This window comes from Pithys albifrons, chromosome 19 (genome assembly GCF_047495875.1).
Source record: "Pithys albifrons albifrons isolate INPA30051 chromosome 19, PitAlb_v1, whole genome shotgun sequence".
In the NCBI taxonomy this organism is placed as follows: domain Eukaryota; kingdom Metazoa; phylum Chordata; class Aves; order Passeriformes; family Thamnophilidae; genus Pithys; species Pithys albifrons.
This window is the reverse complement of record NC_092476.1, coordinates 10,282,351-10,351,243: the sequence shown is the minus strand read 5'-3', so window position 1 is coordinate 10,351,243 and position 68,893 is coordinate 10,282,351. Positions and strand designations below refer to the sequence as shown.

Sequence of the window (68,893 nt, the reverse complement as noted above, 5' to 3'; positions counted from 1 at the left end):
TAGAGTGATAACATGGTGTGATGATGATGCCCAGAAATTACTATTAATTCTAAAGTGCTAAATATATACAGTCTATATCTGACAGGAGAGTTTTTTATTTAAAAAAAATTGTAAATCTTATTTTCTTACTTTATAGAGTTCTTGTAGTCTTTTTTTCCTTTTTGACTTAATAATTGTGCTTCCAAAATCCTAATCAGGTATTTCAGGTATGCATTTTCTGGAATGAATTCTGGAATTTTCTCGTCAAAAAGCAAACCTAAATTGAATTGTTGCTCCCAGAGCTGATGCTGAAGCTGTGAGTGAAAGCTGTGGCCTGTGCTGTGCCACAGTCAAATGGAAACTACTGTCATGCTGATAGCACAGGAAACTCAAGGTGCTGTGTCGGTGAACTCTTTGCCTTATAAAGGACATGAATAAAAAACGGTTCATTTGCTTTGATTTGATTTGTAAAATTAAGTTTTGCTGCAGGCTATCTGCCTTCCCCTGTTTTGTCCTTTAAGTATGGCAGTTAAATGTCTCCCTGACATCCGATCCCCTCAGATCTCGGAAGTTCAGCAGGGTCAGCCCCGGATTAGTACTTGGATGGGAGACCTCCTGGGCAATGCTGGGTGCTGTAGGTTCTAGTCCTGAGGACTTCACTGGCACCGTCCAAGCTCGCTCGGCCGTGGCAGATGAACCTCAGGACTGAAACGGTGGGGCCAGTTCTGTGCACGCTGAGCCTCACCTAAAATCCACTGCACAGGCTGGAAGGGCACGTGGGGACAGCCCTGCCCAAATCTTCGTTCCCGAAGCTGAGACACACACACACACACACACACACACACGTGTGATTCTGCTTGAAATCTGCTGGAAAAAACCTCCCTGTGTGCTCACAGCCTCCATGTGTGCTCACAGCCGGTGCCCTTGGCTGTCCCAGCCCAGCCTGGGCACTCCTTTGTGTGGATTTATGGAGGGTGGCACCCAGAAATCCGGGTGACCAGGAAGCAGCCAGACCTCTTGGCTTGTGTCACTTCTGTGGGCTGGGAATTACGTATTGGGCAATATCCATTCAGCCTTGGCACTGGTGGAAACTGGTGACCCTCCCTGGGTCAGTTTGGCCTGAGGGCAGCCCCTGTGTCCTGAGCAGCGCCTGCCAAACCCAGAGGGCTCCTCAAGCTGCCTTATGTGGGTGAACGCAGGCAGGGAGGCAGCAGGACAATCTCAAACCCCCAGGAGAAACACAGAGAGGTGCATTTATTTCTGTTCCCTCTTAACTGGGGGATCCCTGCAGCAACTCCTGGGCACTGTTACAGGAGCAGAGAGCAAGCACTCAGTCATGCCAGAGTATCACGGGCTTATCAAGGGTTATTCCCAGCTGCAAAGTCACTTGTGTACTGTCCTCCTCCCCAGTCTTCCTCTTTTAACCCATTCCTCCCAACACTGCCTTACCTGCCTTGCCTTCACCTCAAAGGCACACAGATTTCAGCCTCTCTTCAGGAGGTAAGATTTACTTACAAATGAAAAATCAGTGGTCTGATCTCATTAAAAGATCAATGTCAGACTTTAAATGACCCTTAGAATCCCCTCAGCCACCATCAAAAGCTGCTGTCAGTTTATTAAATACTTCCTTGGACAAGGAGCTGCATCATTTCTTGCAGAGGGATGGATTTTAATAACTTTTGCCTAGCTGGTTGGCAAGCCCTGAGACAAGGCAGCTGAAAAAGGCAGAATATTTATTTAAATGCATATTTAATATGTCATATGCAAATGGCCTTGCAATCTGTCACCCCGCTGTGTTCTGGCCTTGGTAGGAAGCAGTTGGAGACAAGGAAGAGACACGCCTTGGAGATAATCTCTTTCTCTGTATGCATCGATTCCACATTATCTGTACATCAGATGCTTTCAGGGTAATTAGCTCTCTCTTTTCCTGGCACAAATCCTCAGTGCCATGCAAAATACTCTGCTGGAATGGCTCTATAGATAGAATTGTCCTCGTGCCAAGAATAGCTGGAACTTTTTATTAAGATGTTATCTTCTCCCAGGAATTCAAACACATTGAGAGCAATTTCAGTGTCAAGAATTTATCCTGCCCTTATTATCATATAACACCTCAGGAACAAAACTTGTTAATAGAGCATCAGATACAACCCTGCAAGCAGCACAACCCAGAGCCACCAGTGCTTTTGTGAGAGAAACAGAAATAGCTGGAATGGTTTAAAACGCAGTTTCTTCTTTAGCTGGAAGTGCCTGCCCTGGATTGCAGCCAATTACCTGGGTGAGATGTGCTCTTTTTATCTCCTGTAATTCCAGCTTTGCAGAGAGAAGCCTTGGAATGGCAGGTGCTGGTGCAATCCAGCTGTGGAGAGGGGTGGTGGCTGCCTGGCAGAGCCCTGGGTGGCTCCCCTGGGATATTACCTCATTTTTGGGAAGGTGTTCACAGCCAATGCTGCTCTGAACAGGCAAGATTTAAGGTATGGCCCAAAGCTGAATTTCTATGTAAAAATGCTCTATAATAAGATTATATTTTTTAAATTATCCATCCAGTAAACACATTTGGTGCTTATTCTGAGTAGAGTCATATTTATACAGTTTGAAATACATTTTGAATTACAAACCTCTGTGGAATGAATGGGGCAGAGGCTCATTCACTGAAGATATTGATTTAACCACCACTTTGGTTAAATCATTTTCCTCTGAGGTTTCTACCTGCTCTGTGTGTGAGCTCTACAACACTGGGGAGTCCATTCCTCCTTTCCAATGTTCACAGATCCTCCAAGTCAAGAGGGCAAGGAAGAAAGTGAACTTACACTGTTCTGTGTGAGCCCTCTATGCTCTGAGCGTGGCTTTGCTGTTCTTGCAGAGGTAAGAATGTGCCTCAGCATTAAATGCTGTTGGGAGTAAGATTTTAATGGAGAAGAACCAAACTACCTTTGGAGAAAATAGATGATGTATTTCCAACCTCATCAGAGATTATTTTTGCATTACTTTGTGTCCTAGTTCAGCTGGAGGGACCAGCTAACCCTGTGTGGTGGTGATCAAACCTGTGTATTCCACCCCCTCTATTCATTCCCCAAGGACAATGGACCATTGGCAGCAGCTGCCCAGGGAGCCATTATCACCTTCACACCCAGCCTGAGGGGGGCGGAGCTGCCAATGGGCCATCAACAGCTCAACACCCCCTGGCTCCCAGAGTTAATCACCCATTGGGTGAGTCCCCGCCCAAGGGGAGGGACTGAGAGCTCCCTGAGGGTACATAAGTGGTGGGTAAGAAGACCTCAGGAACCTCTCGTCGGATCCAGAGCAGCAGCAGGACCTCGACAGGAGGAGATCACCGCTCTCGCCCAGACCACAGCCCTCGCCTGCACCAACAGGTTTTTCTTTTCCTTTTGCTCTGGACTTGGGGGAACCACAGGGGTCTCAGCACAAGGGCAAACAAACCCCCTTGGGTTTGTGCCCCAGGACACTGGGTTATACTGCTGGGGTTTGTGAGTTGAAAGCAATTTCCCTTTTGTGTCAGTGTATTTATTGTAATATTATTATTAAATTTTAGGTCTGATTTATAATCTCTCTCGTGGTGAGTTCATTTCCCCTGCTGGTTCGCCTTTAAACCAGGACACTTTGCAACTATTTGGAAAAAAAAAAAGTGAAAACTTCTGTTTCTTTAAGTTTTTATTCTTAAGCAGCAGTGGTAAAAATGATTACAAGATCATGTTAAGATTTTACTCTTTGCCCACTTCATGGTGATCTTTGAGCCAATTTTCAAGGTTTATATGTAGAAATACTAATTTTTCCCCCCTTTAGTGTCTGTCCAGGGTCTAAGTGGATCTGTGTCCTGCTCTGAAGACAATTAGATGTAATTGAGCTCAGGAATCAAAACAGAGTTAGTGTTGAGGAACAAGTTCCACACAATGATGGTCTTTGTAGCTCTTAGATTTTAAGTTTGACATAGCTGAGTGCATGAGTACTTTGTGAGAAGTTTCAAAGGAGCTGAGTAAATGAGTTTTATTAGATGAGACACCATTTCCCATAAAATAACAGATGTCTTTGCTTATCATGAAACAATTTAGTCTGTGCAGGTGGTTTTGGGATTAGGCTGACCTGGGGGCTGAGTAACAACATGAATCTTTATCCTGCTTTGTAACAACTTGTCCCCAAGTTATAAGGGAGCTAAAATTGCAGCTTCTGTCTTTATTTTATGATGGGATGTTGCAAATGTTTCCTTCTGCTCCTCTCTGTGTGCACCTCACATCTGTGATTGACCGGAATAGGGTGGCACTCTCAGAGTAGGAAGTTGGGGAAAACTCAGCGGGCACTGATCCTTAAATGTTCATTTTTCTGGTGGATCTGATCAGTAAGACCCTTTCCAGGACTCTCCAAAGATTTCTGTAATTCAGCCAGCAACCACAGTGTGGTTCTTCATGGGCTGTGGTGAAACCTGCCCAAATGTATTCCCAGGTTTTTGTGTCTTTCTAATGAGTCATTTTGCAATATTTTAAATATATTTTATGTAAGGTAAGTCCATTTTGTAGTTTCAAAAGGAGAGAATGATGTTTTTGAGAATTGAGGTCCCCAGCACAAGACTGCAAGGACAGAAAGGACATAGAGCTGTTGGAGCCAGTCCACAGGAGGCCACCAAGATAGTCAGAGGATGGAGCAAAGGACAGAAAGGACATAGAGCTGTTGGAGCCAGTCCACAGGAGGCCACCAAGATAGTCAGAGGATGGAGCAAAGGACGGAAAGGACATGGAGCTGTTGGAGCCAGTCCACAGGAGGCCACCAAGATAGTCAGAGGATGGAGCAAAGGACGGAAAGGACATGGAGCTGTTGGAGCCAGTCCACAGGAGGCCACCAAGATAGTCAGAGGATGGAGCAAAGGACGGAAAGGACATGGAGCTGTTGGAGCCAGTCCACAGGAGGCCACCAAGATAGTCAGAGGATGGAGCAAAGGACGGAAAGGACATGGAGCTGTTGGAGCCAGTCCACAGGAGGCCACCAAGATAGTCAGAGGATGGAGCAAAGGACGGAAAGGACATGGAGCTGTTGGAGCCAGTCCACAGGAGGCCACCAAGATAGTCAGAGGATGGAGCAAAGGACGGAAAGGACATGGAGCTGTTGGAGCCAGTCCACAGGAGGCCACCAAGATAGTCAGAGGATGGAGCAAAGGACGGAAAGGACATGGAGCTGTTGGAGCCAGTCCACAGGAGGCCACCAAGATAGTCAGAGGATGGAGCAAAGGACGGAAAGGACATGGAGCTGTTGGAGCCAGTCCACAGGAGGCCACCAAGATAGTCAGAGGATGGAGCAAAGGACGGAAAGGACATGGAGCTGTTGGAGCCAGTCCACAGGAGGCCACCAAGATAGTCAGAGGATGGAGCAAAGGACGGAAAGGACATGGAGCTGTTGGAGCCAGTCCACAGGAGGCCACCAAGATAGTCAGAGGATGGAGCAAAGGACGGAAAGGACATGGAGCTGTTGGAGCCAGTCCACAGGAGGCCACCAAGATAGTCAGAGGATGGAGCAAAGGACGGAAAGGACATGGAGCTGTTGGAGCCAGTCCACAGGAGGCCACCAAGATAGTCAGAGGATGGAGCAAAGGACGGAAAGGACATGGAGCTGTTGGAGCCAGTCCACAGGAGGCCACCAAGATAGTCAGAGGATGGAGCAAAGGACGGAAAGGACATGGAGCTGTTGGAGCCAGTCCACAGGAGGCCACCAAGATAGTCAGAGGATGGAGCAAAGGACGGAAAGGACATGGAGCTGTTGGAGCCAGTCCACAGGAGGCCACCAAGATAGTCAGAGGATGGAGCAAAGGACGGAAAGGACATGGAGCTGTTGGAGCCAGTCCACAGGAGGCCACCAAGATAGTCAGAGGATGGAGCAAAGGACGGAAAGGACATGGAGCTGTTGGAGCCAGTCCACAGGAGGCCACCAAGATAGTCAGAGGATGGAGCAAAGGACGGAAAGGACATGGAGCTGTTGGAGCCAGTCCACAGGAGGCCACCAAGATAGTCAGAGGATGGAGCAAAGGACGGAAAGGACATGGAGCTGTTGGAGCCAGTCCACAGGAGGCCACCAAGATAGTCAGAGGATGGAGCAAAGGACGGAAAGGACATGGAGCTGTTGGAGCCAGTCCACAGGAGGCCACCAAGATAGTCAGAGGATGGAGCAAAGGACGGAAAGGACACGGAGCTGTTGGAGCCAGTCCACAGGAGGCCACCAAGATAGTCAGAGGATGGAGCAGCTCTGCTGGGAGGAAAGGCTGAGAGAGTTGGGATTGTTCAGCTTGGAGAAGAGAATCTTCAGGGTGACCTCATTGTGGCCTTCCAGGACCTGAAGGGAGCTACAAGAAAGATGGAGAAAGACTATTTCCAAGGGCCTGGAGCGACAGGACAAGGGGGAATGGCTTCCTACTGACAGAGAGTAGAGTTAAGTTGGATATTAGGAATAAATCCTTCTCTGTGAGGGTGGGCAGGCCCTGGCACAGGTGCCCAGAGAAGCTGTGACTGCCCCAGCCCTGGGAGTGTCCAAGGCTGGACAGGGCTTGGAGCAACCTGGGCTGGTGGGAGGTGTTCCTGCCCATGGCAGGGGGTGGAATGGGATGATCTTTAGTGTCCCTTCCCACTCAAACCATTCTGTGATTCTCTGATTTTATTTATCAGGAGGGAGCAAATGTAAGGGAGTCTCTGCTGATTTGCACTGTGCATTTCTCAGGGAACAGATAACTTTTGCTCTACATGTTTTCCCCCTGTTTTTTTTGGCCATTGGCTTTTTTTTTATTTTCTACTGTGACCCCAAATGCAGAGGTGACTGTGAGACACCTTTATAATTCACTTTTGATATACTGAGAAGTCTTACTTGAGGAAATCAAGGAACAAAGAACTTAGTTATCTTATCATGGCCCACCCCCTGCTCCAGTACAGCAGACAGGGAAGTTGTTGGTGACATGACTTTGTTTTTGAAAATGTGAAAACATTTCTGCCTCCAGTCAGGTTGAAAGGTCAGACCTTTGGAGGTAGTTACAGCACTGAAAGCACAAGGCTTGTGTAAACACGGGGTGGTGTTGTTGGTAAAAGGAATTGTGAGCCAGGAAACATAATCCCCTGCTGAAATACCTTTAATTCAAAGCATGAATTGAAACCCACAAACCTGATTTTTTGACAAATCTTAAGCAAAATAAACTTAGTTAATTCTCTGAACTAGTTATTCTGACTTCTACATCCCTCCATAAGAACAGGCATTCAGGTCCTTGGGACCACAGGTATTATTCTTAAGGTATCTGTCACCAAGATCATCTTGTCCAGAGCTGCTTTTTGCTGACGGTGCCGCCCTCGTTGCTCACACAGAAGCAGCTCTGCAGCGCTTCACATCCTGCTTTGCAGAGGCTGCTGAGCTTTTGGGGCTGGAAGTCAGCCTGAAGAAGATGGAAATTCTCTACCAACCTGCACCTCAAGGAGTCTTCCATCATCCTCACATCACCACAGGCAATTCAGAGCTTAAGTCAGTCCAGCAGTTCACCTGTCTGGGAAGTGTCATTTCCTCAGACAATAAGATTGGCAAAGAGACAGACAACAGGCTGGCAAAGGCACACAGGGCCTTCAGAAAACTCCATAAAAGAGTCTGGTCCAATAAACACCTGAAGAAAAGTACAAAGATCAGTGTCTACAGAGCCATTGTGCTGTCTACTCTTTTAGATGGGTCTGAATCCTGGGTCATCTACCGCCACCACCTGCGGCTTCTTGAACGCTTCCATCAGCGCTGCCTCCGTTCAATCCTAAACATCCACTGGTCTGATTACATGACCAATGTGTCTGTTCTGAGCAGGCAGGGTCAGCAGTATGGAGGCCATGCTGGTGAGAACGCAGCTGTGCTGGGCAGGGCACGTCTCCAGGATGGAGGATCACCCACCGCCCAGGGCACGTCTCCAGGATGGAGGATCACCCACCGCCCAGGGCACGTCTCCAGGATGGAGGATCACCCACCGCCCAGGGCACGTCTCCAGGATGGAGGATCACCCACCGCCCAGGGCACGTCTCCAGGATGGAGGATCACCCACCGCCCAGGGCACGTCTCCAGGATGGAGGATCACCCACCGCCCAGGGCACGTCTCCAGGATGGAGGATCACCCACTGCCTCCCCAAGATTGTGCTCTGTGGTGAACTCACCACCAGCTGCCACAAGAGAGGAGCTCCGAAGAAGAGATACAAGGACTCCCTGAAACAACAGCTCAGCCTTGGCCATATTGACTGCCACCAATGGTCCACTCTGGCCTCCAATCGGGATTCATGGAGACACACCATTCATGACGCTGCTGCTTCCTTTGAGAATGCACAGAGAGTCAGTCTGGAGGAGAAAAGACAGCGCAGACAGAACCGTTCCTTGCCAATGTCACCCAGGGAGACGTTCCCCTGTGCCTTCTGTGACCGGACCTGCCTATCCCGTATCGGCCTTTTTAGCCACCAGCAGCTTGCAGCAAGTGTGGGTAGTGCCCTTCTCAAATCTTCGTTCGCCAAGCCTGGCCATGATGATGATGTCACCAAGATGCATCTGAGGGTGCAAGTGTCATCTTGGAAGCATTTTTGAAGACTCACAATATGTTCTGAGTGGTATCTGCTGTTTGCTGTCGAGAACTTCAAGAGGGAGATTGATTACTGTGCATGGTACTGGCTGGGGCTCTGATTGTAACCCTGTAACACACACAGGTGCTTTCTGCAGAAGGGACTGTACACAGAGAATATTTGCACCAATGTGAGTCACCTCAAGGCCCGTTCTCAGCCTCAGAATTCAATGACACAGAACATACCTGGGTAAAGGAAAAAGCCTGTTGGCAAGGAGGACATGGTTCCTGTATGATGTGGCTGCACCCAATTTGTATTTACCTCTGCAAAATGGATTTACCTCTGCAAAATGATTCCATTCCATACAGCAGAACAAATGGCATGTGCTAATTGGATCATAATTCTGTGTGTGACACTGGACTGTTTGATTTAGTCCCATGCTTTTATTAGGAATATAGTGAGTGTATTGAATGTGTTAAAGTCAAGTTGCAGCCCACAGCAGATCTGGCTGCTCTTGGCAAAAGTCATTCTGCAGAATATTCAAAACTGATTACTATAATTTACAGGTTCATTTTCTGTGCACTGGGGAGCAACCAAAACAAGGTGAGTCACTCTAGACCTGAGATCATAGTTCTAGAGATGGTGGATGCTCATCATTTAATGAGCTGAGAAACAGCCACTTCATGACTATCCTTCCACTTCACATGAAAACAACCAAACCAAACAATCCCAGAGCTGTGTCCCTCAGCTGGCCTTCTCCTGTCCAGCTGGGAGCTGAAAGCACAGTGCAGTGCCTTACAAACTCAGGGCATTTCCAAACAATACTGAAACTCTGTTTTTCAAGGATCATTATTTCAGCTCTGGGGTCTGTCACAGCCCAACTCTGTGGCCTCGTGGCTTTGTGCTGTTCCCATCCAAGCAGTGATCCTGTGTTTTCAGAGGATTTCTGGAGCCAGGTGCTCCTGTGGCTGCCCAGAGTTCACTGATTGCTGCTGCATTTCTAACTCAGAGCAGCAGCTTCCATATCCTGTTTTTATCCCCTGTTTTTACAAGACTTAATTCTTGTTCTGTTATTGCATGCCACAGTTATCCTCAAAAACGAAGCACCAACTCCCTTGCATGTGTTCTGGTTTAAATCACTAAACTGGATCCAAAGTCAGGAGCCCCTGCCTGGCTTTTGGAGATGGGAATTCCAAGATTTTGCTCAGATTTATGTCCATTCCAGTAGGTACATTTCATACAGGTGAGCTCAGCAGTGGGTTTCAGTGGGGAGGGGGCAGCTGGTGAGGTGAGGATGCTGCTGGTGCTCTGTGTAGGGGCTGCTCTCCCACACCCCTCCCTTGTGTTGCTGTGCCTGTTTTGCTCCCCCATGGCTGATTTTATTGCATTGACTACTGACTTGCAGCAGTTGGTTGCCAGCTGAGCAGGGGACAGCTGGGGGCAGAGTGAGAGGACAGAACCCACAGCTGCTCCCCTGGCCCTCACGTCTCCACTGCTGCTGTCACTGCTGCTCTCCAGCCCTGTGATTTTGTGCAGCACTGACCGTGAGCCCCCTCACCTCAGTGGGGTGTCCCTGAGCCCAGGCTCCCCCTTGTCTTGCACCTGTGCTCTTGACCAAGCCATGCAAGATCTCTGCTCTTGCTCCAGGGGGACATCAGTGTCACCTGCAGGCACATCCTAGCAGAGAAATGTGTCCCTCCATGTATTTTGTGGAAAGTGGTGGTGAGGTTTGTGACTCTGTGAGTGTGAATCCTCAGCAGAGTAAGTGCTTCTGCTGATCATAAGATCCTGCGAGCAGGAGGGTTTACAATGCACTCCCCATCCCCGCCTTCCCTGCACCAGTTTGGAGGGACAAGCTTCGGGACGGTGGGACTGGTCATTGCTGTGTCCCGCAGGAAACCTTGGCTGGACAGAGGAGATCACCAAGATCCTTGATGAGGTGGGTTTGTCAACGTGCTACCAGCCAGCCTTTGGATTCCAAACCAACACGTACCTTGGAACGTTCTTCAAACACTTGCTGTTGGTGTTTTTCCGCAGGGAAAATTACTTCAGTGCCTCGCAGTAGCTTTAGGGGTGCTATTCAGTGCCGTGTTCCCCCTCAGCACCCCTGTTGTCCCCCTGGTCACCTTCAGCACCCGGAGCGAGGCGGGTGCCGCCGGCAGGCCCCCGGGACCCCCACCCGCGGGGCCGCTGTCACTGCCCGTGCTGCTCGCGCTGCGGTTTTTGGGAGGGTCGAGGGAGTGCGAAGCAGCCGGTCTGGGTTTGAGTGGGGACGAGCCCCGGGGGATCTGCCGGGTGAGGCTGCGGGGGCCGGGGGGAGCGGGCGGGGCGCGGGGGCTGCCGGCGGAGAGCGCGGGGCGGCGGGAGCGGCGGGCGGGTGCCCCCGCCCCAGTGGAGCGGAGCGGAGCGGTGGGATCGGCGGGAGCGGAGCGGTGGGATCGGCGGGAGCGGAGCGGTGGGAGCAGCAGGAGGGGAGCGGCGGGAGCGGCTGGAGCCCCCGCCACGGAGGAGCACAGAGGGCTGTGCTGTGGATGGAGGGGAGCCGGACCTCTCCCCGGTACGGATCCATGGAATCCACCCGGTGGCCGCCCGCGGGGCCAGGTGAGCGCAGCGGGACCGGGACGGGAGGGGCACGGCTGGAGCCGAACTTCCCCCGCCCCCGGTGGCTCCGGGACTCTCCGGGCACTCGAGCCCTGGGAACCGGCGGGGAACAGGCTGCTTCATCCACCAAACGGAGCACCGGGGAGCGGATGCTCCCCGAACTGCTACCGGCATTCCCGGAGCCCCGCGGCCCTCGGGAGTGGGGCGGGAGGAGACGCATGGATGGATGGATGGATGGATGGATGGGATGGAGGGAAGGAAGGGGTGGTTAGAGGAGAGAAAGGACGGAGAGAAGGGGCTGGGTGAGAAGAGGGGTGGCTGGAGGGTCGCACCCTGCCATCCCGCTGCTGCTGCCCGGGCAGACACGGAGCCGCTGAGCTGCCGTGCCCGGCTGTGGGAATGGCTGTGATCGGGAGACTGGGATGCCCGCCCTGCCCTTCCCTGCTTTCCCCCCTCGGTGATCTGTTCTTCCAGTACGACACGGGCTGAGAAGAGGGTGGGATGCCAGCCAAGGGGATTGCCCGGGGCAGAGTCACTGACCTTGCGGTGGGAGGAAGGGTCGCAGTGCTGGGCTGTGAGCAACATCCTGAGCAGGAGACGCGCCTGCAGTTCCTCTGCTGTGCCATCTCTGCGACCTCTCCCCTTCCCTATTCCTTCCTGCTACCCTTTAGCCCCTTGCACCCAGAGGGTCAGGTACAGGAAGGTGGAAAGGCAGGGTAGGAGGGACGGAACAAACTCCTGTTTGACAGGGGTGTGTGTGTGTGTGTTGCCCACAAAACTGCTCAGCTCCTCGGTGATCTGAAGTTTTAGTTCTACTTTGTGCCTTTCAGCACAGTATCCTCCCCAAACCTTCACAGTTGGGGAAGTGTCTGTTGGAAACCCTGCCCTTGGGGGATCTGAGCACTTCCATCACCTGGATCCTCTGCCCCAGAAGCTGGGTGCTCTCGGGGTGGTCCAGAGACTGGTGGTGCTGGGGGCCCTTGTGATGGGTGAGAACATGGCAACAGTCAGTGTCTGCTTCTTGAATGCTGCTCTGCTGTTTGCTCTGAGGACACACAGACTCTCACCCTGCTTGTGCTCAGGAGGTGACCCTGGGGAGGTACCTACAACAGTGGGGTGTTGCACAGGGGTTATACTTTAGTAATACCCCCTAAGTCCTTCCAAGGTACCCCACCTGTGAACTCTGGTCCTTTTTACACCTGTCTAATGGGGCCCCACTGGTGCTGGCTGTGCCAGGGGCTGCACAAACACAGCCAGACAAACCTGCCCTGGTTGCAGTGGGAAAATCTTCCTGATTTCCTAGAGAGGATGCTGGCAGGGAAGCAGTGCCATTGTTTGCAGGCTGCCAGTAGCTGTGATTTCTCCATGGTCTTGTCCTCAAGGACTGGCATGCTAGGCTATCCATTGACAGACCTGCAGGCTCGTGTCTGTCCCGTCAGGAAGTGTGGGTGGAGGGCAGAGCACCCCCTCTGACCAGGCTGTCCAGAGCTGGGCAGTGGGTCATCATCACTCTCATTATCAAGCTTGTGGAGCAAGGGCTGCTTTTGACAGGGTGATTGTCCCCTCCCCGTGCTGCTTCCTGGAGCACAGGGAAGCACAGGGCTGAGTTAAAGGCTTCTTGGGATGGACCCCCTGTGTAGAGCTCTGACCCCCTCCACAGGGGACTGTCAATCGGTCGTCCAACTTTAATTATGAAGCAAATTGCTTGAAACTCAGCCCTGAGCTGGTTGTTGCTGTGACTCATCTCAGCTTGCTGCTGGCTGTCTAAATGTTTTCACCAAAGCCATATGGAGTGGAAGTCTCTGGCTATTATACTCCTCATTAAGGGAGGCCCCCTCCCTGGGTCATGTGTGATAATTAGAGCATCACCTCCAAGTTTCAAAGATTTTTCCCTCTCCCTGGTTTGCCAGGTTGAAATGGTGCCAGCTGGGGAGTCTTCCAGCTCAGGCAGCATGGGGTTGATCCGTGTGTGGCCATGGTACTGTGTGTGCAGCTGTGGGACCAAAGGGACCCCTGGGCATCATGACCACTCATGGGGGTCATCCCTCTCCACCCTCAAAGGGAGACTCAGACTGGGAGACTGATCACAGCTTTACTAAACATCCTGCCTTGGGCAGAAGGAAAAACCTGGTGTGAGAAACCCATTCTCAGCTTTGGCAAGGCCATCTCCAGTGAGATCTTTTCCCCAGCTCTCTGCTTGCAGGATGTGCTGGGATTTAATCCCTCAGGGTTTGTTTGCTGGATGTATGGCTGCCATCACAGAGGCTGCCGTCACACACTGCCCTTTGGTTCCACCAGTGCCTCAGAACAACTCTGGTCTTCCAGCCTGCAATGCTGATGTTCAGGAACTCAACATCACTCCTTATCTGCCTAGAGAAAACTTCTCTTGAGCCAGCAGGGAAGATTCATGCACATCCCAATCAGTTGTCACCAATCTCATTACATGGAATCAAAATGGAAATTGGATTGGAAGAGACCTCTGGAGATACTGAGTTCAACCTGTTGCTCAAAGCAGACTTGGTAGATCAGGTTGCTCATAGCCTTGTCCTGGAATTATCTTGGACCAAAGATGGAGATCTGACAACCTCTCTGATCCCTATTTCAGTGCCTGAACAGCCTTCAGCCTCCTGCTGTCAGCCTCTCCTCCTCCGTTCTGTGCTCCATCCCCTGTCCTCACTCAGATGTTCAGATCTTGACATGATGACCTGTGGTCCAGGGCAGATGGAAGGAATCTCCATCAACAAATTTATCTTTTCATCATATCAGCTGCCTGTCAGTCACCTGTATGGTTTCACTGGTTTCTTATGGATGGTTTTGGTGGATGGTTATGGTGCAGAGGTGTAGCTCTGTGTCCCCTTGTCCAGGCACTCCCCTCCAGGGTTCTTGGGCTTTATTTTGCAAGAACATTCTCCTGGCACTGCCTTCCTTTTGCTTCTGCCCTGGATTAAGCAGTTCCAGGCATATAACAGTATTTCCAGGGCTTCTCATCCAAGACTTACTGCTTTGGTGAGCAGTTCCCTGGAATGTCTGAGGGGTGCAGATGCCATGACCCAGCCACAGCCATGAAGGCACAGCTGAGGGCTGAGACCTTCCAGCTCGAGTCCTGCAGCCCCTGCTCTGCTGTGCCAGGTAGACCTGCCCACTGTCCCCATTTCACAGGACACTCCTGACCTGCAACAGGAGGCTGCTGGGAACTGTCCTGCAGAAAGACGACTTTTGGAGGAGTGTGTGAGAGCAGGGTGGTCCCAGCCACACTGTGGTCCCTGGCTTTGATGGGAAACCCACCCTGAGCAGAGCCAGGAGTTTTCTGGCTCTTGTGGGCAGTGCCTCTGGGCTGGAATTACATCCCACCGTCCTGCTGCAGACAGGGGAAACAACTCAGCCCTGCCACCTCCTCCCATCCCAGCACTGTCACCTCCTCCCATCCCAGCACTGTCACCTCCTCCCATCCCAGCACTGTCACCTCCTCCCATCCCAGCACTGTCACCTCCTCCCATCCCAGCACTGTCACCTCCTCCCATCCCAGCACTGTCACCTCCTCCCATCCCAGCACTGTCACCTCCCAGCCCAGCACTGCCACCTCCTCCCAGCCCAGTCCTGCCACCCCCTTCTTACCCACCACTGCCACCTCCTCCCATCCCAGCACTGTCACCTCCCATCCCAGTCCTGCCACCTTCTCCCATCCCAGCACTGCCACCTCCTGCCCTCCCAGCACTGTCACCACCTCCCAGCCCAGCTCTGCCACCCCCTCCCAGCCCAGCCCTGCCACCTCCTCCCAGCCCAGCTCTGCCACCCCCTCCCAGCCCAGCCCTGCCACCTCCTCCCAGCCCAGCCCTGCCACCTCCTCCCATCCCAGTCCTGCCACCTCCTCTCAACCCAGCACTGTCACCTCCTCCCATCCAAGCACTGTCACCTCCCAAACCAGCACTGTCACCTCCTCCCAGCCCAGCTCTGCCACCCCCTTCCTACCCAGCCCTGCCACCTCCTCCCAGCCCAGCCCTGCCACCTCCTCCCATCCCAGTCCTCCCACCTCCTTCCTACCCAGCACTGTCACCTCCTGCCCTCCAGTCCTGTCATCTCCTCCCTTCACACACACAGGTGAGGATTCACCTTTCCCATCTAGGATAGTTCTGTTAATGAGATTCTGGGATGAGAAGGGAGAAGAAGAGCTTCTGACAGCTGTTTCAAACCCTCACACTCCTCCCCCGGGAAACAGCTGGCTGATAACCTCAGATGAATGATTCTGCCAGCATTGATCAAAGATGTTCTGGGTTATTCACCCACTCAGGCAGGCCAGAAGTGACAGCCCCCCTCCCCCAGACCCACCCCCGTGCTCCTGGGGCTGGTTAGCTTTGTCCTTGGCTCATGGAGGATGCAGTAAATCATGTCTGTGTTTACTGGCACATCTGTAAGTACAAACATTACCCTTTTAAGCTCAGCCTGGTCACAGAAGTGACACAGAGCAATGCAGCTTTTCCCTGGCAGGTCTAGAGCTGGGCTGAAGTACAACCCCAGGGAGTGGCTGCCTACAGGCACGTGGCAGCTGTGCCATCTGCACCTTCACATGTGTTACCTGCATGCCTGGCAGTCCCTGTCACCCGTCCCTGCTGCCAGTCCCCTGCTGCTCAGCAGTGCTGGGTGTAGGTGCAGCAAAATATCCCAGGCAAGAGGAGCTCTGGGGTGACAGAGCATCAGGATGCTCAGGACAAGCAACCTCAGCATCCTGGTCCCCTAGCAACTGCACTCTGGTCCCCTAGCAACCACATCCTCATCCTGTAGCAACCACAGGCCGGTCCCTTAGCAACCCACATCAGGCCTGTGGAAACAAGGTGAAGGGAGGGGGTTTGTGCTCGTTTGTAGCAGAGTCTTTGAGGAAGAGCTGATGGAGGGCAGTGCATCCAGCCCCACCATAAGGACAGGTACCCTTTCCAGAAGAATTTGTGACAGGAAGCCAGAACTCATTTTTCACTTAGGAAGCCTTTCCTAGCTAGGAGTACTTTTCTCATAAATAGTTGGATGCTCTTCTTTCTCTTCTCCTTTGCATACCAGAGAGAAAAATGCAGTATCTCTAGTCTGAGGAGAGATAAATCCTCCCAGTGGTACAGGCTGTGCTGGCAGTGACCCCGGGGAGGGAAGCCAGAGGTGATGATAAAGCCTGGGAACAAAAAGAGGATTTTGCCTTTTTTTCAGGCCCTATGCTCTGGAAGCACAGCCAATATTTGCTTTGTAGCATTTTTAGCGTTCTTGCCTCCAAGTCAACCTTTTGAATTCTTTTCACTGCTGTGACATTTTGGAGGATACCTCCATCTCTTACTTTACACCCACACTCTGTCCAAGCCAGGGGCCCATTAGAATGGAGAGCGATGGAGGATTCACACGCTGGCTTTGGCTGAACTTGACCTTTGTGACCAGGGAAGAGGGACATAATCTCCAAGAAATCCTCATGAGTTTCTAAGCCAGAAACAGCAGAAAACTATTCTCCAAACCACTCACACTGACCCAAAACAGTCGTATTTTGACAATAAACCTTCTCTGCTGGTAGCCTTGGAAATAAGTCACTCTGGGAATGATTTCCCAAGCAGTTTTACATGACAGGTAGAGGATCAGTGACTGAAGAGTGTTTGGTCTTGTGCCTTAATGCTGGTGTCTTACTGCCCTGTGACCCTTAGCACTGGCCTGGGGCCTGTTTGGAATGCCCAGGTCACACAGTTAGACCTCCTACTCCCAAACATCAGCTGCCTGGAAAATCCTGTTCCCAGAGCTGGTGCATGGCTGTGCTCTCCCCTTTCTCTGCACAGGGCAAGTCCCAAGACTGCAGGAGGGCAAAATGTGCCCTGTGAAGATTCAAAGGAAGCAGAATTTGTCCCTTGTCTGTTATTCTGAATGTTTTCTCACAGCCTGGCTTTGCAGTAGCACATCCCAGGAGACCTGGGTTAACCTGTGTGTGATGAATGTGCTGCTGCCCATCACTGATAACAAACCCTGAGACACAGACCAGGCTGGGAGGTGACAGCTGACCTGGGAGATATTCCCATAACCTGGTCTGGGTGTCACTGTGGGATGCACAGGCACTCAGGCATATGAATCCACACAGCACCCATGTGTAAATTCATGGGACAACCTGGTGCCAACCAGTGGAACATCTGTGTGTAAGTCCTTGGCAGGGAGAGGCAGAGCTGGTGATCAGAGCCATGGATGGGGGTTGCTGGTCTTTCATCCTCTCCATCCTTCTAAACTACAAATTGCAGCCCTTTTTTCCTGCACTTTGCTTTGAATTTCTTAACTCTTGCCCTGAGCAAGTGACATCCCCTTTCCCTGCCTCACTTTCCCCAGGGGGTGTGTGTGTGTGTGTGTGTGTGTGTGTGTGTGTGTGTGTGTGTGTGTGTGTGTGTGTGTGTGTGTTACAGAGGTGATGTCTCAGCACTCCAGAGGTCATGGAAGCTGGACTGACCTGTTGGGTACCATGAGGGCTCTTCTCCTGGTGAACTGGGAAGGATGGGGGGACTTTAGCCAGCCCGTCATGGAAGGGGAGCAGCTGAATGAATTTCATGTCCATCATTCCTTAGCTCTGTGTTATGTGAGTCCAGAATTTGTTCCTGGCATGTGGTGGAGAAGGGTACACACACACAGGCTCATGTCTCTGTGCTGAGAAATTTAAGGCTTCCCTGGGTCTGGAAAAAGAGACATTCCTGTCCTTCCTTCCAGGAACTTTTGGCTCCCTTGGCCTCCTGCTGTTCAGAGTTGGGGAGACCATGAAAATTCGGGTCTTTCTCAGCAGCACAGAGCCTGGCACAGCAGTGGGTTGAGCAGGGTGTGCAAAGCCAGACAAAGCAGAGGAGGTGATGCTGGTTTCTAAGACTTCAAGACCCTGTGGTCCCTGTTGGCTCAGCACCCATCTGACATCTCCTGCTGACTAACATGGCTCCTGTTTCACTCACAGAGGATGAGATCATTTCCATGGCCGACTCCACCACCACCATTGATGACATTGAAGGAGAGCTCTTCAAAATCGAGAGGATCAGGGAGATCCTGGTGAGGAGGGAGTCAGAGCTCCGCTACATGTGAGTACCTGCCCTCCTCCTGTGCTCTGCCCCATTCCCAGGGTCATCACAGCATTTTCCTTGCCCAGTCAGACACAGATCATTCCCGGGGTGGGCAGAGCTGAGCCTGCTTTCCACTGTGTTTTCCACCTGGAAGTGCAGCCTCTCCCACTGCTCTGGCCTTGGCCTCAGAAGGGGCTTGGATGGCTCCCTGTTATAAAGCTGCCACTGATGCTGGGAAGGTCTGAGCCAGCCTAATTCTGTTTATCACGTGGGTTTAACCATAAATGTTTCCATAGTCAAATACTAGAACTCCGTGTTCCCAGTGGGTCCATACTCCTCCTTAGTGTGAGGCTCTTAGGCTGGGATTGGGAAGGAACCTGAGGTTTGGTGGTTTGTTGCTGCTCTCTGGAAATGTGGCTTTGCCCCAGCATGAAGATCTGCAGCTGCTGAACAGCCACATAAGCACAGTTTGTTCTCCCAGATTGAAGCATTGCACATCCTCCTAACTTTCCTTCTCCATCCCCTGGGGTCACCAGGACACAGCAGGGTTGGATGAGCATCTGTGTCTGGTGCCACCCTGCATCCTGCATCCTGCATCCTGCATCTCCATCCTGCATCCTGCATCTCCATCCTGCATACTACATCTCCACCCTGCATCTCCATCCTGCATCCTACATCTCCATCCTGCATCCTACCTCACCATCCTGCATCTCCACCCTGCATCCTGCATCTCCACCCTGCGTCCTGCATCTCCATCCTGCATCCTACAGCTCCATCCTGTGTCCTACATCTCCATCCTGCATCCTACATCTCCATCCTGCATCCTACATCTCCATCCTGCATCTTACAGCTCCATCCTGTGTCCTGCATCTCCATCCTACATCTCCATCCTGCATCTCCATCCTACATCTCCATCCTGCATCCTACCTCACCATCCTGCATCTCCACCCTGCATCCTGCTTCTCCACCCTGCATCTCCACCCTGCATCCTGCATCTCCATCCTGCATCCTACAGCTCCACCCTGCATCCTGCATCTCCATCCTGCATCCTACAGCTCCATCCTGTGTCCTGCATCTCCATCCTACATCTCCATCCTGCATCTCCATCCTACATCTCCATCCTGCATCCTACCTCACCATCCTGCATCTCCACCCTGCATCCTGCATCTCCATCCTGCATCCTGCATCTCCATCCTGCATCTTACAGCTCCATCCTGTGTCCTGCATCTCCATCCTACATCTCCACCCTGCATCTCCATCCTACATCTCCATCCTGCATCCTACCTCACCATCCTGCATCTCCACCCTGCATCCTGCATCTCCACCCTGCATCTCCACCCTGCATCCTGCTTCTCCACCCTGCATCTCCACCCTGCATCCTGCATCTCCATCCTGCATCCTACAGCTCCACCCTGCATCCTGCATCTCCATCCTGCATCTTACAGCTCCATCCTGTGTCCTGCATCTCCATCCTACATCTCCATCCTGCATCTCCATCCTACATCTCCATCCTGCATCCTACCTCACCATCCTGCATCTCCACCCTGCATCCTGCATCTCCATCCTGCATCTTACAGCTCCATCCTGTGTCCTGCATCTCCATCCTACATCTCCATCCTGCATCTCCATCCTACATCTCCACCCTGCATCTCCATCCTACATCTCCACCCTGCATCTCCATCCTACATCTCCATCCTGCATCCCCACTCCCAGCACAGCCTTTGCAGCTGAGGGAGGAGCGAGGGATTTTCTCTGTGGTCCATTTCAATAATCAAAGCAGTTTTGGGCTAAAAATGTCTAGACCTTTCAGATTTAAGGCAATCAAACAGTCACTGTGTTGCTGCAGAGCTAACCAGCTGCAACAGAAAGATGCAGGAGGCATAAAGAACAATTTTCCTGGGTATACTGGGAGATGTTATGGTTTGGGAGGAAAAGGACTGACTAGTATTCATTGTTTGGGTTGACTAAGCTTTTTAATGGCACTGAATTGTTGTAGTCAGCCCAGTCCTCACATCCCCTGCTGCCAGGCCAACAAAAACCTGCATTTTTTTTTACTGATAATGCCAAAGATCCTATTTCCTGTGCTATAGCACTTGATATGCTGGTTTGTTTGTTGTTTTTTTTTATATGTCTGGTTTCTCAGTGGCACCTGCACCACAGGGATCACCAAAGCCTGGAAATAAATCCCTGTGTAAATGCAGTGTGTGGGGAAGCTGTGAGCTGGACTGGGGCTCAGAGGCTCTGATTTGGAATGGCAGCCTCTTTGAGGCACAGTTCCCCACACTCACAGTTGAAAAGGATTCTTGGAATTCATAAAAAGTGTAGTTCTTCAATGCTTTCCATGGCAACCGGTACCTGATTCTCTCAGGTGCTGTCAAAGCTCACAGATCTTGGTTTTTCTTATCCCTTTGTTTGTTTTCTTCTTTGGTTTGTCCTTGGAAAACAAAGGGAAGTCACCTCCAGAAACCACACGCTGGGGTGGGCTTGGCTGCAAAACTGAACCCTTGGGAGTTTGGAAGTGTCAGGATTCCATGTCTGGGTGTTCTTGGAGGGCTGGAACTCGAGCATCACCTCTGTGGGGTGCAGGAGAAAGGAGTGTGGATCTGTAGGGCAGGGAAGGCTGAGGAGAAGAGAGTGGTCCCAGACCTCAGTTCTGCAGGACAGGGTTTACAAGGATGGGGAACTGGGGCTGCAGGTGATTTGTTTCTTCCCCAATGGAGAAAAAGTGTGATATTCGGGGTGGTTGGACTGTAGGGCCTGGGGAGGTGGACATTTCCCTGGATGTGCTGACAAACTGGTCAGTCTATAGCAATCAGTGTTTTCTCTCTGTTGGAAATGTCAGACTAAAATGTTCCAACATTTCTGAGATGTCTGTGCTCTGGAAAACAATGGAGTGCCTGATCTCTCTCCTTTTATAGGGCAAAAGGAAAGGTCTGAATCCTGTGGGAGACTCAGCTCCACACCCTCACTCCTCAGTGTCCTGGTCTGCTGCTCCCTGGGGCTGAGCAGGGCCACCATGGCTGTGGCTTATGGTGTTATCAGCAGTGCTAGAAGCAATCCCAGCTCTATCAGCAGCTTTCTGGGTGCTTCTCCCTGCAATCCCTCCCAGGTTTTACTGAAAGGAGAATTTTTATTATTGCCTTCTTATTATTCTCATTATAATTTTTTTCCAGAATTCATTTCCAATTTAAATTTCATAACTTTTCAGCTCTCATTTGACTGCTTTTTTTCCATTTAATAAGTATATCACCAGCAGTCAGCCTGTTGTCCATGTGTCCCATGCAGAGCTGGTGCTCTTTGTACAAGTTCAGGGCTCAGCCACCACAGGACCCAAGAGGACAAACAGCCCCCTCTGATCTCCATGTGCAGCTCCCAAGCTGGTCCTGTTCAATGTGGAATGCAAAGGAAAACTGTGCACTGGAGCAAAAATCTGCCAGAGCCAAGAGGATGCCTTTGCCTCCACCTGAGCTGATCCCCTCCCACAGCAACATCTCACAGGATTAGAGGTTGCCCAGAGGAGGCTCAGAGGTGACCTCAGCACTGTCTGGAAGTGCCTGAAGGGAAGTTCTGGCCAGGTGGGGGTTGGTCTCTTCTCCCAGGCACTCAGCAATAGGACAAGGGGGCACGATGGGCTCAAGCTCTGCCAGGGGAAATTGAAGTTGGAGATGAGAAAAAACTTCTTTGCAGAGAGAGTGCTCAGGCATTGGAATGGGCTGCCCAGAGAGGGGGTGGATTCCCCATCCCTGGAGGTTTTTCAACTGATCTTGGCCGTGGCACTGAGTGCCATGATCTGGTAAAGGGCCTGGAGTTGGACCAAGGGTTGGACTTGATGATCTCGGAGGTCTTTTCCAACCCAATCCATTCTATGATTCTATGATTCCTCTTTGTGAGATTGTTTATTTCCCCTTCTGTTATTAACATTTTTGGTGTCCTCAGCTGCCAAAGCTGCATCTTCAGTAAATATGACTCATCCCAGAAGGGGTGGACAGTGTGACTCAGCGGAAGGACCAGCAGGATTGTTGGGGATGCAGACAAGGCTTTTAGTAACTCCCATTTCCAAAGGAACCAGCAGCACTTCTGTGCAGGGTGTCACCAGCTTGTAAGTCAGTCATGGATTTTCTGTATACATGAATAATGCCCTGGGATCCCCGGCACAGGAAGGACATGGAGCTGTTGGAGCCAGTCCAGAGAAGGCACCCACCAAGATGGTCAGAGGATGGAGCAGCTCTGCTGGGAGGAAAGGGTGGGAGAGTTGGAATTCTTCAGCCTGGAGAAGAGAAGCTGTGGGGTGACCTCATTGTGGCCTTCCAGTACCCAAAGGGAACCTGAAGGAAAGATGGAGAGAGACTATTTCCAAGGGCCTGGAGTGACAGGACAAGGGAAACGGCTTCGAATTGTCAGAGGGCAGAGTTAGATGGGATGCTGGAAAGAAATTAATCCCTGTGAGGGCAGTGAGGCCCTGGCACACGTGTCCAGAGAAGCTCTGTCTGCCGAGGGAACAGCCATGTGAGTCTTAAAATGAAATCAGTAAATAAATTAGATAGTTCCTCTGCCAGCCCCAGTAAGCCATGAATCACAGAATCATAGAATTGATTGGGTTGGAAAAGACCTCAGAGATCATCAAGTCCAACCCTTGGGCCAACTCCAGTCCCTTTACCAGATCATGGCACTCAGTGCCACGGCCAAGCTCAGCTGAAAAACCTCCAGGGATGGGGAATCCACCCCCTCTCTGGGCAGCCCATTCCAATGCCTGAGCACTCTCTCTGCAAAGAATTTTTTTCTGCTCTCCAACTTCAATTTCCCCTGGCAGAGCTTGAGCCCATCGTGCCCCCTTGTCCTATTGCTGAGTGCCTGGGAGAAGAGACCAACCCCCACCTGGCCAGAACTTCCCTTCAGGCACTTCCAGACAGTGCTGAGGTCACCTCTGAGCCTCCTCTTCTCCAGGCTAAACACCCCCAGCTCCCTCAGCCTCTCCCCACAGCACTTGTGCTCCAGTCCCTTCTCCAGCCTCGTTGCTCTTCTCAGTTGGTTGGAAGAGACCTCTGAGATTATCAAGACCAACCCTTGATCCAACCCCACTGTGATCACCAGCCCAGGGCACAGAGTGCCCTGGGCTGGTGATCACAGTGGGGTTGGATCAAGACATGGTGGATTCTCTGTCCCTGGAGGTGTTTAAGAGGACACTCAGTGCCACATCCAGTCCCTTCTCCAGCCTCGTTGCTCTTCTCTGGCCCCGCTCCAGCCCCTCAATCTCTTGCCTCAACTGAGGGGCCCAGAACTGAACACAACACTCAAGGTGTGGCCTCCCCAAGGCAGAGTCCAGGAGAAGGGTCACTGCCCTGGGCCTGCTGGCCACGCTAGTTTGGATCCAGGCCAGGATCCCATTGGCCTTCTTGGCCACCTGGGCACACTGGTGGCTCCTGTTGAGCTTCCTGTCCCTCAGTCCCCCCAGGTCCCTCTGCCTGGCTGCTCTCCAGCCACTTGAGCAGCACTCAGGCTGGTTCCCATGTAAGGGGCTGATTGTCTGTGGTGCTCCTGAGACATCCAAACTTCCTCAGCTCAGACAGGACCACACAACCCCTGTTGGCTCCAGCAGGTGACCTTTGAGTTGAGCCCATCCTGATCAGCACCTTGCTGCTGTCATGGGGCTTGAGCCAGAGATATTTCCATTGCCTTTGGCTTCAGCAGGCTCCTTTTCTCCTTGTTTCTCAGAGACACCTGCAAAGTTTGCACATTTTCCTCCTGTTATATTTCATTTTTCTAACTTCCTTTTATTCTACAGAAAAGCAGGATAAAAAAGGCTGACCCTCTTATATGGCATCCATTTCTTTTTGGACTTTGCTGTTTGGGAATTACTTTTGAAGAGAAGGAGAGACAGTGGATGTGTCAGGTTTTAATAAGGATTTATTTTTATTAGGACAGTGAAAGTTGGGGTTTTTTTTGCCAACAACCAGTGACCCAACCCAAGTGGCTCCAACAAATGCTCTGGGATAAAGTGGGATCCCATTTCCCATGGGGACACGGATAAATCTGTGCTCCCCACCACAGTCACTGAGTACATTGACTTCCAGCATTGGTTGGGTGTTGCTCTGAGGGTTTTGAGCCTTTCCCAGTCTTCTCCCCTCAGTGATTTCCCTCTTCTCTCTGCAGGATGGATGACATTCAGCTTTGCAAAGAGATCAGCAGGCTGAAAAAGGAGCTTCAAAAACTCATAGCCCTGCCAGGTAAGGCTTGGTGGAACTTCAGAAAACTGCACCCTGCTGCAGCCAGCAGAGAGGTTCCCCTGAAAGACAAGAAGCTCTTTGGGCAGCTCCCACCCCAGGATGGTCCCAGATGCTGCACCCACAAATGGGGCTCCCTGAGTCTCTCCTCAGATTCTCCCTGGGAGTTTTGCTGCTGGTGGTACTTTCAGGGAGTTCTTGTCCAGGCTTGGGCTACAGGGCAGAGGACACTGAAAAGGAGAGAAACAATAAATCCTTTGAGGTGTGGGACAGGAGAAGGGGAGCTGAGGGAGGTGGCAGGGAATCCCAGCACGGTGGGACCTGCCACATGCACCAGGGAGGATCCCAAATGAGTCAAGAGGACAAGCAGGGCACATTGTCTGACCATACCACCGAGGGGCCCCTTTGGAGGAAATAGGAGGGGAGATGCCTTCAAAGGCCTTACGTATGTGAAAAGGCACAAATTCTTGCTGTGGCCATGTCAGAACATGTGTCAGTGGTGGGGCAGAGCACAGCAGCTGCCAGGGAAGGATTTCTGCTTGCTGCCAGGGAGGGATGGGTGCTAGGGGGATGGCATGCCAAAGGCACCTGGTGGTGACCCTGATTTAGGTGAATCCACCATTCAGGATGTTGAAAAGAGACAAACAGGCCAGGGCAACATGTATGAAAACTTCAGCTGGGAGGAAGTGCTGCTTTTGTCACCTCCCTCACCTTCATGTCTCATCACCAGCTACAGCCACCCTTGTCCCTTCACAGCCCAGGAAAAGCCAAACCTCATTTCTCTAAAGGAACTCTCTCAGTATTCAAATGAAACCCCCCACCAAACAGCTCCAGGTTGGAATGAGACCCAGCAGGAAAGGCTTCCCCACAGGCTGTGTCCAGTCCTGGTCATAAGGCTCTGCCTCCTGCTCTGACACCCTCATTCAGCCCTCAGCAAGGACTGTTTTCAGGAGCAGATGGGAGACATAGACCCTGAGATGAGTTCAGTTGGTTAAAACTTGGTTGTAATAACGCCAAGGTCATGGGTTCAAACCCCCATGTGGGCCATTGACTTAAGAGTTGGACTCGATGATCCTTGTGGGTCCCTTCCAACTCAGAATAGTCTGTGATTCTGTGATTCCATATCTCTGCTTATCTGTACCCACACAAGCACCAGGATTTGGACCTCAGCTATTTGCACCTCAGATGCCTCTCTTAAGATGCTGCACTCACTGAGGCCAGTGAATGTGTAGCAGGGGGTGATGCCTCGATGCAGACAAAGCACCAGCTGGGCACGTCTGTTTCCTCAGGCACCACCTCAGCTCATCAGTTCTGTACCCGAGGTTACCTCAAAGCCAAGTGGCAACAAATACTGAGCCTGTCTGATGCCACTGTGTCACTGTGCTGTGTGTGCTGTGTGAATCTGCAGCACAGAGTTAGAGCCCAGATGCTGCTTAACATGCAGGTCCTGATTAGTTTGATACAACCTGGATGTATCCAGAGAGAGGTTCAGACAGAGAGGGGAGTCATAAAATCAGGAGCTGCTTGCAAAACAGACCCAAATCTCATGTGGGCTTTTGATTCAAACACCTAAACTAAGACTTTATCTAAGCCATGGCTGAGGACCAGAAATAAATTGGCCTTTTTCTGATGATGGAGAAATGTGTCTAGCTTTCCTTCATCTGTTTTGGTCTTTTATTTCTTGCCTTTTCAGCACTCCCACATTCAGCTGAAAGCAGAAATTCTGCTCACATCAGGGATGCTCTTTTTGTCTCCTTTCTAACTTGGCTCAGATCAGACTATACTGGAAAAATCCTGCACATCACTGTTCTTGAGAGAGTGTCACAGCAGTCCTTGGTTCCAATAAAGACTTGAACACGTCAGTGCTTACTCAGAGCTCAGCCAGACCTGTGGCTTGAAATCTCACCAGAGCAAAGTGCTTTAATAATTCAGAGATCATGGTCAGGGTGGGCTCTGACATCAGCAAGTCTGGAAAAAAGGTGCAGTGTTTGTACAGTGGGACATAAGTCTGACATGCCCCACCAGGAATGCAGATTGTTGATTAACTCCAAAAAACCAGTACTTGTGCACAGCCTGGTGTTTCCCATTTGTGTGGCATCCACTTGGAAGTGCTTCTGTTTCTACCAGGCAGGTAAGAGCTGCCCAGGGCCAGGTGACTGTGCATTAAATGTTCCTGGTGGAAGATCAGCAGGTGTGGTTCAGCCCTGAGCCCAGAGCAGCTTTTTCTTCCAGGAAGCTCATTCCTTGCACAAGACCACAGTGGCAGAAAAAGCCTTTGTTTGCTGGGGATGTTTCTAACAGGGTGATTCTGAGTGTTTCCTCCTTCCAGGAGCTCTGCAGCAGCAGCTCAATCGATCTGTAGCAGACTTCAAACTACAAATCAATACTTAGTTTAGGGAACTGCTGAGCCCCAGCCCACAGGGCTCACTCCATACTGTGAATTTTGCCGTATTTTTATATAGCTGAAGGAAGATTGGAGATTGATCCATTCTGGGCTAGGCTGCTTTTGGAGCTGGATGCTGAATTCAGACTTGGTATTAAATAGCTGCAGCACAAACAGTCATAGTTTCCACTAAAGGTGATATTTCCCACTCCTTATCCTTATGACTGTAATCCTCACATATCCCACTGACCATTGTGTAACAATTTATGTAGGACAGGATTTCATAGTGATGTGAGAGTTTTCCAGACCTTCAGTAACTCACTGCCCAAAGATACGTGGCCTGAGTAGGTCCCATTCAAGGTAGGTCAGTCCAGGGGTTCAAGTGACAACCAAGACTGATGGACTCAAAATAGCCTTGCAGAAACTTGTGGCCATCATTGTTACTGGGGTGGGAATGGGGGTGACAGGGGTTTAGAAGGTCAGATGTAGATGATGAGATCACCAGGACCATGTTCAGCAGGCGAATAAGGCTACAAAACCAGAAAATTTGTTTTTCATGCCTGTGTATGTAAGATGTGTGAGGTGCACCTGCACATTGCTGATAATTCTCTGCACACCTGAATCCCTGGCTGGTTTCTCAGCCACATGGAGGACTGAGATCTCTGGACCTCTACCCAGCTCAGGGCCAAGCTGGGGCTGGTTGGGTGTGCTGGCATGGGAAGTGGGGGGTAAACACATCTGGCTGAAGGACAACATCTGACTGACACCTCTGAGCTTGTTGGCACTGGCAGCCAAACTCTCCAGGAAGGCAAGGGGCTGTAGTCATCTCCCACCCGAGAGGTCACCTGCTCGAGGAGCCCTTTCTCTACCTCTTGCAGTGCTCAGCCTGATGACAGTTTTGGGGAGAAGCTAGAACTTCACAGCTGGATGACAGCAGACATGTCTCCTCCCAGCCAGGGTGGTTTGGGATGAGGTGGTTGCTCATTTAGCAGCCCGTGCCTCCATCCTGGTGCTTTCTTTGGCTTGGCTTTTGCCCCCACTCTTGTATCTGCTCTTGGGTTGAGCAGAAGCAGAGCAGGCTTGGCCTTGGCAGGGGTGGGATGGCCCCTGTTGGTGTGTTAAATATATTCTCTGTGCTGCAGAGAACGAGAAGTCCAATGAGGAGAAACAGAGGGAAGAGGAGCTGGTCCAGCAGATACACAAGCTGGTGGAAACGCGGGATTTCCTGGTGGATGACGTGGAGTTTGAGAGGCTCAGGTAGCTGAGAGCAACTTATTCCTTGCACTGAGGACAGTGCAGTCTGTCCTCTGATCTGTATCCTGCCTTCCCAAATGCTCCTGTTCCTCTCCTGAGCAGTAACCAAGTTCTTTGTCACAGGGAAAGGGAAGAAGACAAGGAAATGGCAGAGTTCCTGCAAAGTAAGCTCTCCAAAAGCTACCTCCAGAAAACAAGTAGGTGGTTGTTGAGTTGTATTCCTTGAATTGAACCTCCCTGGCAGTTTCTCCCCTTTCCTAAGCACTCTGTCTCCAAGATTTTATGGCTCTGCCTGGGGCTGGTTTACCTGGAGACCATCTATTGCTGGGGTAGGGTGTGGGGAAATGGCAGCTGGGGGATGCTGGTGCTTGAGATCACATTGTGAAAATGTCCTGAACAGGTACAGATGTTGTGCTTCCATTTCTCTCCTGACATTTCCCAGTCACCATGTCCTATGAGAATGGGGATGGGTTGGTTTTCTTTTGTAGCTGATGGACTTCACCTGACCCTTTCCAACCAGCTCTTTACATTCCATCACACCATTACCTAAGGTCACATCCTGCATGGATCCCACAGCTCTGATGGCAGAACACCCCCTTTCCTGAGCCTCTGTCACCTTCCCAGTGTGGTGGGAGGCATTTCCAGCCCAGGGACCCTGCGGGCAACCAGGGAGCACACATGGCAATGTCCCTCCTGGGTGCAGGAGCTCTTGCCCAGCAATGGGACCGTGTCCTGGTCACCAGGCAGACCCCAGTTCCTCTTTCCATAGCTCCTGTCAAGGAGAAGAAGATGACTTCCAGGGGACAGCAAACCTCAGCACCGTACATGACCAAGACAGGCCTTACCCTGCTCAAGGAGTGCTGTGGCTTCACCTGCTCCATCATGTAGACCAGTCCCAGCTCCTTACACAGGACATGATCATGGTATGTGTGCACATCTGGGAAGCCAGGCTGGGCAAGAGGGGCTTCCTTGTGCTGAGTCTTCCTGGCTCAACAGCATAGTGATGTGCCAGTATTTTGGAAACAGAGATTACCCAGAGCCAGGCTGTGTCCATGACACAGGACAGTCCTCTGGCTGACGAGGGGCAACAAGGCAGTTTCTGTCCATAAGTCATGTAGGACATAACTCCTTCCAAATTTTGTTACTTTGTGGAAGTGTCAGGGAGTTGCAGACCCTTGGGGAGGTGCTTCTTGCCAGTGCAGCCTGGTAGAGACTTCCCACCTCATCCCAGGAGGAGGCTGAAGTGACCGGGTTGGATCTCCACTGGGTCAGCTCTGCCTCCCTGCTCTTATGCCTATGCACGACTCTGCTCCACAGCACTTGCTGCCAAAATTGGTTTTTGTGGGGTGCAGGCAAGTCAAGCAAGGCCTAAACAGCTTGATGGGGAGCAAAGCTGACCTGGTGGTAGCTGCTGAGCTGAGCTCGCTCCTGCCAGAGTGGCCTGAGGACACAGGCAACCAAATCACAAGTGAGAGGAAGTTTTGTCTGTAAGGATGTGCTTTACTGCAGCTGAAGTGAAATCCTGCTCTCCAGCATCACAAATCTGAGCCCAGACCTTACAGGTCAGCACAAGGAGGTGAAACCACCCACCCACTGAGCTCCCACCTGCTCCCACTCCTGGGTTGCACCCAGAGGGCATGAGCATGGCCAGAGCAGAGCACTAGTACCTGATTGACCCCACATGTGACAAGCAGTGTGTGAGAGGAAGATGATGGTAATGGAGGTCCAATGGGTTGCAGCCTCTATGGGAGGATACATCTCATCCTGAATATCACTGGAGACTTCCACTGTGGCCAGTGGCCTAAGAGCCAGCAGTTCCTCTCATTGGCCTTAGGTGATCCATAGAGCAGGGTTTGCTCCCTGGCCATTGCAGAAGGAAGGCACTAAAAGATCCCATGGTCACAGCTCATGGTTTCCCACCTCTTGCCTTTCCTGCCCAGGTCTCCAGTCAGAGTCCACAGTCCGCTCTTCTCTGAGAGATCCAACTTCCCATCACTGTCCATGCTTCCCACTGCAGCACCACCACCGGAGGGGCTTCCCAAGCAGGCTGCTCCAAGTTTGAGTGATGACACGTGTCCTTGGTACCACAGCAGTGGCACCACATCCTCCATGGCATCAACAAACACCACATTCCACCTGAGCTCAGCTTGGAAGGCGTGTGCAGCAGTGACTGGAGAATCCATGACTGGGGGACCAGTGCAGTCCTTCACCTGGACACAGGGTTAAAAAAAGCACTGGGAGCTCCTGTGTGGAGAACATTGTGCTCCACCATCCAAGACGTGCTGTGCCCACAGATGATTGTCTCATCCTTAGCCTTGCATGACCTTGTGAGTCTCTGTGGGATGATTCCTGAAGACTCTTGGTGGGGAACATCTCTGGGATGGGTTTCACTGTGTTTGCCTTGGTTTTCTGCAAGGTAGAGCCAAGCCAAGGTTCAGGGTGGTTCCTGGAGCCTGCTGAATGAAGGGATGCTCCCTGTGAAGTTGCCACCAGAGCACACACCAGGTGTGTTGAACTGCAGGCAGATGAGTTGCTTTCCCCACCTCACCATGGCTGGATTCAGTGTTCAGCTCCAAGAAAAACGAGGAGGTGAGAACAACAGGAACACAATTCAGAGCAGGGCAACATGGAGAAGGAAAGGAAAACCAAACAGGAGACTGAGGAAATGGCAGAGGAAGGTGGAGACAGCAGGTGCGATGCTCTCAGTGCCAAGACAGCATTCAGTCCTGCCCTCCAGTGACCCAGCCAGTGTCTCTGGGCTTGGCACCATGAGCTGGACACAGTCCTGTGCAAAAGACTTGGGGCACCCTGAGGTCATCCAGTGTCTCTGTTGTCCCTCCTGACTCCTCCAGTGAAAATGCTGATTCCCCCAGCTCAAGCCCTGCTGCAGTTTGCTACAGGGTCCTGAGACAGTGTTCCTACCTGGGTCACTTGTCACTGTGCCAGTGAGTTGGTCACAACACACATGGCTCTTCCCACTGCACCTGGGAGCACATTCACCCTTACAAACCACGGGGCAGGTGGGAGACTTCCTAGTGCAGTGCCATAAGCAGGTCCAAGATCCTCTGGCATATTACAGAATCACAGAATGGTTTGGGTTAGAAAAGACTTTAAAGATCATCCAGTCCCACTCCCTGCCATGGGCAGAGACACCTTTCACCAGCCCAGGCTGCTCCAAGCCCTGTCCAACCTGACCTTGGACACTTGCAGGGATGGGGCAGTCACAGCTTCTCTGCCCAAACTGTGCCAGGGCCTGCCCACTCTCACAGGGAAGGATTTATTCCTAATATCTAATCTAACCCTATTCTCTGTCAGTTTGAACCCACTTCCCATTGTGTCCTGTCACTCCAGGCTCTTATAGTCTCTCTCCATCTTTCTTTGAGCTCCTTCAGGTCCTGGAAGACCACAATTAGGTCATCCCAAACTCTTCTCTTTTCCAGGCTGAACAATCCCAGTTCTCCCAGTCTTCCCTCATATATCAGCACTATCAGATTACCCAGTGTGTGGACACCTGTTCTCTAACCTTTGCAAAGGGGTTTCCACTCCCTTGTCCTTCCCAGACAACCTCCTCTATCTAAGATACTGATCTTACCAGCAGCCAGAAAAGTCCATAAACTAAACCAGTCCCTCTGCCCCTGCACAGACCAGGGTGTAAGGCCCAAATGGGCCAACATGACACCTGCAAATTGGACTCCACCAAACTCAACCCTGCTTTTGTTTGTGTCACTTCTGAGCTTACTTCAATACTGTCAGTTTGAAGCTTGCCTACTTTGTGCTGCTTGTTGTTAATGCCCAGAGCCCCCTACAATCACCACCTGCCACTTTCTGGTGCTGCCCTTGCTTGGGGGAGGCTTCAGTGTGGACTGCTGGGAGCACCTTGTACCTCCCAGAGGCAAATTATGTCACAGAGAGCTCCCCTCTGCTCTGCCAACCCTGTGACATGGAGGGAGCTGCAGGACACAGCTGGGGCTGTTGTCCAAACTGTCCACCATTGGCAGCATCCAATCCAGGAGCTGACGGGACAGATTGGGCCACTCACTCCCTGCTCTTCCAGAAATTGTCCAGTGGGTGCTTTGGTCACTCTGCAGTCATGCTCTTGGCGCAATAAGTGTCTTTGCTTTGATCCACACAGACCAAAGGCTCAAGGCCTAGAAGGCTCCTCTCACTGTCCTTGCCTTCCCAGGTCTTACTGGGCTGGATGAGTCACTCAGCTGATGTGTTTGATTGGGCTGAGAGGGAACCAAAGGCAAGGAAGAGCCCCTGCCTCAGAACTTGCCTCCCTACTTCATCCCTACCTCCAGCCCACAAAGCTCCAAAACCTCAGACTTTGGCTGTGGAGCAGTGCCAGGCAGGCAGGGAAGATGGAAAAGGTCCTGGCCTGTTCTGCTCTTATTTTCTTGGCTGTGTTTGTGTGGCTGCTCATGGAGAAGGAGAACAGGCTGCTGTCCTGGGCATACTGGCCGGTGTTATAACTGATGGCAAAGGTGCACAGCACACGGGAGCGATGCTGTTTCATGTGCATTGATTTCAACCCAAATCAATAAATGTCTGATGGAAGCCTGGTTTGTAGGTATTTTCCCTGCCTGGGACCTTTTTTAGAGAGATGGCTTGGGCTGTGTCACAGCAGGATGAACAGAAAGCAGATCCTAAAAAGTCAGGCTGGACTTTGGACTCCCCTGGCATTGCAGGAGAATGGAGCAGCTTCTGCTGCTGCACCAACGTACCCAACCCTTCTGTTTCTGGCTCTTAATGTTTCACTTTTGGGCCAGGGTGAAAAATCATTGGAAAGGCAAGAAACTGCTTCCCTGGGTTAATATTCTTTAGTGCTCAGGGTCCTGAACTCTTTACATACATTTGTTCACTGGTAACAGCCTTCTGTCCTCACCAAGCCTCAATGGCACCATTTACAGAGGGGTTGTGGAACACCAAATGTTTTCTCTATGTGACACTTGGCACTTGGAAGGAGGTCTGAGTGCACCATATCCTCCCTTGGACCCCAACTCTCCCACTCCTGTATCCTCCCTCCCCAGGTTCCCTCAGGCAGAGGAGCAGGACTGGCAGAGCTTTAGGGTCTCATGGTTTTTGGTGTTTCCTGGCCTTGGGATGAGTGATTAAAGAACATTTGAGAAGCCTGGACATGCTGGAGAGCACAAGGAGGCTGGAGATGGGTTGAGTAGGAGCTGAAAGGCAGGACAGAGTCTGGCCTTTGCTGGGGCTCATCAGTTGTGTGGGACCAGAGAAGCTCACACTCAGTCATGGATGTGATATGTTTTTGTGCCAGGAACTGAGAAAGGGGACCAGGAATCCTCTCTTGGATCAGGTGGCTGGAAAAGGGATGTGCACAAACAATGCTCTAGTTTGGGGTTAATGACTCCCATGCCTTTGCCATCTTGCACCCAGTGGTGCTCAACCTGCCAAGTGCTAATCCTGAGTTTAACAAGCCAACAGGGTCTCCTGAGGTCACCACTGAAGACAGTGGTCAGTGCTGGCATTGGGTTGTCCTCATGGCACAGTGCCTGGCGGGGAGGTAACAAGTCTCCAGGTGGGAGAATCCCCAGGGATCTTGGAGCTGACAGTGCCTTTCTGTACAGCCATGCTCTGTGCCACAGTGTGTCCCTGTCACTTGAGGCCTCTCTGCACAAGGACCTCTCTACATCTGGTGGCTCTGGGAAATGCCACCACTGGTGCCAGGGCAGAGCACAGTGCTGGCACTGCCAACCCATGCCCACAAATGGAGGAATAGCCAGCTGCTCCAGAGGAAATGTTGGCAGAGTCCAGACTAAACCAATAACAACTTCTCAGTGTGCTGGGGATTTTCCATCAAAAAGAGGCAAACCACTGCAGATTTAGCCAATACTTTAGTCATCTCTTCTCTGTGCCAAGACAAAGAAATCTCAGAAAAAACCCACCCAAACCCTGAAACCACCACGCAAACAAATCCAACCCCTGCAGTTCCCCAAGCAGATGGCAGGCTGTTAACACAAACAACTCACCTTCCACCCACAGAACTGAAACTCTGATACCTGATCCAGTAATTTCAGTCTTTGCCTCCATATCCCATGGCACTGCTCTGGCCCAAGACAGGAATAGAGCTGGAAGGAACTGCCCAGCACACTGTAGTGATGCCCAGCACACTGTGCTCTGACAGTGGGTCCTGCCACCTCCTCTGCTGGGGCTGAGGACCCTGAGCCAGCAGGATGGATCCAGCAGGCAGGAGAAGTAAGGCAGGTGGCTCAGGAAAGCCTGGCAACCCTGAGAATCCCCTCTGTGAAGCAGGACTCTGGGACCAGCACAGCTTGGCATCTTCTGCCATCTCACAAGTGATGAGAACAGAGCTTGTCTTTCTGCTGGTCTGGGGATGCCTTGGCTGGCTTTGCCTTAGCTTAGATGAGAGGGTTTCCTGTTTCACTCCTGTCCAGCTCCCCAGAGAAAGGGAAGAGGAAAGATTAAATGAGTGTCACAGGCTGGAACAGCCACTGTGTGTCCCCCACAGCCCTGTGGCCCCTGGTTCCCCCTCCAGGACCCCTTCACCCCAGCCATGACAATGTCAGTGCATGTGCAGGGTACCAGCTTGTCCCCTCTGTCCCATGGGCACCAGCTCGTGGCAAAGCTTCTCGAAGAGGCCTTTAGGGGCTCCTGCTCATGTGAGGAGAGGTGAGGAACTTGGGTTTTTTAGACATTTTGTAACCAATCAGGGCACAACCCGTATTCTATAAGCTGGCCAGAGCCTCTCCTGTAGCCTCATCTGTACAAAGACAACAAATCATTTGGGCTGGAAAGTCAAAAAGTGCTGCTGTGGTGGTCACATCTCCCTGAGTGTGCTGCTGGCTGGAAAGACCACTAGATAGGAATCCCTGAGGCAGTCAAGGAAATACTCTGTCATGCCTGGTAGGAGGTGTCTGAGTTCTGAAAACCAGATATTTTGCTGCCTGGGGGCAGTGATGGGGCCACAGAACCAAGCAGTTCCAGCAAATGATGCTGCAGAGCAACACCCACATATGCTGTGGCTTTGTGTTCAGGATGGTGGGGGCTGCTGGGGCTGAGCAGGAGCAAACAGGACACCAGGACCAGTCAGGAGCACAGGACTCCAGCTTGGGCCTCAAGTAGCCCTGTAAGGGACATGCTGAGTGTGATGTACAGACAGATGGACACTGCCAGACCCAGTCTGCTGAATGAAAGCAAGAAATGCATTGAAACAGATGAGAAAGTGCCTGCTTAGATCAGTGTGTCTCGGTGGTGAGGGTTGGCCTCTTCTCCCAGACAACCAACAATAGGATGAGAGGACATTGTCTCACCAGGGGAGGGTCAGGTTGGACATCAGGAAGAATTTCTCCACAGAAAGGGTGGTCAGGCACTGGAAGGGGTTGCCCAGGGAGGTTTGGAGTCCCCATCCCTGGAGGTGTCCAAGGAATGACCGGACATGGCACTCGGTGGTCTGGTCTGGGTGACAAGGTGGGGATTGAGCACAGGTAGGACTTGATCTTTGTTGGGAAGAAAGGGTTAAAAGCAGAAGAATGGCAAGGAATGGGGTAGGTTTGCTCAAGTGACTTTGCAGCTGGGAATGCCAAGGCCTGTAGAATAATAATATGGTAAACTCCATATATTGTATCTACTGCCATTCATCCTCTGTCTGTTTTGAGAAGTAGCATTTCTGTGTAGAGACAACATAAGTGTTTGGAGAGATTTGGAGGCACAGTTGATGTGCTTGAGCTCCCTGTTTTGGGAGAGAGAAGATTAAAGCTCCGAGATCATAAAAGAACACAGAGGAGGTCACAGCATGGTGCAAACTATACATGTGTAGGCCCTTGACAAATTGGTGCCAACAGCAGCCCTGCCACCTGTCAGGATGGACTGAGGCCAACAGTGCCAGCGTTCCCACTTGGGTGTCTCCACCCAGGTGTTCCTTTGGGATCCTCCAGCTAGCAAGGGAATTAAATAAATTTACTCTTTGCATTTCAGTTGTGGTGTTGTGGTTGTTCCAGCTGCCTACCTGTGTCAACTCACACAGCCTTGGAGGTCTTTTCAACTGTATTGATTCTGTGATTTGTTGTCCCATGCTGAGGGTTCATCAGAACTCTCAGCTCCAGCATCTGGATAAGAGAAAACTCCAAACTGGCCAGCACTCAGTATCCAAAGGACTTTAGGAAACCTAGTGCATCAGTCTGTCTTCTCCTTAAGCCCTTGGAGACAGCTGTGCCCTCAGACCACCACTCAGGAGTGGCAGGCACAGAGCTACAGCTCCTGCCTTCCTCAGTGGCCAGGCAGAGCTGCTCCTCTCGCTTTAGCTCCCATCAGCTGCCACCAGTGAGATGCAACAAAGTGGGGGATGGGGTGGCTGTGGGTGGAGGGAGAGGGGACAGCTGAGTCACCTCTCAGGAGAGGTGTAAATGAACCTGGTCCCTTTGAATATGTCACTGCTGAGATGAGATGCAAGGGCACAAATGCATGTCTTCTCTGCTCTTGGATGAGTCATGAGTTGACTTTTCCAGTGCAGGCAGCAGCTCTTGCTATCATCACCAGTGCCTCTGCAAGACATTTACCAATCTCTGGGACCCCTGAGGGCCACAGCAAAGTTCAATCTCCTGCTTGGTTTTGTTTCTCTCTTCTGATGTTTCGTGTTCAGACTCACAGAAGAGCAGGGAAGACCAGTGTCTGAGGATGCTGATGACTGTGGGGTGAAGGCTCTCAGACCCAGCCCTGGCACAGAGAGCTGCTGTCTGTGAGGAGGTGGCATGCTGGGTGTGCTGGTGGAAACTCTCTGAAGCTCTACCCCAGCACAGTGACCCCACTGTGTTCTAACATCCCTCTCAAACAGCTGAGATTAGGCTGAGTGGGACATCCAAATGTGAGCACTGATACTGACCCCTGTTTGAGGCTCTCCTGTGCCAGCCTGCTCTCACCACCTTGCATGCTTTGCTGGGGCACTGTCTCCTGCAACCAGAAGGCATCCCAATGGCATCTGGGGTGAAGCCTTGGGATGGAGCTGCTCTGATGTCTCCAATCCTCCCAGGAAATGAAGAGACACCTTAAAACATTTTGGTTTGTTGTTTTTTCTTTTTTTTAAATTTTTTATTCTGCAGTATCTATTGGGTTCTCTTCTCCTCTCCTTTCCACCCTGCTACCAGCCCAGGTCCAGGTGTCCAAGTGCTACGTTGTACTTCTTAATGTCCTACATAGAGATGTCTCTGAGGTCTTGGATAAACTGCTGGATCTAGAGTGGGAAAGAGAGATGGCAGAGCTTGGTGCAGGGATGAGAGCAGGAGGCAGGGGGGAGCTTGTTGTCCCTTTTGAGGGGCAAATGTCCCCAGTCAAACTGAGCAGGACAAGACATTTGCCTTGCTGGATCTGCACCACCAGAATGTGCTTTTGTGGGCAAATGAAACCAAATCTTGGTCATAGCTTGGTCTTCATCCCCTGCATTCCAACCTGCCTGGCTCACACTTCTGCCCCACAGGGACCCCACTTTGCCTCCTCAGAAGAGACAGGTCCCTGACCCCTTCACCATGCCCAAGAGCATCCAAGTGTAAAAGGAAGGTGTCTGTTGGGCCTGTGGGCTCTCCACTTCCTTTGGGTAGCTGAAAGGCATTCCTGCTCCTCTTTGTGGGCAGGGAGAAGGGCTCTGGCCTGGCTTTACCATGCTCAGCTGTTTGTGGCTGTCATCTGCTGCCACTCTCCACCTTGCGTTCATCCGTGTGCTGGCAGACTGGAAGAGGTTGTGGATGGCCATCTCAATGGCCTTCAGCTTCAAGGTTTTCTTGGCAGCCCTGTTCTGGATGTCAGCCCAGCGATCCTCCTGGCAGGAGATATGGAGCAGGGGCACATGCCCCAGCAAAGATGCTGTTTCAGCACAGCAGAACCTGGCTTGGAGACCCTGACTTCCAAACTCATCTACTTGGTTAGGAAGAACATGGCCTTGCCCAGAGCTCTGCTGGAGTGTGTTCAGCTCAGCATGGTGGAAGCAGATCCAGGAACTGCCCCATCTGCCCTCCCCACAGTAGGGAAGCTGATCCCCTGCAGCAGCACATGCCACTGTCACCCTCCCAGACCAGGTGCTTTCCAGCTTTGCCTTTTGGCAAACCTGCTCCAGACCTGGGCTGTCACTCTTCCTTCTGCAACCCCACAGAGGGATGAAATTAGGCATCTTTTCCAATCACAAAGGCTGCTACTGGGCCCTGCCATGAGCCCATGGCTGAAGGATGAGCCATCAGGCAGCCTTGACTCAGTCAGGCCTTGGAGATCTTCCTCTGCCCACAATTCCTTACCCAAAGAGGGACGTCACTTCGAGCCTGGTCTAAATATTGTTTTAGCTGCACCAGATCATTCTTGCATTGAAGTATCTCAGCTTCTTTCTCTGTTCTGTACTGCTCCAGGAGCACTTTGGCTTTCTCAGTCAGTTCCTTGTGCCACTGCTGTACCTGCAGCAGCTCCTTGCGTGACCTCACCAGTGTCCGGTAGAATAAAGTGATTTCCTCGATGTCCTGAAACTGCAGCCCAGGATTCCTGGTGTTAGTAACCCCCTGCCTTTCCCTCACCATCTGCAGATCTCATGACTTTTGGCACCCTGCCCTGACCAGGGCCAATGCTTCCCTCAGAAGAAAGATCTTCCCTTCTCCACAAGACTATTGCCCCCATTGGTTTCTGAGCATCACCTCATTCCCTGTGTGATGACATCCCACTGTGCCAGGCCTGGAGCTGTCACTGCCACAGGCAAGGGATATCACAGCTCTTCCCCAGGTGAACAGTGCTCTGGTAAATACAATCAACTGCCTGGCTCCAATTCAGCTGCCTTGGTCCCATTCCCAGGCACCTTTTCACTTTTCCCACACCATCAGTGTGACCTGAAATGGTGACACCAAGAGGCCCCATTCTTCTCAGCCCTGAGGTTTTGCCCCCTCTCATGATTTTTCTTTGGTTTTCTCAAGCCTTCACCTTCTGTTCTGGTCCTCCTCCCCTGTCTCTGCTCCCTGTGGCTCACCTTGGTTGTAGGGAACTCCTTCTCATCCCACCTGAGATCCCTGGCTTTGACCAAGTGTTACCATTTCCCAGGACTTGCCTTATCTTTCCTAGTTTTAACACCCACATAAGCCTCTCCCCGAGCCCATGATCTGCCTCTCTCATCCAACCTCACCTGTGAGTTCTCCACCACATCCTCCAGATACCTCTTGAACATGGAGTACTTTAGCAGTTTTTTCCAGAGTTTCTGGTGATGTTTTCTGAGGGCTTCCAGCTCCTTCTTATCTCTCAAGAGCTCATTGTCCCTTTTTATATTTCCCTCTCTGTCTTTCTTTGCTTTCTTCAGAGCTTCGTTTCGCAGCATGTCATTTTCCTGGTGATGTTTCCCCATCAGCACACACAGACAGAGGGAAAGGAAGGCAAGGAAAAAATGGAACTGGGTTACTCAACAGCATTGCAAGGAGATACCTTCAGAGAGGTGAGACCAGCACTGGAGCACCTCTGGGAACAATTTTCCTCCCTGTTTTACAGGGCCATCCCTGTGGCATTGACCCTTTGGTCTTGAGGCAGCACCTGGGATAGCACCCTGATTTTCAGACCTCCTTGTACCTGTCCCTGGAAGACTGCTGGGGCTCAACAGTGGGGACAAGACTGAGACCCTCCTTGGGAGACATTTGGGGCTCTCAGGAGATCACATGGGTACAGGATTAGCCCTCTCCCACCCAAGCCCTAACAGGGCTTTCCAGCTCTGTAGTACAAACCCCTGCACCCTGCCAGGGCTGTTCCTCACACCTCCAGCTTAAGAGAGGCTTGGCCAGGTGTGCTGGTCCAAGCTTCTTTCCCAAGGGAGGAGAGGAGTTGATGGTGTGGCTCAGGGTCATGTCAGTTGAGCAGGGCAGGTGTACCTGTACAGACCCCTTACAACTCTCCATGTAGGCTTTCAGCTGATCCCTCCTGGCACGCAGGTCATTCCACTGCTCAGCAATGACCTCCATCCTCTCCCTGAAGGCCTGGCAGCACCAGAGTGAGTGTGACACAACTGCCCACATGCAGAAACCTCCACCTGCCTGCCGCTGCCACCCTCCAAAATACCCCAAAGCTCTCCCAACCATGTCCAAGCACCCTCCCATCTTTGTCACCTCTTCTTTCTCTGCCAAGGCCTTTTCCAGACATCGGACTTCTTCCTTCTTCTTCAAGAGGCTAATAAAGGAGGACTCAGGGTCCTCATCTGCTGCTCTGAGTTCCCTGTGAAGGAGGATTCTCTCAAGGTTACATGCTGGGTCCAGTTCCTTGGAGGGTGTTGGATTGCTCTAGGTGTTGGACTGACCTTGGTGGGGTGATGGGGCAGAACAACCCAACGCCATCTCAGATGCCATCAGTCGGCATGGCATGCCCACCCCTCCCAGCAGGGATCCCCTGGCAGACCAGGGAGGGTTACAGGGAGGAACAGGGCTGGGGAAGGGAGGTGCAAGAGGGGATGGAAGTGATGGAGATAAAGGATGGGAATTTGCCACAGTGGGGGAAGGAGGGATGAGGAGACAAGAGAAGACAGTGGAGGAACCTCCTCACCTGAGCAAGGGCAGGAGTTTTGCCTTGTACTGTGCACAATAATAGTTCAGATCCTCGGCTCTTGAGTCCATCGCTCCAGCCACCAGCAGCAACCAGAGCCCAGGTCCTGCTGATGCTGCTCCTCTCCCTGCCTTGACCTATTGCCACTCCAACACCTGTAACAAGTTCTGTGGCTACTCTAACCCACCAGGAAAAGCCCTGTGTCTACTCTAATCCTGGAGAGAGACCCTGAAGCTACCCCATCCATTGTGACAGCTCCTGTGGCTACTCCAATTGCTGTCACAGCTACTGTGGCTGTCCAGCCACTGAGGCAACTACTGTGGCTTTCCAACCATTGTGACACGTCCTGTGGCTTTCCAGCTGCTGTGACACCTCCTGTGGCTTTCCAGCCACTGTGACACCTCCTGTGGCTACTCCAACTCCTGTAAATGCTTATTTGGCAAAAGAATATTTACTTGGCCTCAGTGGGACTAATCACTGCGTCCAGTATCAGGATTTTCTTCATTTCTTCATCTCAGTTTCTCTGTTTCTTCCTAAGTTTTGCCCTCGTGCCCTCTGCTGCCTTGGGTGGGTATTTCAGAGTCCCTGACAGCCACATCCCTCTGTTCCAGTGCTCAGGACTTGCTCCTTCTCTCCCAAACCTCAGATAGAAACACAGTTAAACAGGTACATCCTCGGGAATGCTTGACCTCTGTACTGCCCATGGATCCCTCTTTGTGTTGGATTGAGCTCTACCATTTACTAAAAATTAACTGATTGTTTTTAAATTGGTTTCTGCCTCAAAAGAAGGCATGTCAACAAAAGAAGGCATGTCAACAAAAGAAGGCATGTCAAGAACCACTGCCCAAAATAAAGGGATGGTGATCTTGGGCCAGGCAGGGGAAAGCTACAGATGATGGTGATCATGGAACCTGCTGCTTTCCCTGTCTTTCATCTCTGGTGTTTGCCATTTTTTGGAGCACTTTGCTCCCTGCTGCTCCCTCCCCTGTCAGGGACAGTCCCTGGATTCTCCACACCACCTCTTGCTACAGGAGTCCTCCCTTGCCTGGTCTCTGTTTGCACAACAATGAACACAAGGCTTTAAATAGTGACAATATAAAACAACTCCCAAACTGAATTTCCCATATTCCCCCTCCTTGAGAAATTCTAATATGAAAAATATAGATTTGTTGGAATATACAATAATACACATTATATATAATATAGGTTTATAGCTAATATATAAAATACAATCTATAATATAAAAACATCTAAATAGGCAGATTTGCTGAATTTATAAACCTTTTATTCTTCCCTGGGCACAGGTAAAAAGGGAGGTTGAACTTGGAGGAAAAAAGGAAGAAAAAGGAAATAGAGAGACAAAGTTTTACTTTGGATTCTCCTCCCTGTTCCAGCAAGGCCAGGGGGTGGGGGTTGTGTGGTGCTTGACTGTCCCCTGGCCTTAAAGCAGGACAGCCTTACAGACACTTCCCTGGTGACAATGGAAAACAAATGTCTCATGTCCAGGGCACATAAATCCAAGCAGTAAAATGACATTAAATATTTTCCTCAATAGCAGATTTCTGGTTTCTGCCTTTCAGCTCTTCCTTGGTTTCTCCTGCAAGAAAAAGGTTGTATGAGAGACTGAGAGTAACCTGAACCCAGAACTGCAGCTCAGGTTGGGGGAACAGTCATGGTAAGGTTGGTTCCTCCACAGCAGTTCACAAGTGGGACATTTTGCCTTCTGCTTTGCTTTTTATACTCTGTATTTTATTCCCATTTTATCTTTGCCCTGTTCTTTCCCAAAGAACTTCCACAAACAACACAAGAACTGAGAGGGTTTTTAGGATCTCTCAAATTCTCCATGTTTTTTATTTACACTAAGACCTAAATTTAAATTTTACAGTAGTTTCATTTGTTTAACTGAGACCAGGTCCTTCCCCAGGAGATGCTCTGAGAGGCTGCACGGTGCCCACATCTGCCCCACAGCTCTCTGTGCCAAAGCCCCGTGCCAGGAGCTCACTCTGCACAAGGACCAGTGGGGCAGGAGGGCTCCAGAACCTGCTGACACGGCTCGGGCTGAAGGGAATCCAAGCACAGCCCCGAACTCTGTCGGAGCTCCTGGAGGAATTCTGGTGAACTGGGGACATCTCCTGGCCGTGAGATGGATCAACAGTGCCGGAAAATCAGCCAGCACTGAGGGAGTCCGTGAATTCCGGGCACAGGGGGCTGGGGCAGCACAGCCCACACTTCCCACCACGTTCCCAGCCACAGTGAGAGCTCTGCACCTCTTCTCACTGAACGTTGGAACGTGGCCATGTAACTTCATCTTGAGAGAGCAGATCTGTCAGAATTAAAAACAAAAAAAATAAGTTTTTTGCTGAAAGTGAATAAAAAGCACTTGTAAACCACACAATCTCCCTTAACCACCCTGGTGATGCTGAACAGCAGAGCACACCCAGCCTGCCCTGCTGTGCCACCAGCCACATTTTATCTCACACCACTTTGACCTGCCTATTTAATTCCTCAAAATATACTCCACAATAAACAGTAATCTCAGATAAATGTTGCTGTCAAATATTACTGTGTTCTTTCTGCACCATCCCTTATTTTCTACACAAGGTTGGACACAGCACACTATTATATTATAACCCACAGTGAAACAGCCTCACCTCTACAGCCCACCTGCATCCCTCAGGAATGAGAGGTGCAAGAAAGAATAATTCTTCTCTAAGGAAGCTGCATCTTGTATTGCTACACCCAGAAAAAAGGCAGAGGGACAAACCTGCTCCTGTGAGACCAGTCCTGGTCACACAAAGTGCCCAACAAGTCCCTCACCTGCCCCTCACACCCTGTGCCCAAAGGGACGAGCCCTCCCGGCCCATCCAGAGGCTCCAGGCAGGTCTCACGTGGCATCTGTGCCACTGCAGCCAGGCCAGAGGGACCTGGGGACACGGCTGGGACACAAACAACTCGGGCAGGAAAGCTCAGGGAGCTCTGACCAAACTCCAGTGGTCAGACCCACCCAGGAGCTCAGCCCTGCCCCTGCCCTGGCTGAGGGTGCTGAGCCTGAGCCTCAGGAGCAGCCTGGGGGCTCAGCCTGGAGCCCAGGGCCTGAATCAGGGGCTTGAGAATCCCTCTGTGCTGTTCCTCACAAACCCAGGTACACACAGACATCCCAAGGACAGAGACACTGGGAAGGGGCTGAGGAGGGTGTTGGACAATGTTGGCTCATGACCACGTGGCCAAAGACACATTAATGCTGCAAAAACCCTGCCCACCCCCAGATGTGGCCTCCCAACTCAAGCCTTGGGCATTCTCAAGGATGGGCTCCAGGAGGGACAATTCATCTCTTCTCCCACCCCTTCCATCCACCTCCCAGACCCCAAAGGCCAATCCCATTCCAGGCCAGAACCCACAGCTGCAGCTGGCAGGGCTTCCAGCCAGGAGAGGGAGGGAGGAAGGACACCAGGAAGGAGTTCTAAAGGTACCTAAACAACTATTTTTAACCTGATTTCCTACAGAGCATTTGCCCCTCATGAACAAGTGTCAGATTTCCAAAAGCACTGAACACCTGAGGGCTCATTGACTGAGGCCAGGCAAGGCAAAATTCCTGTTGGGATCAAGACTGAATCACCTCACATCTGACAGAAAAGGGTTCAAACAGGAAAAATGGGAACTGACATGAAAGAAATAAAGAATATGGGCTATTTTAAAAATGTATCTGGGGTAGCTCTTACTGAAGGTGCTTTGTGTCCCACAGCTATCAGAAGTTGCCCATATTTTGAGAAATTCCAAGAGAAATCAAGACAGGATAGTTTATTTATTCCCTGGTGATTGACATGTACTCCTACAGCCTGATGACCTGGTCAGGCAGGAGGAGGAATTTTGCAATTCCTTTGTTTCCACAAATGTCAAAGACTCAGAGAAGTTTGACATGTGATTCCCAGAAATCCAACATTTCTGGATGCTTCTTCCTCTTCTGCCTTTCAAAGGGTGTGAATCCATTGGGAATTCTGCCCCGTTCCAGTCTCTGTTACAACAACCTGCACAGATCCCTCTCCAAGGAGAAAGGAAGGGAGAGGATACTGAAATTGCTACTGAAAACCAATTAAAGGAAATTGAACTGACCTGCTCAAGCAGAGTTGTAGCAACCCTCATACAGAGTCACGTGAACAGCACAACCTTTCCCTGGAAAACTCCAGTGGCATCTTAATTAAGGCCGACACCCCGGAAGGTAAAGGAATGCTGTCCCAAAGGAATGGAGTGTCCTGCCCCGTGTGCTGGCCCCAGTTGTCACTTGGGATCAACACTGAGAGCATTAACAAACTGTACTGCACAACCAGAAACAGCTTCACAGGATGTAAAACTCACTGAATGGTGACCAAACCTCAACGCAGATTAATTCTGGTGAGACCCTCCCAGCCCCAGGCCATGGGGACAATAAATATGTGATCAGTGGTACAAGAAGGTTAATGAAAGGAAGGGCTGCTGGAAAAGTGTGGGCTGTCACATCAGAGATGGATTAGATACAGAAAAGCAGCACCAAACCCAGAAGTGTCACTGCAAGAACTTCATCAAACAACAGGTGCTGATTTTTCTAATGCAGGGGGAAAGCTGAGGCTGAGCCTCAGACACACCCAGAGTGGGCTCTGCCTCCTCTGGAAACCCAAACAGGGCCACAACTCTGCAAGGACTTTAAAGGAACCCTGAGCTGTCAATGGCACTGAACCCTGTGGAACCTGTGGGATCTGTGCCTGAGATCAGCAACTTCCAAGCCCCTTTCGAGCCCTTCCCAAGCCCCTTCCAAGCCCTTTCCAAGCTCCTTCCAAGCCCTTTCCAAGCTCCTTCCAAGTCCTTTCTAAGCTCCTTCCAAGCCCTTTCCAAGCCCCTTCCAAACCCTTCCCAAACCCCTTCCAAGCCCTTTCCAAGCTCCTTCCACGCTCTTTCAAAGCTCCTTCCCTACCAACTCACACACAGATGAGGCTCAGGCAAGAGAGAAAGGTTGGACTTAGTGCCACAAGATCCAGGCCCTGGTTACACCTTTGCCTGTACCCCTGAGAACAAGACCCACACGGGAGAATTGTGGAAGGGGTGTGAATTCACCACTTAGGGGGAAATGGCAGATTCACTTTGCTGTCTGCACCTGGGTACCAGCTTAGGAGCAAGGCTGGTTTGTGGTCACCCCTTCTCTCCTCCAGGCATAAATTCATTGGGCAGTTTGAGCACATTGAAGGAAAAAGGAGTGCAAAAAAAAATCAATTTTTACAACCCAAATGAAGAGGCAGAAGGGAAAGAGCTTCGTGAACCCCTGGCCCATCTCCAGCCCATGCAGAGCTCCAGGCTGAGCCCAGGACACTCCAGACAGGACACTCCTGCTCCTCAGCAAGACAAACTCAACCACAAACTGAGGCCACCAACAGGTCTGCAGTTCAGCCCATGGGGGCAAACACTGGGAGTGGAATTCCACAGGCAAGAAATGACACCCCAAAGGCCACTACCAACCCCCCCTCCTCAGCCCACTGCACATGGAGCTCACAGGGTGTCACATCTGCAGGGAAAATGTCTTTTTATAGCATTTTATCAAGTCTGTGCCTAACGTGGTTTGTTTGTTATGGACACAGCACCCGTGTGATCCCAACAAACCCAAAACCATCCAGGAGGAAAATGCTGCACTTAACTGACCCAGAACAGCAGAGCAACATAAAGGTGACACGGCCAAGAAAGTCACTGAACTCAGACATCACTGGCCACAACTCAGTGTGGTAACACAAGATTTCTCTTCCATTACAGAAAAAAAAGAAACCAATGGAAGTTTTAAGATCAGGTCAATAGAGCAAAGCTCACAGATGGTAAGTGCTGGCTTGAAACCTTTCCCTACAGGTTTGTTTTTTTCTATTTTAAATGTTATGCTCTAGTTTTGGCTCAACAACAAGCAATGGGGTTTTCAGCCATGCTAATGGCAAAACATTATAAAAATAAAAGCTTGTTTACATCCTCCCTAACAGGCAAATACTGTACAAAGACATTTTCCTGCATTAAAGTGCTCAGGAGGCACAGAATACATGAGTGCTCAGCCGTGGATTTCTCAACAGCATTTCTGTTATGGAAACAACTCTCTCCTTGTTGGAAACTTGTTTACAGTAAAATCAAACGCTGCCAAATATTCATCTCTACCTGTTAATGGATTAAAGGGAAACTGGAAAACAGAGGGCATGGAACAAATGATTTTATGAAGAAATAAGTCACCCATGTAATGTTTCCATACAACACAAGCTCAGAGTTCCAGCCCCAGAAAGGCTTCAAACAACACGAACACAACGTTTTGTTGGGGGTTTTGGACACGCCACAATGGCAATGATGCAAATAGAGAACTTTGTCCTCTATAAATACAGACAAATTAAGCAGCAATCTTTTTATTACTCTGCTATTGCTTGGGTATATCTGTACAATTTGTGGTAATTCATCACTGAGAAAGCAGGGACAGTGCCAAGCTCCAAACACTCCTCTCAATGCTACAGCCAGAGAAAATATTCTCTGAAATCCCACTTATTTGGGCCTTCTGAAACCTCTTTTCTATTCATGCTGAATCTGAGTCTCTCATTCAGCAGCACTGACTATTGTACAAAGCCCACACGGTTTTCCCCAACATTTCTCCATGGGAAACATTTCAAAAATGACATTTTATTTTAAAAGCTGATGGGTTTTACACTGGCAGAGAAGATTCAGTGATTGGGCATCATGTTAAACCCCTGCTATAAAGGGGGGCAGAGCCCACATGATAAATCAGTGGGGCTTTAATTATGTCAATTATTATGAGAGACCAACTCGAGGACTTGCAGCCTTTTTTTATCCTAACACAGCCAAGGGAGCTGCTGATGGCACGAACCTGCTCCTGCCCTGCCTGGAGGAAAGGACGAGGCTTTTAGTCCCAGAGAAAGCAGCTTCCTGAGACTCTTCTTGTTTTATTTTAGTCTCTAAACAGGAAGTGTGAAAACGTGGAGAACTCAATTCCTGGGCAAGCTCGAACTTCCGCCTCTCGTTAATATTTAATTCTGGTCTTTTACTTTGTCAAAAATGGAGCTAAAACAAGGCTGCAGAATTCCAGTTTCCTCTGATGCAGAGCCCCTGCAGGAGGCAGCGATCCAGCCTCGTGGGGAGAAACATCTGCTCCCACTCACAGCGAGGGGCACAGAGCAGGGGATGTGCATCCCTGAGCCCCGGGATGTGCGGGAGCAGCTCCGATGCCGGCAGGGCCAGCCCCGGGCAGGCAGCGCTGTGTGCCCAGCACCGCCCGGCTCCTCCCGTGCCCCTTGAAACCCAGCATTGTCCTCGGGATGTGCGGGAGCAGCTCCGATGCCAGTCCCGGGCAGGCAGCGCTGTGTGCCCAGCACCGCCCGGCTCCTCCCGTGCCCCTTTAAACCCAGCATTGTCCTCGGGATGTGCGGGAGCAGCTCCGATGCCAGCCCCGGGCAGGCAGCGCTGTGTGCCCAGCACCGCCCGGCTCCTCCCGTGCCCCTTTAAAGCCCGCATTGTCCCACACGGGAAAATCCATCTCTGCTGGATCCAGAAGGATGTTTTGACACCGAAAAGTCGCTGCTAATCCAGAGTGTGCATTCTTGTTTTCCTTACGGACACCTTAAGGAACAGCCCCTTGGCGTCGGTCCCTGCCGTGACACACAAAACTTTCCCTGCGGTGACACCGGCACGGTCGGACCTGGGGCAGGAGCGTCACCCCCGGCCCGGCCCTGCCCCTTCCAGCCGCCCCCCTTCCCTCTGCATCCCCTCCCAGGGAATTCCGGGCTCCACGGGCACCTCCGGCCCCGCAGAGTTAAAGCTGACCCCGGATCGGGCACAGCCCAAACACGATCCAGCTGCACCCCCTGCCCGTGCCCAGCGCACCTTGGCCGAGCTCTCCCCGATCCGCTGGCTCCGGTTCCGCTCCTGGATCTTCTCGGCGATGTCCTGGGCGAGCTGGCGAGTGGCATCGAGCAGGGAGAGCCTGGAGGGAGCGGGAGAGCGGCTGAGCCGGGGGGCCCCGGGACCCGCCTGGGATCGGCACTGGGAAAAGGGCCCGGGAGGGGAAGGTCCGACCCCCCAACACACACACACGGCCCGGGACAGGCGCAGAAGGGAAGAAGGAAAGGAACCGGGATATGGGGATGTAGGGATGTAGGGATACAGGGATGTGGAGATATAGGGATACAGGGATATAGGGATACAGGGGGACAGGGATATGGGGTTATAGGGGTACAGGAAAAAGGGATAATGGAGAACAGGGATAAGGGGGTACAGGTATGGGGATAAAAGGATATGGGGGTACAGGGGAACTGGGGTATAGGATAACAGGGATAAAAGGATACAGGAGTACAGGAATAATGGGGAACAGGGATAATGCAGTACAGAGGTGTGGGGATAAAGGGATATGGGGGTACAGGCATAAAGGGGTACAGGGGTATGTGGGCATGGGAGTGCAGAGATACAGGGATACAGGACTGAGACGTGCCCAGTGCAGGGCTGCAGGGAATGGGATGGGGGGCCTGATCCAGGGTTGTGGGCAGCTGGGTGAGGGGAGCGGGGTGAGGGGACCTGAGTGTCTGATGCCCAGTGCATCAGTGCCAAGAGCCCGTGGGTGCAGTGGTAGTGGTTGTGCTGTACGAAGGGTCAGGAGCAAAACTGCATCCAAGCCCATTGTATTTTCTCCCTCCTGTCCCAGACCTTCCCTTCCTCTCTTTCCCTTTCCTCCTCCTCCACCCCCCTCACTTCCCTCCCTGCCATCACATGCCCCCAGTGCCAAGCAGGGGGTCACCCTGTCCCTTTCCCACTCTGGGTGGCAGGTCCTGATGTTTCAGGGTCACTTTAACCCTCTATAGCACCCAACTCCTGGGCTGCCCCTCAGGCAGAGCAGCCCCACAGGGTCCTCAAGGCCTTTTCTGCTTGGCTCCTGCCTTCCCCTTCCTTGAGGCCACTGCTGTTTCCCTTCTCCAAATCCTCAGCTCCATCCCCTGTCTCTGCCCGTCTCCAGAGGACAGTCACTGCTCCCCTCTGCCCACGCTGATGCTCCTGTCCCACTTGTCTCTGTTGCCCTCCTCCAATCCCCTGGTCCTTGGTGACACTGGTGGTGTTGGCACTGTCCTTGACAAGGGCCCTGCAGTCACCAGCTTGTGGGCACAGCCCATCACTCCCACCGCAGCCTCTGTCCAAGCCCAACGAGCCCTTCCCATACCTGATCCACCAGGATCTGGCCTCTCCTCTTTGGTTTTGGGTGTGATCAGTGACGCAAATCAGTGCAGGCACAAACCTGGGTCCAGGTGCCCAAGGAGCAGCCACGAGATGCTGACAGAGAGGCTTTATTGCCCTCATGGCACGGGGCTGCTGCTGCAACAATAATGATAGTGATAATGGTAATAACGATATGGATAATGATAATGATAACAAGTGCAGCCTCATCAGCACGTTCCGGGGAGCTGTGACCCCACTGTGCTCCTACATTCCTGGGGAGCTGTGACCCCACTGTCCTCCCACATTCCTGGCGAGCTGTGACCTCACTGTGCTCGGATGTTTCTGGGGGGCTGTGACCTCACTGTGCTCCCACATTCCTGGGGGGCTGTGACCTCACTGTGCTCGGATGTTTCTGGGGGGCTGTAACCTCACTGTGCTCCCACATTCCTGGGGGGCTGTGACCCTGCTGTGATCTCACATTCCCTGGGGGCTGTGACCCCACTGTTCTCCCAGGGCCCGACCCCACGGAGCCTCCGGGGCTCCGTCAAACACGGAGCCAGAGGAGCCGCTCGTGCCCTGGGGACCAGCCCCACCGAGCAGTGCTGCCCCAGGGTGAGTTTGGGGGATGCTGAGCACCCCCAGGCACCCCCTCGGTTCCCTGTGCAGGGCTGGGGACAGGCTGGGCTGGGGAGCAGGGACAGTCCCGCTCCTGCCGCGGAGGGGCTGAGGCTGATGCGCTCGGGAGGATCCACACCCGGCAGAGCCCCGGGCTCTGAGCTCCCCGCTGGCCGGGGCAGCGCCCGGGGTGAGCTCCATCTCCCCTGTCGCAGCTCTTCCCACACCCGCCCGCTCCCGCAGCGCTGGGCATCAAACATTCATGGCCTTCGGCTGCGCTGCTCTGCTGGAGCCACACGGCCTCTACATATTTAATATTTTTCACCATTAAAAAGGCACGAAACGATGTTTCATTTCGTCCTGTCCCTAATTCATTTCCATCTCCCATCTCCGGAGCGTCTGCTGGCAGCGGGCGGGTGGGGGGACTGCCGGGGGTTTCAGAGCTGTGTTGGGCTGGCAGGGAGGGGCATCCACTGTCCTGGAAAAGGCAAATGAGGAGAAGGTGGCCACCAATGTCCATGAAAAGGCAGCGGGACCCCTGAGCCTGGGCAAAAGGGTTTGAGTTTGGAGAGAGAATAAATAAAAAGCGTTTGAGTTGGAGAGAGAGTGAACGATCCCTCGGCACCGGGAAGCAGAGCGGGATGTGATGTGGGGACCCCCAGGACCCCCAGGAGCAGGGCTGGGGGCCATCACCTGCCCCTTTGGGTGCAGCCTGTGGAGCAGAACTGCCCATGGGTGCCCAGACAGGCTTCGGGTGCAAACTGGGAGCCTCCCAATGGGAGACCTCCTTGCCCCGGTTCATCAGGAGCAAAGGGACGAGAGGGATGACAGGACAGCCGTGCTGTTCCCAACAGATTTTGGCGCACAAGGGAGAAGGTGCTTCTTCCAAAAAGGAGAGTCTGCAGAGGGGCTGCGCTTGCTCGGGAGGTGCCCCGAGGCCACCGGTGCCGGTGGATGCTCAGGGATGCGCTGCAAGTGCAGACGGAGCTGAAGGCAGGGAGTCAGGGCAGGAACAACCTCCAGCTGCTCTTACCGTAACAGAAAAAATCAGATTTTTCAAGGGAAATAAAAACATTTAAAAAGGTTCAGCTGCCTATAAAATGCACATAAAGTGCAGCCTGAACTGTGAGTTCTCTGGCAGCAATGTCGGATCGGAGTGACGTGCTGGGAACATCTCCCAGCTGTTGGAAGGTACTTCAGCTGGGAACACAACGTGGGGTTTGTAGCTCTGCAACGCCTTTTGAGGCGAAAAGTCAATCGATAACAACCATTTCCCCGGCGGCAGAGTGGAAACGCTACAGCACCACAGCTGTGCCCGCAGCAGCCGCGGTGTGTGTCCCGCTGGGCAGGCGGGGGGCGCGGGGAGGCTGCGGGGGGCGCGGAGGGGCTGCGGAGGGCGCGGGGAGGCTGCGGAGGGCGCGGTGAGGCTGCGGGGGGGCTGCGGGGGGCGCGGGGAGGCTGCGGGGGGCGCGGGGAGGCTGCGGGGGGCACGGGCACATCTCCCCAGATCGCCCCGCTGGTCCTGCCGGCCGGTGCTGAGGCAGCCCCGCACACACGACCGGCGCAGCCCCGCACCCGTCCCCGAGCAGCGTCCCGGGGGCGGCACCGACTCGCCGTGTCCCGATCTCTCTCTCTCCTTGTCACCCTCTCCCGGCCCTCGCTGCTTCCCTTCCCGGCTCCCCCGACTCATCCAGCGGGGAGCGGCTGCAAACCACGCGCTGTGCTGGCGCTTCCCTCGCCCAAGGACGGGCGCGGCCGCAGCCCCGACCCCGCTCAGCCCCGCAGCACCTCCTGCCCGCGGCGGGGCGAGGGGAGTGAAGCGCAGAGCGGGAAAATCAAGGTTATCCTTGGGAAAAACAAAGGATCCCAATCAATGGCCGTGCTGCTGTTTGATGGTATCTCCTTCCCCGGGCTGTTTCCATCCCCGCCCGGCCTCGGTGCAGAATTGGGTCAGGACGGAGCGATGCGGGAGCTGCTCCACCCTCGCTGTGTTTACACCAAATAAACCCCCCGTGCCGCGGGCTGGCCCTTGCCTTAAAAGTCAGGGCAGGGGACGGGGACAAAAGGGGACCCGGCAGCGGGGACCGGACGGGGGACATGCTGCAGGTGGGGCTCAGCCTGCCCCGCTCCCCCGGGGGGGCGGCCGGCGGCTTCCCCAGGGCCGAGCCGGCCGGGGCCGAGGACTCGGGCACCGGGCGAGGTGAGTGCGCAGAGCAGGGACAGGGGCTGGAGCAGAGCCACAATTCCTGCCCCAGCCCCCCCGGCTTGTCCCGGGGTGGGCAGAGCCGGAGCCACCGGCCAGCCCCGGGGCCGGCTGGGCTCGGGTTGATGCTCCTCAGTGCTCCGGGCAGGGCAGCATCCTCGGGATGCGGCCGGCCGAGAGGACAAGGTGAATTTGGGGACCGCGGGGTGCAAACAGCTCCCGCTTCAGCCCCACTGTTGTTTCAGCCTGGGCTCCATGGCCAAGAGCGTGATTGTGTTCGGGGTCGGGGCTGTCCCCAGAGCAGCGAGTCAGGACGAGCAGCCACCGGAGCAAACTGCTGCTCGTTCCCCGAACCAGCACCGACCCCGACCTGCTGGTCCTCCTGACCTCGAGCAGGGGCCGAACTGAGCTGGAGACAACGAGCCAGAGCCCGACCCAGCCCGGGCGGCAGGACCCTCTCGATGTGCCACCACGTGCTGTCCCCCCGTGTCCCTTTGGGGCCAAAGCAGAGGTTTGGCTCGGTGCGAATCCATCCTTGACTTCCCAGGCAACTGAGCACACCCGAGATAAATACACCCGAGAATTAATGTGTGTGCTAATTGGCTTTATCCCTGCCAATTAATCACTGCCCAGCAGAGCTCACCCACGCAGGGCAGGGTTTGGAGCCGAGCCGAGCTCTCCTGCAGCCCCGGGGAAATGCCGCTCCCGTCTCTCTAGGAGGAGCTCAGGCTCTGCTCCTCGCAGCGCAGGGCTGGCGGTGCCCGAGCCCTGTCACGGTGCTGTGTGCGGGAGCCTCCCCCGAGGGTCCTCGGGGGACCTTCTGTCTTCTTCTCAGGCGCTCGCCAGTCCCGGCGTGCGGGCCCCAGGCGGGGTCTCTCCAGGTGTGTGGTGGCACACGGGAAAGAGGGACCCTCTGCACCCCTCAGAGCAGCCCCGCGGCCCCGGCGAGCCCCTCGCGCTGTGGCACCTTCTCCTCCCACCACCTTCTCTGTGGCACCCGAGCGGCCGGAGGGGTCGGGAGGCTTTGGCAGGAGGCAGCAAACACCCGAGGGCAGCTTTGCCCTCTCTGCCTGGGCTCGGAGCAGGCTCGCCCTGGGCTGCCAGACCCAGACTGGACCTTCCTGCCCCGCGCTGTCCTTGGAAGAGGACACGATGCCAATGGTCCCTCTCAGCCTCAGCATCACTTGTGCCCCTGCTGCCCCTGAGGTCCCTTCTTGCCCCTGCAGAGCTGGGCTGGGACCGAGCTGCTTCTTCTCCTTGGTGATGTGACATGTCCCATGATCATCCCTGTGGGACAGGAACTGTGTCCCTCCTCTCTGCACCTCCCTCATGGCAGGTCATAGGATGGGAAGTCGGGAGACTTTTGAGGGGTACAAAGCCCCTCATGGTGGGAGAAGCATCCCTGACACCCAGCTGGGACCTGGCCCTGCTCCTCACCAGGGTCCTGAGCCGATGGGAGCAGGAGAGGGCACAGCAAGGAGTTCCAGCCAGGCAAAGCCTGGAAACCTCCCCTTTGCAGGAGAGAATAAAGAAACACAGGACGTGGCTGTCGCACATCAAAGCGCCCTCAGCCAGGGTGAAATGCTGGGGTGGTGGAGAGTGTTGAATAAAAGGTGTTTGTCCTGCAGAGGCGTTTGGCTCATCTCCAGTCACCATCGTGATCACACCCGAGGCTGACACCTGGGACAGCGACGCCTCCTCCTGTCCGGGCTGTGGCCAGTTCGTGGACTGGGACAGGATGCCGGAGCAGCAGCCGGCACAGATCCCCCCGGACATCCTGAGCAAGCCCCCGAAGGAGCTGAAGAAGCTGGCGAGGGAAGGCTGCTGGGCCACGAGCCACGCCCTCAGGGCTCGGCTCTACCACCAGCTCATCCAGCAGGTGTCCTGCCGGCTCGTCACCCCCGACGCTCTCGTCTACAGGGACGTGGCGAGCCGGCTCTTCGGGAAGCCCAGTGGGAGCTGCCACCCTTTGCCAGAGTTCCTGGAAGGATGCCCCATGCCCACGTACTGCCTCAACCTGGAAGGGGTCGCTGCCTTGAAGAAGATCCTCATCTGTGTCGGCAACCTCTTCCCAGACATAACCTACAGCCCAATCCTCCCCTCCCTGGTGGCTCTGCTGCTGCACTACAGCGAGGACGAAGCTCAGTGCTTCGAGAGCATCTCTCGCCTCATCGCCAGCAACGCTCCCCACACCAGCTACATTGACCAGTCCTTCCTGGCCCACCAGGCCTCCTGCATGACTTTTGGGGACCTGGCCAACAAGCACTGCCCAGCAGCTCACAAACTCATAGCCAATGCCTCTGAGAACGTCTTTGAGGTCTACTCAGAATGGTTATCGTGGCTCTTCCACGACCTGCCCTTCGATTACGCCGTCCGTGTCTTGGACGTCTTCCTGCTGGAGGGGCAGAAGGTTCTGTACCGCATTGCCCTGGCCCTGCTCAAGCAGTACAGGCTCTCGGTGACCTCCCCCGAGCCGGAGGGGACTGACATCAAGGCAGACCTGCAGGCTTTCATGCAGAACATTGGCGAGCACGTGACTGTCAACAAACTCCTGGAGAGAGCCTTTGGCATCCGGCTGTTCTCCCGCAAGGAAATCTGGCTGCTCCAGATGGCCAACAGGAAGGCGTTAATGGAGAGGGGCATAACCATGGTGCAGAGCAGGTAAGGGGAGCTCTCTGTCTGCCAGCTCGTGGGGCTGAGCAGACAAAATGTGAGTCACTGTGGAGACACACACGGGGGCAGCTTCAGGTACCCCCCACAGCTCTGGCTGTGCTGGGGCCTCCCAGCCCCTCGGGGGACCCTGGTGGGAGACACAGCACAGCCAGAGCTGGTGCTGTTGGCAGAAAGCTCATGGTGCAAACAGCATGGCCAAACCTGGTGCAGGGGGGCTGCGCCCCAAAAAGCAGACAGGCCCCACAGCTTGGCATGATGTCCATCCCCCTTGTGCAGGCATTCCTTCCACCTGGCCATGGACATGCAGAACTTCAGCTCCAGCATCGTCACGGCCCAGGAGATGCGCATCGTCTGGTCCTGGATCCCCGAGCGCTTCTCCCTCTTCCCCCCACTGCTGCTCTTCTCCACCTCCCAGGACGGCTGCAGCCTGCAGAGGTAAAGCAGCCCCTGCCCGTCGGGTCCTGCAGGTCGGGCACGTGGGCTGAAAACTGGGCAGGGGTTGGTGGTGTAGAAAGAGCACCACAGAGTGTCCCCAGGGCACATCTCAGGCCTGCTGGGGATGGTCCTGGGCTCAGTTCAAGACCCTGAGTGTGATCTGGGCCAGTGCTGACTTAGGGGAGAGAGCTGAGGCTTGGTCAGATGGTGAGCAGCAACCTGGCACCCCACGGGGAGCACAGAGCCCTGCAGTGCAGGGCACAGCCCGTGTGCCACACCATGCTGGGCATGCTGTGAGCAGCCAGGTCCAGCCAGCACACCATCCCCAGGGCTGCAGCTCCCTCCAGGGATGGAACCAGGGGCTGCTGGGCACTGCAGTCAGTGTTGGGGCTCAAAACAGGCAGGAAACCCAAACCTGTTCTCTGCAGGAGCACCTGACACTGAGAGGTGCCGAGCTCAGGGCAGGATGTGGGAACATCCTGAGAGGAGAAAGACACCAAATACAAGTTAAAAGAGCCCAGGTGTCAAGGCCCAAGCCCAGAATTGCAATGGCAAGATGGTGTGAGTGCTGGAGAGAGCCCAGTGCCCAGTGACACCTGGCTGTGGAGCACAGGGTGCGTGGGAAGCTGGGACATCCCCACATCATTCCATGCTGGGGCATTTCTGTCCCGGGATGCAGCTCAGGATTGAACGGGAGGGGCACCGGGATGTTCAGGACTGGGTCCCACCCACACCTCCCCCGCTCTCAGGGCAGTGTTTAAAGGTGGGTGTGAAGGGCACCTCAGTCAGCACCTCGAGCTCCCCCAGCCCCTGAGAGGTGAGTGGATGTCCCAGGGCAGTGGTGCAGGCCCCTGGGAAGCACAGCCTGCACCTTTCCAAGGCAGCACAGGGTGCAGAGCCTGGATTCTGAAACACATCTAGATTAAACATGAACTTGTTGTGTAAACTCCCTCCCTAAATAACTGCCCCAGCCTGGTGTCTGAGGGAGGGTGGAGGTAGTTTGGATTTGTCTTAACTTCATCAAGCAAAGATGCTGAGTTGGGAAGTCCCATAAACCAACTCCCTCTGCTCTGCACAAACACTGGAGCTGATCAAGCTTCGTGACTGAGTTTCTGCCATGTCCTTCCATGAGCTCCCTGGAGCCAGCACAGAAGAGCCACCACCACCCTCCTCTCTCCTTCCCAGCCCCGTGCTGGCTGCATGCTGGGCTCTGCTCCTGGGCCTGAGAGCCCCTGACCCTTGTCCTTCTCTGCAGGTTCTACACGTGCTGTGAAGGCTCCGAACCGACCGTGCTGCTCATCAAAACCACCGAGGGGGAGGTCAGTGTTTCCCAGGCAGAGCTGGGGAAGGGGACAGGGATGTTGACCCCACTGGCAATTCTTGGAGCAGCCACAGGTCTGTGTGGTCCCTCTCCTGCCCTGCCCCAGGGTCTGTCCCAGCTCCCAGGAGAGAGCAAACTGCACCTCCAGCCACCAAGACACACCTCAGCTGGGGGATGCTGTGGGGAAACAGGAGCAGTTGGTGAGAGGAAGGGGGGCCACGAGTGATACCCTTTCACTGCAAATACCAAGTCATGAATCCTTGCTGAGCAGCCTTTCCTGAAGTCAGCAGATGCTTTGTCTGAGCCAGGACTTGCTTTCCAAGCACTAAATGCAAGGTTCTCTCACTGATTGCACGAGCAGCTACACAAGGGAAATGGGGGAGAAACAAGGAGAGTTTCTACTGAAAGTCATGAAATAACTGTAAAACTCGTGAGCCAGGGCTCATAAATCCATATTTTCTCTCTCCACTCTCATCCAACAGTAGGGGCAAGTTCTGTGAATTGTTCAGGCCTCCCAAAGATTTACTGACCTACCAGTGCTGATGTCTCAAGCCTGACACCTCAGCATGGTGTGGAGACAAACACCTGCCACCCCAGGGCCCTGTGCAGGGACCTGTAAAACTTGGTTTCCTACATATTTGAGCTCATTTTATTCCTTGGCTGTGCCAAGGATAGGCTTGAGTTCCCAGCCCTTGGTAGGTCCCCTCCAGTCATGGTCAGGTCAAGGACATCCACACCAGGGTCAGCCTGAGGCACAGAAGCCAAGTGGACTCATGTCCAGAGCACCAGTGACTGTCTGCAGGACTCAGCTGGCACTGCAGAATTTGGCTCTCCAATTGCCCTGGGGGCTGGGCAGAGCCCCTGCCCTGCTGAGCCTACGGGCCATGGCTGGTGCTCCTGGGCTGGCTCCAGTCCTGGCCCATCCCCTGCTCATCTCTGTGCTCTCTCCAAAGGTGTGTGGGGCGTTTCTCTCCTCTGACTGGAGTGAAAGGAAAAAGAGTGGGGCAACATCAGCTTTTTTTGGGACAGGAGAGTGCTTTGTGTTCACTGTAAGTCATGGTTTGTTTCTGGGTTTGTCCCTTAATTACTGTTTCCTTGACCCCTCTGACAGGTCAGGTCACTTTGCCCCTGAGCTGCTTCCTCCCGTCCCCAGCACTGCCCTGAGCTCCGGCAGGAATTGCTGTGCTGGATCAGAGCAAAGGGAGAACCAACTCCTGCCCTGGGGGCTCTCAGAGGCCCTCCTGGGATGGAGCAGGGCAGGTTTCTGCCCAGTTTGCTTGGGGAAGCAACTGGATGGGGCATTCCCAAATCAGCCCCAGCATCCCTGAAGAAGGAACAGGCTCAGTTGGACCAAGAGATCCCAGGGGCAAAGTCCAGCATCCATCTGATATCCCACTGGCATCCATCCAGCATCCACCTGTCCGTGCAGGCAGTGCAGGTTTGCCCATCTCTGGCAGCATCTGGCAAAGACAGAACCAGTTCCTCAGCCACAGCCACCTCCAGGGCAGCCCTGGCACTACCAGGATGCCCTGTCCCTTCCCTGCCCCAGGCCCAGAGCTGGCACACAGCATTTAATCTGAGCAACCTGATCTGGCTGGAGATGTCCCTGCTCATTGCAGGGGGACCAGCTGGTCCTTAGAGGTCCCTCCAGCCTGAGCTATTCCATGATTGTGTGGTTTGTCCCCTGCCCCCCCGGCCAGGCAGCACCACCCTCTCTCCCCGCAGTGCCAGGTGACCCGGGGGACAGGGCTCTCTCCCCACGTGTGTCCCGTTCGCAGGTGCGCCCCGAGCCCGAGCGGTTCGAGTGGGTGCTCATCAAGCAGCCCGAGCTGGCCAAGGCTGTGCCGCGCTCCCGGCAGCGCTCGCCGTCCCCGTGTCCCGAATCCCTGCCCGGCTCCTCCGGCTCCAGCCGCCTCACGGTGCCCACGCCGCACAGGAAGGGCCGTCTGTCCCCATTCCTGGCCATCAGGCACTTCCTTCTGCCTTCCAAAACAGCCTCCATGTTCATGTCCGGCTCGCGGGACGGGATCGTTATCGGTAATTACCCATCGGGGCACCCGAGGGTGGGCACCCTTTGGCTGGAAAGGGCCCTGCTCCAGGTTAGACCTGAGCTGCTTCCAGAGGGCAAAGACCTCCTGGTGTAGGATGGCAGTTTAGAGGCAGGGCAGATGAAGGCAGCGCCCTCTTCCTCACATTGGCAGGACAGTGCCAAGCCACACGAGGGTCGGGTGCTCCTTCCCAGAGCCCCCGAGGGTGCCCAAAGCTCCCGGCGAGGTTTGTACCCCTGGGGCTGGTGTGTCCTGTCCCAGCCCTTCCTTCTGGGTGGGATGGAGGTCACATGGGTGGGAATCAGCCCGAGGAAGGGCTGGGCACGGTGACCGGAGCAGACACGAGGGTCAGGCTTGGGCTGGGGGTGGGATCTTTGTGCCCCAGCACTGCTGGGCAGGGTCCGGCAGAGGACCCGCTGTGAGTCAGAAATCCCTGCGGCACTGCCAGCCTGTGCCTCCCTCCCAGCGCTGGGGGCAGGGGCAGGGCAAGCCAAGGCACAGAGAGCCGAGAGGTGGGAGCCATCCCCAGACCTCCCGGGCCGGGCTGGTGCCGCCCGGGCGCGAGGTGGGAGCGCAGTCCTGACCCGGCGCTCGCTCTTGCAGGTGGAGGGGGAGGCCAAGCCCTGTCCCTCGATGCCAACCTGCTCTGGGGGCACACGGAGCACTGCGAGACCTTCGACAACCCCCCGCTCTGCCAGGAGGACTTCAAGGTGCAGCTCTTGGAAGTGTGGGGCTTTCAGAACACGTAGGTCCCGTGGGGGACAGAGCCCCCTGTGTGCCACCCACGGAGACAGGGACCCCTCCCCGTGCTGGGCACCCCCAGCCAGCCTGGGGCCGTCTCTGCTGGCAGCTCTGCTCTCCATCCTCCCCTCCACCATCAGCCCTCCCGGTGCTGTGGGGAGAGGGCAAAGCAGTGCCAGGAACGGGACCACGGGCACTGCCTTTGGGGACATTCAAGGTCCCCTCCTGCAGTTCAGACCCAGCCTGCTCCACCCAGTCTGGCCCAGTTTAGGATGCTGAAGGGGAGGGCAGCCAGTCTGGTGTTCCTCACACCTCCCTGGCCTGTTTCAGCTTGGGGCTCAACAGCAAACCAGTGGCACCACAGCATGGGCAGGCTTTGTAGGAATTGAGCCCAGACAAACACCAGCACTGAGGTCCAAAGCTTTAGACTTCAGAGATATCCAGGGAAGAGGAGGATGTTAGACACAGCCCTCCCATGTCTGACCTTCACCCCACAGAGCCCAAATGAAAGAACTGCAGAATTACTCTTTTCCTTCATGTCAAAAGCTCTGCCAGGGTGTCCTCAGTACTTTTTCCTTTCTATGATCATGTACTGGACTTTTTCTGGATGAAAGTTTCCCAAGGAAGTCCCTCTCCCTTCCCAGAAGGCTGTTTCATCTCTTCCCCCAGAGATGAGAGATCTTAGAGCCCCTTCCAGTCCCTAAAGGGCCTCCAAGAGAGCTGGAGGAAGACTTTGGACAGGGATCTGGAGTGAGAGAGTAAGGGCTTCAAACTGACAGAGTTCGATGCAGGGCTAGATGGGATATTAGAAAGAGATTCTTCCCTGGGAGGGTGGGCAGGCCCTGGCACAGGTTGCCCAGAGAAGCTGTGGCTACCCCATCCCTGGAAGTGTCCAAGGCCAGGTTAGATGGGGCTTGGAGCAACCTGGGCTGGTGGGAGATGTCCCTGCCCATGGCAGGGGGTGGAATGAAATGAGCCTTAAGGTTCTTTCCAAGCCAAACCATTCTGGGATTCTGTGATGTCCTTGTAAAGGTCTAGCAGGCACATCTCAAGCATTCCAAGACCAGAGGCTGGGGTTGTGTTGTGCAGGCTGTGGAGTCTCCAGTGAAGTGGCAGAGCCTGTCAGTCCCTTTGAGGCTGCACGTGCCACGTGCCCACAGTGCCACCGGCCAGAGCCATCTGCCACAGTGGGTGTCAGTGCTCACAGCATTCCCTGCCTGTGCTCTGCTCAGCCTTTGTTGTGCCTGAAAGAGCCTCTGCAGTCCTTTCTCCTTGTACCTTATTCCATTACTAAATAAAGTTCAAAACTCTTGGAGAATTAAAAGAAACCCACACAAAACCGCAGTGGAGCTGAGATGTGTGATGGGGTCCAGAGAGATCTTTGCCTGTGTCGTGCTGTGACTTTCCTGCAGTGGGTCAGCAGCCCAACCCCACACACCACATTCCTATGGCACCCCAGCCCCTCAATCTTCAGCCCTACAGCACTGCAGCCCCTCACTCTGCAGCCCCATGGAAGCCAAATGGTCCCAACTCCTCATCCTGCAGCCCCACAGCCTCACAACCCCTCACAACCCCTCAGCCCTCATCCCCATGGCACCCAAGCCCCTCACCCTGTGTCCCTACAGCACCCCAGCCCCTCACCTCAGGTTCCCACAGCACCCCAGCCCCTCATCCCATAGCCCCATTGCACACCAATCCCTCTCCCTATTGCCCCATGGCACTCCAACTCATCCCCTCATGTTCCCACAGCACCCCAGGCCCTTAACCTGCAGTCCTGTGGCACCCCAGCCCCTCACCCTCCAGTCCCATGGCACTCAGCCCCTCAGTCCCATTGTCCCATGGCACTCCAGCCCCTCACCCTATTGCCCCATGGCACCCCAGCCCCTCACCCTGCAGTCCTGTGGCACTCAGCCCCTCATCCCACAGCCCCATTGCCCCATGGCACCCCAGCCTCTCACCCTATTGCCCCATGGCACCCCAGTCCCTCACCCTATTGCCCTGTGGCAGCCCAACTCCTCACCCTGCAGTCCCATGGCACTCAGCCCCTCATCCCTCAGCCCCATTGCCCCATGCCACCCCAGCCTCTCACCCTGCAGTCCTGTGGCACCCCAGCCCCTCATCCCTCAGCCCCATTGCCCCATGGCACCCCAGCCTCTCACCCTGCAGTCCCGTGGCACCCCAGCCCCTCATCCCTCAGCCCCATTGCCCCATGGCACCCCAGTCTCTCACCCTGCAGTCCTGTGGCACCCCAGCCCCTCATCCCTCAGCCCCATTGCCCCATGCCACCCCAGCCTCTCACCCTGCAGTCCTGTGGCACTCAGCCCCTCATCCCTCAGCTCCATTGCCCCATGGCACCCCAGCCCCTCATCCCACAGCCCCATTGCCCCATGGCACCCCAGCCCCTCATCCCTCACCCTATTGCCCCATGGCACCCCAGCCTCTCACCCTGCAGTCCCGTGGCACCCCAGCCCCTCATCCCTCAGCCCCATTGCCCCATGGTACCCCAGTCCCTCATCCCCTGGCCCCACAGAACTCCAACCTCTCACCCCACAGCTCCACAGCAGCCCTGCCCCTCACCTCCTGTCCCCACAGCACCCCAGCCCTGCCACCCCTTGACCTATTTCCCTTCACAAAGAGTCTTCACTTAAATGCAAGGGAACCCCTGTGTGCTTGTGGCTTTTATTTTTGCTCTAAATGGACCAGAATATCCGTCAGCTCATCCCTTTAAGGCATTTCTGTTCCTTCTCAGTACAATGTTTTCAGAGCAGCATGAAGGGACCCTCCTGCGTCACTCCCGTTCCCAAGAGCAGGATTTTGTGCTCAGCACTCCCCGAGCAGTATTTAAAACCTTGAGTTGCCAGTGTTTGCACAAGAAGAGCAATTAATGAGTGGCTCTGAACAATGGTTAATTAATGTAGAAACAATGATATCTTGCAGGTTGCTGGATCATCTCCTGTCCCCACCACATGTGAGGTACAATTGGTTACTGGCTTGTAACAAATGTTGGTACAAAACGTCACATTTTGTGTGGTTTGGGGACAGGCTGACATTCAGATATGTCAAGGATCTGCACTTCCCTAGAGATCTGGAAAGGCTGTGGATTTCCTTGGCTGGAATTGCCCTTACAAGTGCTGGCCTTTGCAATTTTAACACTTTGTTAAAGGTAAGGGTGGCTCTGTGTAAAGGTTCTGAATTGGCTTCAATGTTGTCAAGAAACTGTGTTAAAAACAGTTGAGAGTGTCCCATACCATTCATTGCTCATTCTAGGAACTAAGATTTCCACAGGGAGTGTGTCTGGGAAATGAAGTGTCCAGGTTGTTACATGCTCCTCCATAATCCTTGTATGGGCTTTTGCTGAACCTTTAAGACCTTTGATTTACATGGAAAAATTTACCATAAGAGAGAGTGGAAAAGACAGAGACTTCCTGCTGGTCTCTCTGGTATCACTCTTTTACCCCTTAATAAAATTTTAGAACAAAGAAGACTTGCCAAGGCTTTTTAATTCTTCTAGTGGGGAAAAACCTGGATGTTTCTGCATGTATGGATTTAATCCCACTATATTTGACTTGCAGCCCAGAAAGCCAACTCTGTCCTGGGCTGCATCAAGAGGATTGTGAGCAGCAGGTTGGAGGAGGTGATTCTGCTCCTCTGCTCTGCTTAGGTGAGACCCCACCTTGAGTACTGTGTCCAGTTCTGGTGCCCCCAACATGAGAAGGGTGTGGAGCTGTTGGAGCGAGTCCAGAGGAGGCCACAGAGCTGATGAAGGGACTGGAGCACCTCCCCTATGGACAGGCTGGGAGAGCTGGGGCTGCTCAGCCTGGAGAAGAGAAGGTTGTGTGGAGACCTCAGAGCACCTTCCAGTGTCTGAAGGGGCTACAGGGAAGCTGGAGAGGGGCTGTTCATCAGGAGCTGGAGTGACAGGACAAGAGGGATGGGTTCAGACTGAAAGATGGGAAATTTATTTTAGATGTATGGAATAAATTCCTCCCTGGGAGGGTGGGCCTACCCTGGCACAGGTGCCCAGAGAAGCTGTGGCTGCCCCATCCCTGGAAGTGTCCAAGGTCAGGCTGGACAGGGCTTGGAGCAACCTGGGCTGGTGGGAGGTGTCCCTGCTCATGGACAGCAGGTTGGACTGAGATGCTTCTGCTGATGGTTGCAGCCTCCTGATCTTCTGGTTTGCATTGTTGGTGCACCTGACAGAGCTTGGGAAACTGAAAAAGCCCTACATTTAGGATAAACACCACTTAGCAGCAACCAAAACATATGTTTGGTATCGATATTCTTCCCATACTAAAGCCAGAACTCACCACTCTACCACCTACCTGGAAAATCGCTGAGAAAATTAATTTATTCCAGCAGAAAACACCTCTAGGTGTAAATTTAGGTCTTGTGTTCTGAGGCTTCAGCAAATTCAGCCTCTCATGCTCATAAAGCCAAGCAAAAAACATTAAATCACACAGTATTACAACTCTGTGTAACTCTTTCTACTTAAAACTTATTTATGCTCCACAACTAATGCCTCTTAACACACTGGGGGCATTCCCAGCTGGGAGCTGGATATCTCACGTAGGAAAATCCAACCAACCAAATGCCAGCCAGTGAAACTGAGAAGAGTGGCCTCATGTTAAGGCAAGTTTCAGCTGAAGTGGTTTGGGTGATCTGAGACATCCTCCTCAGACAAGAGAAAACCCACAAAATCTCATGGCAGTGCTGGATATGCCAAGCACAGCTGCACAATGCCCAGGGAGCTGGCTCATGTCAGGTGGTCTCCCATGGTTTCATTATCCTGGGAAAGAGAGTTTTGAAGGCTGAAATCACAGAATCACAGACTATTCTGAGCTGGAAGGACCCACAAGGATCATGGAGTCCAACTCTTAAGTCAATGGCCCACACAGGGGATTGAACCCATGACCTTGGCATTGTTACAGCCAAGTTTTAGCCAACTGAGCTCATCTCAGGGAAATGAGGAGAAGCAGCACATATTTTAGTCACAGGCTTCAGCATCCAGAGAATCCCACTTTTGCTTCAAAATATTCCCTAGATTTGGTTAGAAAATGTGTTACACAGTGTTGTGGATCTTTGAGTGTGATGGGATGAAAACATTGGCTGGATCCCCTGACATTGGATCTTGGCAACACTCTGAAATAAATAGGGCTATTTATGCAGCCCAGAGCCATTCTTGGGACAAGTGTCTTGCTATCCAGACCACAATCTCCTTTTTTCTATGCTTTCCTATCAATAGTAGATGATGATAGTTATTTTTCTGGTGGCACATGGAGTGGGGATGTTCTGAAAGCAAATACAAACAAGGTGAGGATTGAGCCTCAGAAAAAGATTATCTTGGTGAGTAGTAGCTCTGCAATGTGAATTTTTTCCTTATCCTCCTCTTTGTTGGTAGCAGAAAGTAGGGCAACCTCCAGGAGAGCCATCACGAAATTGCTTCACAGATGAGCCCTTTTCCTGTGCTGTTAGTTCTCTGTGAGTGTCTCCATCTCCATCCCAAAGTCTGAGACCATTGACTTGGCTTTGCTCTGCTTCATTTCACTCAGAGTTTGAGTTTTACCTGAATCTCATGTATCAACCCACAGGTTTTCTCTTATATTAATTCTGGTAAAAGTCATAAAAAGTTAAAATGAGCATAAAAATGGACCAGTTCCTGAGTTGATTGGGGTTTTGTTTGTTTGTTTGTTGTTTGTTTGGTTTTGGGGTTTGGTGGTTTTTTGTTTTTTTTTTTTTTTTGTTTTTTTTTTTAGGGAGATATTTGCTGGACTGAGACAGAAAACATCCCTAGGAGTGGTAGAAGGGCTTATTTGAGAGTCTTTCCCACACCAAGTGCTATATAAGGTCTATTTTCAGATCTAACAGATTTATTAAATCAACTGGGCTGAAAGTTTCCAAGATCACCATTTGCCACAGGTAGAGAATTTTGGAAAGAACACTACTATGGCTCCAGTGCCTAGATTTCAGTGTTCATTCCACATATTATTCCTCCTCCTTCCCTTCAGGAAGATATTTTCTTGAAATCCTCATTCTACCACTGACGAGAGAGAGGTTTTACTGAAAAGGGTAGCATAGAAACTATAATTAATTATAACACACCTGTGCAACTGGGGCAAAACAAGGTTGCACAGGTTACATTGACTCTATGGCTCTTTGACTTCTCAGTGCTTGGCTTCATAACCCCAAAGTTCTCTTAATTTAGTGGGTTTTGTCTGTGATTGGCACTCAGGGGTCTGAGTGTCTCTGGAATAAGGAGCTTTTGGCCTTTCATTGGACAAGGATTCTGCCCAGAGCAGCTGTGGCTGCCCCATCCCTGGAGGTGTCCAAGGCCAGGTTGGACAGGGCTTGGGGTAGCCTGGGATAGTAGAAGGTCTCTCTGCCCATGGGACATCCTGGAGGCCATCCAAGATGGCCTTTAAAGGTCCCTTCAACCCTATGAATCTGTGAACCCTGTAATTCTATTATTCTCTCAGCAACCATGAAAATCAGTGAGCAGCAGGGGAACTAATACAGGTGGAAATCCCAAATATTCTGTTAGAGATGCCACGAAGAAGCTCTTCTCCAAAGCAGCTGAACTTGTTTGAGAACAAACACAAGACTAACAAGAACTTTCAGAAAAAATCATCAGTTGATCCCAACATAAAACCTACTCTGATCTTGTTTCTCTAAACCCCACGGCTTTGCTGGTACCAACACATGTGCACACAAACCATACACATCCCCATTCCAAATGTCATGTTTCTTGCAGTGCAAGTGCATGTCCACATTTCTGTGATAACTTGGAGCCACTTCTTTAAAATACATGTCAATCACAGAATCATAGAATGGATTGGGTTGGAAAAGACCTCCGAGATCATCAAGTCCAACCCTTGGGCCAACTCCAGTCCCTTTACCAGATCATGGCACTCAGTGTCACAGCCAAGCTCAGTTGAAAAACCTCCAAGGATGGGGAATCCACCCCCTCTCTGGGCAGCCCATTCCAATGCCTGAGCACTCTCTCTGCAAAGAAGTTTTTTCTGCTCTCCAACTTCAATTTGCCCTGGCAGAGCTTGAGCCCATTGTGCCCCCTTGTCCTATTGCTGAGTGTCTGGGAGAAGAGACCAACCCCCACCTGGCCAGAACTTCCCTTCAGGCACTTCCAGACAGTGCTGAGGTCACCTCTGAGCCTCCTCTTCTCCAGGCTGAACACCCCCAGCTCCCTCAGCCTCTCCCCACAGGGCTTGTGCTCCAGTCCCTTCTCCAGCCTTGTTGCTCTTCTCTGGCCCCGCTCCAGCCCCTCAATCTCTTGCCTCAACTGAGGGGCCCAGAACTGAACACAACACTCAAGGTGTGGCCTCCCCAAGGCAGAGTCCAGGGGAAGGGTCACTGCCCTGGGCCTGCTGGCCACGCTAGTTTGGATCCAGGCCAGGATCCCCTTGGCCTTCTTGGCCACCTGGGCACACTGGTGGCTCCTGTTGAGCTTCCTGTCCCTCAGTCCCCCCAGGTCCCTCTGCCTGGCTGCTCTCCAGCCACTCTGTGCCCAGCCTGGAGCGCTGCAGGGGGTTGGGGTGGCCAAAGGGCAGGACCTGCACTTGACAATGTTTATGGATTCCAGAAGACTGGAGAAGTTATTGCTCATTTTTCTCACTTGCATTGTAGGAATGTAAGTCATTCAATCCTGTGTACATATTGAGTGACAAGAATGTCATTGTGGGGCTTGAAAGGGTTCTAGAGCAGAGGCTCAAAGCCTGATGGCACTTCAGTCCATGCTGGGAGAGGTTCTATCATAATACATACCCAGGGGAGCTGCTCTTTGTGGAAAAGACATTTGGATCATCATGAGCTTCAGCTGACATCGTTTCTGGTAGAGAAAACATGAAGAAAAACAGGACCTTTGGGTATGCAAGAGGCTGACAGGTCTCTATCCTTGAAGAGAGACTATTTCCAAGGGCCTGGAGTGACAGGACACAGGGAGGAATGGCTTCTCACTGCCAGAGGGCAGGGTTAGATGGGATATTGGGAAGGAATTCCTCCCTGGGAGGGTGGGCAGGCCCTGGCACAGGTGCCCAGAGAAGCTGTGGCTGCCCCATCCCTGGGGGAGTCCAAGGTCAGGTTGAACAGGACTTGGAGAAACCTGGGCTGGTGAAAGATGTCCCTACCCATGGCAGGGGGAGTGGGAATTGAATGATCTTTAAGGTCCCTTCCAACCCAAACCATTGTGTGAGTCTGTGAAAAGGTTCTCATCAAGTGCAGCTGGTGGGCATTAATTTGACTTCTATTAATTTTATTTGTGTTATGTAATGGCAGCTACTTAAGACAAAACATTGGGCATTTTGGAAGAGGGGAGAGAAAATGAGACACCCACACTGGGTGGAAATAACAAACAGTCCCTCCAATTTCCTTCTTTACTCTGTTACTTAAAACAGACACTTCTGTTCAAAGACAGGCTTTTGAGCAGACCTTATAATCCTTTATCTTCCTCCTTTCTTCCTCTCTGGTCTCTTCCTCCCTCTTACCAAATGCAGTTTCCAAATGCCTGAACTGAGAAATCCATCAGGGCAAATCTGTTGTTGCAGTCAGTGAGAAAGTGCTGGTACAGTTTTATCTCCCACGACTGTCAGATCCATTTTCGTGCTTTCCATTTTTCCCTTCCTAACTCCGGCCTGTGATTCCCCTCCCACCCACCCCTTGCACGTGTCTGCATACAAATAATACCTTGTCACCAGACTGTCAACAAGTCCTTGCTGAACACAAGTAGCATCTACTGGTTTATGGCAGAAATTTCCTTCAGTGACAGAATTCTGAGGTGTTTTGCAGATGTTTTTTTTTTTTTTTCAAGTCAAACCCACAGCATGTACCAAAACAAAAGTGCTTCCATTCTTGTTTCCACGCTATTTAGGGCGTGGTGTTGCAGACTCTGGGAGAAGGGCTGATTTTAATTCACTCCCTGCAGAGCTGTGTGAATTCACAAGGCATTTTGTGACTCTTTGCTGAGGATGCACGAGGCATTAGTAAGGAAAATTGTCACCTCTCCTGCCATGGAAAGCAAATCTGCTCCGTGCCTGGTTTCAGTGTTGGTTGAGCCCTGCTCCAGGTAGGCAAGGCTGCTCCAAAATATG

At 52.8% G+C, this 68,893-nt stretch overlaps 4 protein-coding genes across 4 annotated transcripts in view; 3 read left to right on the top strand and 1 right to left on the bottom strand.

Moving 5' to 3' along the window:
• MFSD6L (major facilitator superfamily domain containing 6 like) overlaps window positions 1-429 on the top strand; it is a 2,420-nt gene extending 1,991 nt beyond the window's left edge. Inside the window, exon 1 of the mRNA XM_071573640.1 lies at window positions 1-429. This exon is cut by the window's left edge and continues 1,991 nt beyond it. The gene's annotated coding sequence lies outside the window, so the exon portion shown is untranslated.
• A 10,636-nt stretch (window positions 430-11,065) lies between these two features.
• On the top strand, window positions 11,066-30,050 carry LOC139680794 (bMERB domain-containing protein 1-like). The gene is made up of 7 exons (XM_071573711.1): window positions 11,066-11,135; window positions 18,076-18,196; window positions 24,329-24,402; window positions 27,925-28,039; window positions 28,160-28,233; window positions 28,806-28,959; window positions 29,977-30,050. Exons 1-6 carry the CDS (start codon window positions 11,066-11,068, stop codon window positions 28,922-28,924), a joined length of 573 nt encoding a protein of 190 aa, XP_071429812.1. The 3' UTR covers window positions 28,925-28,959; window positions 29,977-30,050.
• A 7,155-nt stretch (window positions 30,051-37,205) lies between these two features.
• Window positions 37,206-40,629, bottom strand: CCDC42 (coiled-coil domain containing 42). The gene is made up of 7 exons (XM_071574013.1): window positions 40,559-40,629; window positions 40,129-40,234; window positions 39,895-39,999; window positions 39,165-39,362; window positions 38,299-38,520; window positions 37,671-37,829; window positions 37,206-37,247 (listed from the first exon to the last, which is right to left on the bottom strand). The coding sequence occupies exons 1-7, from the start codon at window positions 40,627-40,629 to the stop codon at window positions 37,206-37,208; spliced, it is 903 nt and encodes a 300-aa protein (XP_071430114.1).
• An 11,823-nt stretch (window positions 40,630-52,452) lies between these two features.
• Window positions 52,453-61,144, top strand: LOC139680886 (TBC1 domain family member 24-like). Its single transcript, XM_071573878.1, has 7 exons — window positions 52,453-52,574; window positions 54,206-55,238; window positions 55,527-55,685; window positions 56,941-57,004; window positions 57,960-58,055; window positions 58,785-59,043; window positions 59,658-61,144. The coding sequence occupies exons 1-7, from the start codon at window positions 52,472-52,474 to the stop codon at window positions 59,801-59,803; spliced, it is 1,860 nt and encodes a 619-aa protein (XP_071429979.1). The 5' UTR covers window positions 52,453-52,471; the 3' UTR covers window positions 59,804-61,144.
• The last annotated feature ends 7,749 nt before the right edge of the window (window positions 61,145-68,893 follow it).

Bases quoted from the DNA above. Each gene is read 5' to 3' on its own strand.
- LOC139680886 (XM_071573878.1), top strand. From the start codon at position 52,472: ATGCTGCAGGTGGGGCTCAGCCTGCCCCGCTCCCCCGGGGGGGCGGCC. The intron at 57,005-57,959 runs GTCAGTGTTTCC...CTCTCTCCAAAG, and splicing joins TCAAAACCACCGAGGGGGAG to GTGTGTGGGGCGTTTCTCTC. The intron at 58,056-58,784 runs GTAAGTCATGGT...TCCCGTTCGCAG, and splicing joins GAGAGTGCTTTGTGTTCACT to GTGCGCCCCGAGCCCGAGCG.
- LOC139680794 (XM_071573711.1), top strand. From the start codon at position 11,066: ATGGAGGGGAGCCGGACCTCTCCCCGGTACGGATCCATGGAATCCACC. The intron at 11,136-18,075 runs GTGAGCGCAGCG...TTTCACTCACAG, and splicing joins GTGGCCGCCCGCGGGGCCAG to AGGATGAGATCATTTCCATG. The intron at 28,234-28,805 runs GTAGGTGGTTGT...CTCTTTCCATAG, and splicing joins AAGCTACCTCCAGAAAACAA to CTCCTGTCAAGGAGAAGAAG.
- CCDC42 (XM_071574013.1), bottom strand. From the start codon at position 40,629: ATGGACTCAAGAGCCGAGGATCTGAACTATTATTGTGCACAGTACAAG. The intron at 40,000-40,128 runs GTGACAAAGATG...TGGTGCTGCCAG, and splicing joins CCTTGGCAGAGAAAGAAGAG to GCCTTCAGGGAGAGGATGGA. The intron at 38,521-39,164 runs GTGAGGTTGGAT...CCTGGGCTGCAG, and splicing joins ATGTGGTGGAGAACTCACAG to TTTCAGGACATCGAGGAAAT.